Source organism: Carya illinoinensis, chromosome 15 (assembly GCF_018687715.1).
Source record: "Carya illinoinensis cultivar Pawnee chromosome 15, C.illinoinensisPawnee_v1, whole genome shotgun sequence".
Lineage (NCBI taxonomy): Eukaryota > Viridiplantae > Streptophyta > Magnoliopsida > Fagales > Juglandaceae > Carya > Carya illinoinensis.
In genome coordinates this window covers 17072615-17139492 of record NC_056766.1, presented here as the reverse complement: position 1 = coordinate 17139492, position 66878 = coordinate 17072615, and the positions used below count along the sequence as shown (strand labels likewise).

Genomic DNA, 66878 nt, shown 5'->3' with positions numbered 1-66878 from the left:
AAACCATGGATTGTCTTCCAAAATTCTGTGTAAAACCACATCCGTTCTGAAGGTAATAACCGCATGTGTTCTGAAGGTAATAACATATGTATTTTTGTCGACTTCTTGGAAGGAGACCTTCTTACTAATCCTCCAGATCTTTGCCATTGTATTGCTAATCAAATCCTTCCCTACCACTCGGTTTGAGCACCCTCCCAATCAGAATTTTTTCTCCTTTCCGTGGTATGCCTTTAGCTTTGAGACTCTTTCCCCCATGCATGACGAGAATTTAGCAATTCTACATAAAAAACACCACCTCTAGTTTCCCAACAGAAGCTGACCAGAGCGAAGACTTTTTTAATTTTTTTTTCAAAGTTCTTAATAAAACGTCTAATTAACTTCAAGCATTTCACTACTATTAACAAATTTTTCATATCACATCATTCTGCAAGCATTCCTTTAGTGTGGATAAAATTATAAGTTATATTCTTTATCCAAGTTAAAAATAAAATTTAAATTTAAATTTTAAAAAATAAAAAAAGGGACAGAAAGAATCAAAAGTTTGATTAAGGGTCCTTTGAGGCCTTCCCTGATAAAATATTATTTTTAAATTTATGTCCAACATGCCGAGAAGCATATAATTCCATCAGCCCTCCTTTACAAAATCACATATACGTTAGAATGTGAATATGATCTGATCTCTCGTCCACTCATCTTTTTGTAATATTCACTATCCTTTTATCACAACCTTTTTCCAAGACGGTCTTGATCTCAAATTTATTCCATTTGAATCATGTGATTCATGCACCTTAAATTCCAAGATGGGTTTTTACTGGCAAGGCATGAGGAAGGATATCAAGAAATTGGTGAAGGAGTGTCAAATTTGTTAGATGAACAAGCACAAGACTGTGCTGCCAACAAGGTTTGTAATGCCCATCGTTGTGGTGAGTCTTTTAAAAAATGATTTTAAGAAAATAGACGGGAATTATAGTTCGTTTTCAAATTTATTTTCCTTCTATGCCAGGATACAAAAGACTCCATGTTTATAAATAAAACATGTTTCTTAATATAAAAGGTTACAGCGGAAACATTAAAATTTTAAATTTAAATATCTTGTACAAAACGTTGTGCCAAGGCTTTCGTGCTCTTCCCCTTGAGCCGTGTCTGTCCTGATGCATCATACTCATCTTGTCTCTAGGAGGGCACACATAAAAACTAAAATGAATTGATAACTCGTAAGCATTACTTCATATAATTAAAATATAATAAGATAGGTTTTTAGTCATGCATACCTCACTCCATACATATCATACATAGACATTCAATTCATTTTAAAATTTTGCGAGGTGGAGTTTTTTTTTTAAAAGGGTTTTCTTCTCATAAAAAAGTTATAATGCCTTGCTGCTTTCATTTCTTAAAGAGTCTTATCATACATACATCTTTTCTTAACATGTATACATTCTTTCTTATCACTTTCATTGGCTGTTGCACACTGTTATGCCCCGTGTGTTAGGGTTAGCGACTTTTTTGACCTAATTTTGCCTGTAGCCACGGGTTAAGAATCCATTCTGTTAGGGTGTAGCACTGGGTGTATTACCAGTGCTACTTACCCGACATTGCAATCTACCCAATCCAGTCCTTCGGTACCATCATCCGTTCATTTAGTCATGACCGTTACGTGTTTTCATACATTAACCATTCAGTCCTTTCATTCATTTCAGTTCTTTATAGTTCTTTCAATCATTCAGTCTGTTCATTCATAAAAGTCATTTAAAAGTATGGGTTTAAACATCATCTTTCATGGGATCGTTTAAAATATCAGTTCATGCATCCTTTAAATCATTAGTTCATAAAGGTAATTTAAAACACTTTCTTTGCATCGTTTAAAGCATAAGACATAAACATTGACATTTCTTTTCATGAAAATACATCCAGTACTTACCACGTATAGCATCCATTCACATGCATACACTTATATACTTGGGGTGCTTAAAAAGGGGCTGCCAAGGAGGGCCATTACATACTTATCCTTAAAAACTTATACTTAGCATTCTTTTCTAAAACATGTTTCGTGTCACTTCGTAAAGCATCGTAAAGGAAAAGTATTTCATTTTTCATTTTCGTTTATTTAGAAAACTCTGGAAGAGCATGAATATTACCTGGACTTCATGCCATACTCATTCTATGCAGTCCTTTCATGTGTGTGTCAGATGGCAACCTACATGCATACACATAACCTCAACGTCATTCTCTATCTCATTCATAAGTAAGTATACTAGAAATAAAACTACGCTTCACTTGGAACACTCTCCGTCCATCCCTGGATTCTTACATACTATTTACTATGCTAAAACCTTCGGAGTCAATTTAACATCACTACCTTTGTGTTTCACCTTGAGGTTAAGACGTTAAAATCTTCATCTTACTCTTCTATTAACCTTATTTTGATGCCTGACTTAGACCAACTAAGTCATGCATCCCGATCCTAGACAACATACCCAATAGTACCTTCATGCTTCCTAGCCCATACTCAATCTCCATTCCCAACCATCCATACATGTCACATGACTTTAAACCAACTTTAAGGCTTAAACATCCTATAACCATGCTTAGGACGGATTACTCATTATATGGTAAATTCGTCCAGTACACGTGTCTCACCAAATGCACGTGTACCTTACCCTTTATCACCTATGATCAACTTATAGTCCAATGAACGACTGCTTGTATAAACAAGCTCCATACTCCGATACCAACTTCTACTCAAACCCAGTCAGCAGAACCTTCCTATTTCCCGGCCCTTTTTATAAGTTCATCCTAACACTTACAAGATAGGGCTCCATTCACCACTACTTCTCCTTCATGTCACGTAACTCAAGACAAATCTCGAGTTACATCACAACACTTGTCATGCTTTCGTTGCGCTACTCTTACACTATCATATCACTTCACACATACTCTAAACCATAAGTCAACTACAAGGTGACACCTGTCACCTCGGATTTTAGTTTGCGTTTTGAGATTAAAGCAGTGTGTTTAATATTTCTTACTGCACGTCCATGAGTATATAAGCAGAAGTGATCATGCATGGTCCTTGAACATTTTGATGGTAAGTTTTCTGTCTTGGAAGTTGAGGATCTTTCAGTAAGTTTTCTGTCTTGGTAGTAAGCAGCCCGATTCTTGCAAGATTTGCAATGGAATCTTGTTCATACATTCTTGAGTGTTATACTTTCTATGGATGATTGTATTTGCTTCTTGCGTGCGTTTCTATGCGTGTGTTTCTATGTTGGGTTGCAGTAGGTTCTATCAAGAACCTTACAATCTTTTTTTTTTTCTTTTTTTAAGGAAAAATCGAGGTCAAGGCCTCTTATTATTAGAATCCCTCACTGAGGTAAAGGAACAACCAGAATTAAAAATATCCTCTTAAAAAAATACATCAATAACGAATATAAGGAATACCCAATTTGTCCGTACAAATTCAACCCCAAATACGACCTTACATTGAAACCCTACCCATAAACTCTGAAGATCTACCAAGAGACCCCTCTTTGGCCAAAAACATTGCCACCATATTAGCCTCCCTAAAAATATGCCGAAAATGGACATTGAGATCATGAACAATCTCCTTAACTTCCTCCCAAAAATCTCAAAGAAACCAATATTTACACACCCCCAAATCTAGCCATCACACTATTACAGTAGAATCAAATTCCACCAAGAAATCTCTCAACCCCAAAGACCAACACAAACAGAGTCCATCAACTAAAGCTCTACACTAAGCAATTGTATTTGTTGCATGGCCATAGTAGTGAGCAAAAACAGCTAAAATTGTACTTTGTGAATCCCGAATAATACCTGCCCCATCCAACACTCCCGAATTACCACAAGAACCCATATCCACATTAATTTTAAAACTTCCCACCTGTGGCAACTGCCAAGCAATTAATCTAGGCCTTTCATTAACAACTGGAAGGTACAAACAAGCTAAGTCTTGCAAAACTAGTCGATCATGAACACCTTACAATAACAGGGGCTAACTCTCCGGCAACGGCGCCAAAAACTTGACCGGTGCAAAACTGCAAGTGCACAGTATCGTAGTTTTATAATAAAGTGGTAAGAAGAGTATCGTCCTCAGGGATTGGTACCTTACTCTTGCCAAATACCAAAATTATATAATCTCAATTTTATCTAGAGGAATCGCTAAGGTTTTTGTAGTTGCAAATAAAACTAGATCAACTCAAAGAGAAATAAGCAAAGAAAATAAAACTGACTTTCAAAGATCAAATTCAATAGGGAAGAAAACTTCTAGGAAATCGATTTCACCATAATTCTTCACTATGCTTTTCTCATCCAGCTAATTTAACTTAAACCTCTTTTGTCTATTAGCAAATCTCTAATTCATCCAAAAGCCTCTTTCGATAGTCAATTGGAAGTGATTCTAGTTTATCAATTCACACAAGAGTATGCAAATTAAATAATCAAGAACGCAATAAGACCAATGATTTAATTACTACACAGGTTCATACAAGTCTTTCGATCTCTATACTTACCTATGCTGAAATATCCAAGATCTACCCTATGATTCCCTCTTTCGATAGCAAATCACAAGATTAATAATCATCTAATCAATGGTCAGTTAATTAGAAGCAATAAATTCAGAATAAATCAGATAAACAAAGAGAGAATTTCATTAAATTAGCATGGACAAACAAGCATAGTTCGGAATTAGGTTACATCGTTTTCCTAGAAATTAGAAAATTTAGCTCATGCTAGAATTGGAATTCAACATAAACGAATTCACCATAATTATTCTGAGAAGATGGGAAGAAGAAAATAAACACTGAAAAATCCTCCTTGCAGCCTCAACTGGTCGTCAAAAGCTCAAGGGAACGATTCAACGCCTTTCTCCCGTCCGTGCTCGTGTATGAATCAAACGTACGTGCAATAAATTGGAATTCTGTCTCCAAAACAAATGATTTGAATCCCTCTAGCTATGTTTTTCTCTCCCAAAGAGTGTTCTCCAGTCAAAACTCGCGGCTCTAGAGTGAAGAATGGCCTTTTATATGGTCCCACGGCGGAAAACCTAAAATCTGTCAAAATACGATGTTCGCTCGAGCAGTGTGTCGAGCGCGCGTCGAGCGTTCGACTCTGCCTGATTTCGCTCGAGCGGCCAATGTCTCTGCTCGAGCGATCTTCATTTTTCAGCAACCCGCTCGAGCTCCCTGTCGAGCGGCAGTCGAGCGTTTGAATCTGCCTGAATTCGCTCGAGCGGCCAAAAGCCTCCGCTCGAGCGAACTTGTAAAATCTGCAATATGAAATTTTGCAAGCCATCAAATACCCCCAAACTTACAACTTTGTTTGTCCTCAAACAAAAAGAAAAACAAATGATAGTTTAGGCAATATCAACTCGACCCCAAAGAGAAGTATCATCACTCACCAAGCTTTTATGAATTTAGATTTCATCTCTAGTATCTTACTCTTTTAACATCAAAGATAGCAAGAAAATCAATCAAAAATTTTGCAATTTGTCAAGCAAGAGTTAGGCGTTTACTTCAGCCTAAAGCTAAGACCTTGAGTGTGTGTGTGATATAGTCAATTTAACCTCAAACCACCTGCAAACTCAGATAAAAGTAGAACAACCAAAATCAGAAGAATTCTCTTAAAACTTAACCCCATAAGTCCAATTTTCAGAAATCCTCTCCACTAATGTAGTCAACACCAAAATCAAAGATCAAAAGGTCTTTATTAAGGTTGTAATGATAGGCCACAGGGTGAGAGTTAAGAAAGAACTGGATATGGGAAATTAAATCAAACTGGGAAAATACTTAGTGAAAATAACATTAAAAGAGAAACTCACATGATTCAAATCATAGCTCTTTCTTGGCAATATGCTCATACTTGTGGCATTATTATTGTTGTAATCACTGATGTAATACCAACACTTCCCTTAACAAAATTTGAGGTAATTCACTTTCCGCTTGGCTACTTCTTTTTCTTTTCTTTTCTTTTCTCTTTTTTTTTTTTTTTTTTTATATCACTTCCTTTCTTCTTCTTCTTTTTCTTTGATCGAACAGAGCAAACATAATACGTTTCATCATGTAACCAATTTTCTCTTTTAAATGTAACTCTCCACCAAAGTATTTTCTCAAACTATCAACGGTAGATTCATTGTTTTTCAAGCTTAGAGCGGGCATGGTTTATGTAGTTTAAAGAATCAATAAAGGCTCATGACGGCTCAAGGGGGTTGACTATGGAAACACACCATGTAATGATGGCATGACATTTAGGACGGCTGGGAAAGCTTTTTGGTTATGCCAAAGAAATGCCTAGATCATTTCTCTAATATTTGGTCTCGACTAGGATTTCGCCTCAAGGACCCATCAACGGATTCTAGAGCAAAGCAAAATCGAACCTTCCTCTTTCAATTAATTCAACTTCTTCTCTTCATAAGCAAAATGGAATAAGAGAAAAATGACTATGTGCTCAATTGTGTTCAAGGTCAAAAATTTAAACCAAAGTACCCACAAAACTTCACTTGACATAAAAGAAATTTTTGAAAATTTTTCTCAAAACCATCTTCAATCACAAATTTCAGAGTCATAGAGAATTCAATCTTACTCCAATGCATGCTTGGTAAGAGACTCAAACAACCCATCAACAACCCAAGACTTAGAAAACAAGAGGATCAAATGATTATAGGAGTTTACAACCCCAAACTTAAACTAAACAATGTCCTCATTGTGATGCAAAAGTAAAAAGGATTGAAGAAATAAAGGAACTTCCCTGGTTTCATGGTGAACCTTCCGAGGTTTTAAAATTTTCCAGCTCTTTATTCTTGCTAAATAAACCTGCATCAAAAACCAATTTATTAAAACTTAAATAAATAAAGATAATAAAATAAATGAAAGAAATAAAGATAGATCTATGGGTTGCCTCCCATAAGCGCTTGTTTTAAAGTCTACAGCCAGACTTTTCAATCTTCCTCAATCGGGATCTCTAAGAGGAATAAGAGTACAGTTCCTCTCCACTTCATTGCTAAGTGATGCATCTTGCTGCAAGGCTCGTTCTAGGTGATAGGCTGGTGCATCTTCTTTAAAGGCCTTTTCTTCACATTGCTTAATGTCATCAATCCGAAAACAAGTGTTTGGCTCTTCTGGAATTCTCATGGCTTGGTAAATGTTGAACATAACTTCTTCCTTGTTCACTCTCAATGTTAACTCACCCTTTTGAACATCAATCAAAGCTCTTCCCGTAGCCAAGAATGGTCGGCCAAGAATTAGTGGGACTTCTTCATCTTCTTCCATGTCTAACACCACAAAATCAGCAGGGAAGATAAATTTATCCACTTTTACCAATACGTCTTCTATGATTCCACGTGGATACTTGATGGACCGATCCGCTAGTTGCAAAGAAATTGTTGTAGTCTTCATCTCTTCAAGTCCTAATTTCCTGCAAACAGAAAGTGGCATAAGATTAATGCTAGCACCAAGATCACATAAAACTTTATCAAAAAATGAATTTCCAATAGTGCAAGGCAAAGTGAAACTCCCTGGATCTTTCAATTTTTGAGGCAATTTCTTTTGAAGAATGGCACTGCATTCTTCAGAAAGCTTCACTGTTTCAAACTCCTCCAACCTTCTCTTCTTGGAAATGATGTCTTTCAGGAATTTGACATAATTTGGCATTTGTTCCAAGGCATCTGCAAAAGGAATATTAATGTGAATTTTCTTAAAAATATCCAAAAACTTAGAAAATTGTTTATCTAGTTTTTGCTTTTGAAAACGCTGAGGGTAAGGAAGTGGAGGAGCAAGAATAGGAGGATTGTCAGGAAATGAAATTGTAGGAGCAAAGTCGGTCTCCTCTAGTGTATCATTGACAATCTCATCTTCTTCTACTTTATTCTTGCTTTGGCCAATGTTCACAGCTGTAGGGGTGGACTTGCTCTCCTTCAATGGTGACCTCTCTATTTCTTTTCCACTCCTAAGTGTGATGGCCTTGCATTGTTCCTTTGGATTCACTTCAGTGTTGCTGGGAAAAGCTCCTCTTTGTTGGGCATTGATGGTAGTGGCTAGTTGCCCAATTTGCACTTCAATATTCTTTATAGCAGCTCCCATATTGCTACAATGAGTCTCAATGTTGTCCAACCGTAAATCAGTCTTTTTAAACCTTGCATTGGTCTCCTGAACAAAGGAAACCATGGCATCCTCAAGTGACATCTTCCTCTCGCTTGGTTGGCTATCAAATCCGGGAGGATGTTGAGGTTGCAACACATTCTTGGTATTTCCATATGACAAATTCTCATGATTTCTAAGCCCTGGATGATAGTAATTTGGCATAGGATTACCACGATAATTGTAGTTCCGATTGTTGACATATTGAACTTGTTCTTGACTCGCCTCATTGCTTGGAACTATCATGCTTGTGGATGCAACATATTCTGTACTTTGTGGTATCCTTTGTGTTGTCAAGGCTGAAATCTGATGAGATAGAGTAGCTACTTGAGCGGAAAGAGCTGCTATCGGCTCCAAGTCATGAATTCCAGCAACCTTCTTAGCCAAAGTCCTCTCAGTTGGCCATTGATAGTTGTTTGAGGCCATTTCCTCCAAAAGTGCAGTAGCACCTTCAGCTGTCTTCGACATCAAAGTTCCACCAGAAGCAGCATCAACTATAGTTCGAGTTTGCCCATTTAACCCATTGTAGAACATCTGAACTTGCAACCAATCTGGCAATCCATGTTGTGGGCAACGTCGAATCAAGTCCTTATACCTTTCCCATGCTTCATATAGTGACTCAAAATCATTTTGCTTGAATTGGCCAATCTCACTCCTGAGTTGGGCTGTTTTGGCAGGAGGAAAGAATTTAGCAAGAAACCTCTCAGCCATGTCCTGCCAACTAACGATGCTTCCCGGTTGTAGAGATTGTAGCCAACCTCTAGCCTTGTCCCTCAAAGAGAAGGGAAACAATCTCAGTCTAATGGTGTCTTCAGTAACACCATTGATCTTCACAGTGTCACAAATCTCCAAAAACATAGCCAGGTGAATGTTGGGATCATCAAGTGGTGATCCACTGAATTGAGCCTGCTGCACCATGCTAATCAAAGCTGGTTTGAGCTCAAAGTTGTTGGCATTGATTGGCTGGCGCATTATGCTCGAGTAATTTCCATTCACAACTGGCCGTACATAGTCCTTCAAGGTGCGTGGTAGTACCTCACGATCTTCTTCAGCCATAGCTAGTATCTTATTTCTTCTTAGTGATCTAAGAGTTCTCTCAATCTCCGGATCAACAGGAATAATGTCACAAGATCTAGTACGGCGCATCCAATGTCAAAAACACACCTGTAGAACAAATTAAAACAAAATTCTAAATTAAAACCAAGATTACTTTGTATCGATATTGACGAAAAGAATACGAATAAACCAATCCCCGGCAACGGCGCCAAAAACTTGACCGGTGCAAAACTGCAAGTGCACAGTATCGTAGTTTTATAATAAAGTGGTAAGAAGAGTATCGTCCTCAGGGATTGGTACCTTACTCTTGCCAAATACCAAAATTATATAATCTCAATTTTATCTAGAGGAATCGCTAAGGTTTTTGTAGTTGCAAATAAAACTAGATCAACTCAAAGAGAAATAAGCAAAGAAAATAAAACTGACTTTCAAAGATCAAATTCAATAGGGAAGAAAACTTCTAGGAAATCGATTTCACCATAATTCTTCACTATGCTTTTCTCATCCAGCTAATTTAACTTAAACCTCTTTTGTCTATTAGCAAATCTCTAATTCATCCAAAAGCCTCTTTCGATAGTCAATTGGAAGTGATTCTAGTTTATCAATTCACACAAGAGTATGCAAATTAAATAATCAAGAACGCAATAAGACCAATGATTTAATTACTACACAGGTTCATACAAGTCTTTCGATCTCTATACTTACCTATGCTGAAATATCCAAGATCTACCCTATGATTCCCTCTTTCGATAGCAAATCACAAGATTAATAATCATCTAATCAATGGCCAGTTAATTAGAAGCAATAAATTCAGAATAAATCAGATAAATAAAGAGAGAATTTCATTAAATTAGCATGGACAAACAAGCATAGTTCGGAATTAGGTTACATCGTTTTCCTAGAAATTAGAAAATTTAGCTCATGCTAGAATTGGAATTCAACATAAACGAATTCACCATAATTATTCTGAGAAGATGGGAAGAAGAAAATAAACACTGAAAAATCCTCCTTGCAGCCTCAACTGGTCGTCAAAAGCTCAAGGGAACGATTCAACGCCTTTCTCCCGTCCGTGCTCGTGTATGAATCAAACGTACGTGCAATAAATTGGAATTCTGTCTCCAAAACAAATGATTTGAATCCCTCTAGCTATGTTTTTCTCTCCCAAAGAGTGTTCTCCAGTCAAAACTCGCGGCTCTAGAGTGAAGAATGGCCTTTTATATGGTCCCACGGCGGAAAACCTAAAATCTGTCAAAATACGATGTTCGCTCGAGCAGTGTGTCGAGCGCGCGTCGAGCGTTCGACTCTGCCTGATTTCGCTCGAGCGTCCTATCGAGCGCACATCGAGCGTTCGACTCTGCCTGATTTCGCTCGAGCGGCCAATGTCTCTGCTCGAGCGATCTTCGTTTTTCAGCAACCCGCTCGAGCTCCCTGTCGAGCGGCAGTCGAGCGTTTGAATCTGCCTGAATTCGCTCGAGCGGCCAAAAGCCTCCGCTCGAGCGAACTTGTAAAATCTGCAATATGAAATTTTGCAAGCCATCAAGGGCGTTACAAATATAGTGATAAAATCTTTCCGAAGAACCGAAATGCCCAGTAAGATGGTTTCTTATCTTCATACTGGCTACTGGAGGAGCTTGAGATGTCAAGCAGGGTTAGATCAGTTTCGGGAATTGAACATTCTAGAGGATCATCTTTTACATGTTCCAAGAGGTGGAGCAATTCAGAGGCAATTATTTGACCTCTAGAATTCCCATTGAGAGACAAATCAACCAAAGATTGTATGATGGTGTCTCTCATGACCAGTTGACAGAAGTCAACATGCTCACGACATACAAAAAGAAGAACACTTGCAGCATGTTCTTGTTCCTCCTTTGTTCCAGTTTCAAGTATTTGGGAAATGTCACTGATGCATGAGCTGCTTTCAGCTACTACAATCCTAACCTCCTCTATACTGCATAGGTTCCTAATGATCTCAATGCAAAACCGTGCCAAATCTGGATCACCCAATAACTTAATCAGCTTTGGAATGAACTCCAAATACACTATATGGTATCCAATATCACAATTGCAGGACAAATTACACAGTATCTTCATGGCAATACTCTGAAAGTCCCTGATCTTGGTATCCAGGACTTTAAGAATGGAAGGAAGAACACCAGATTCCCCTATCATAGACTTGTATTCAGGTTGGGAAGACAAAACCTCTATGATACCAAGGACTTCTCCAGTGATTTCAGTTTCAATATACGATGCCAACACGTAAATCCCATCTTTATCAAATAGTAGCATTTCACTGCTGCATGAAACAGTAGAAAGTTTATTAGCATAGGATCTAGTAATTTCTCATGCACCAAAATATACTGAACAATAGAAAGAAGAACAAACAGGTCCATGCTCACAGCAACCCCTACCAAAAGGTAGGAGTAGAAATAGAGTTAAGAGGATGAAAAATGTTTTGCTTGTATATACTAGCAATTCATTCACTCTTTAGTACTTTCTACAAATATTTAGGAAATCCATGGAATATCTTTTGTATAAATTCCCAGTTACCTACCTAAAAGTTTAAGCCCCCAAAAAAAAAATTTTTCTTTTTTCTTCTTCTTGAGCAGTTTCTGTTATTTTGATCTAATCATTATAGCTCTTTTGGTTTATGTGAAACCATACGTTTGTAGCAAGCCTTATAATCTTCAATCCTATGCTACTCTATTTCAATTTTTCTCATTTCAAGAAAAACTAGAAAGGCTCATGCCTTGAGACCATAAAGGCCCATAATTAAAAATATCATCTGCATATAACAAGAAAAAAACTATCCATGCAAAAGAATTATCACCTGTTATTTCTCAAAATCGCCAACAGCACCTCTGCTCCATCTCTCTGTTCTTTTACATCATTTAATTCATGTGGATCCTTCAAAAATTTAATCAAAGGTTCGACACAACTGTTGGAAATTGAAGTATGACATGCTTGTTTATTTTCCTGAAGTGTTTTGTTCACATCTCTAACTGTCTTGCACTGTGATCCCCATGAATGTGCAGCAAGTCTGGAAAGAGAAGCTAACATATTTCCATAACTCTCTGTAGAGTGGTTAAGTTTTTCAGAAACTGCATTTTTCGGTCCATGCCTACTACTTATTCTGCTTTCACTAAAGTCATCTAAACTTTCTGAAACATCATCAGTCCCTGAAGAGCGTATGGACACAGCACTAAGTTGAAGGTTCAAGTTATTCGCAAAACTAGGAAAGCTGGCAATGGAACTGGAAAACGAAGAATCCAGGGGGAAAAGAGAGGAAATGTTTGGTTCTAAATATGGGTCAGGAATAGTAATCTCCTGCCTGGAAGACCAAGCTTATATGAGTTCCTTCAGTATAGAGTTTGGAGTCATGAACAAGTTGTCAAGCTTCATATGAGTTATAGGGCATGTCTGGTTACCCTCATTAAACCACCGCTCTATCCAAAATTGTTCAAACGTCTTCCCAGAAGCAATAATCATTGGATCATGCATCACCTGCATAGTGATGGGACATTTGAACTCCTTGGGAGGTTCGGGTGTACCAAAGTCATCAGCTCGAGTCTCATCACACTGCATATGGCTGTCATGATCCTGGTATCGTCCAATTATTTCTCCATATTTCCTCAAAAGATAGAACAACCACTTCAAGATTTTTTTCTTAGGGTCTGTGTCAGTGGCTTTATCATGTAAACACTTAATAGATCTTTTCTCTATCAAAACTGCAGAAGGGGATGTAATTTTTAGTGTCAAAGCCGCAAGTCGAACAGCCTCGAGTTCTAAATCATTCACAGAATTGGACACAGGAATTGCTTGTCGAAGCAATACTAATATAACCTTCCCAACCTCTTCTTCCGCAGGTTCAAGGGGAAACTTTGTGTGCTTAAGATCACGGGCAATTCCAGATATCTACAGAGAATGTTCAATTTGAATATTTAGTTGAGGGATTAAAAGGTGCACTGACCAGACATATAATGTAGCGACTGGGACTACTTAAGGCAGAATATACAAATATAAGGTCGTCAAAAAATACAGCTAAAAAGTTTTCAAATTAGAATTGCCAAAATTAAAGCAATACAGAAAAAATAAAAATAAAAGGGATGAAGATGAAGACAAACGGAAACTGAGACTCTTTCAGCAGAGTCCATTTTTGAAGTATGTGAAACAAGTAAGGATCCTTTAAAACAACAGTCAAAGTTAATTATGTTATGCTTCATACTGCATGAGCATGTGGAGCCTGCATTATGAAGTAGAGCCATCAGAGGTGTGTAGACTAAACCACTCAACTTTTTAATTCTCTACTCCATTCAACACCGTTTACCAGGAAAAGTTGATTGGGGAGGGGACTGGTACTGAGGCATCGAAGGGAACACAACCTAAAAAGCCATGCATGGAAATCTAGTTCAAAATGAATTTGAAAATCTCGGATTATTCACCATTTCCTAAATATATATAATAGAAGGGCTTGAAGTATTGCAAACCTTTCCAGCCAATAGCAATGGGACCATATTTTGAATTTGACTCAAAGATACTACCAAAGTTTTTTGTATTTTCTCACATCTGGAAACTATCCTCTCTGTTGTAATTGCCTGAAAATATTAACAATTTAATAGTGAAGAACGATGCAAATAAAAGCCTTGAGAACATACATACAAATATTAATAGGACTGAACTCAATGCATGCCTTAAAATGTACTTTACAACTTGGAAAGGTTTTAACTCATCTATGATAGTTTGTGGCATTAGTAATCACATGTTCATTGAGCAAAAAACAAGAGTTAAAATAAGGCAACAGTCAAATTTGAAAACAAAACCTTTTAATGAAAGATTAGCATAATAAACTGGTGGCTCACCTCAGGTATTCTGATTACTATTAAAATAGTGGACATAAGTTAAAGGAAACAATCAGAGATGTTGCGTGGGAGTTATACAATTCACTTTAACTGATATTAAATTGATTCCTCGGCATCCTCAGCAAAGGGTCACTTCAAAATGGTGTAAAAAGAAAAATATTCAATTGATGCAAAAGTTATTGGTGTTGTTCAACTACATTAATTAATTTCTATATGGTTTAAAGCTCTAACAAATGTTACCATACATTCAGGTTGGTTTTAATAGATTTTATAAAATAACGAACACCATCCTGAGGCTGGTAAATTGTATGAATGCAGATATTTTTGTTTCAAAGACCCCATTTGTGTCCAAACTATGTCAGAAAAATATGTCTTTGTATAAGTAATAGGAAATTTTATTGATAACCAGAAGGCATAGCCCAACTATACAGAATGTATACAAGAGAATATATTAGCAAAATATGTACCAGGAAGAGTTTACTGGACTCTGAGCAGTGCTGTATAAGTAATTTTGCTTTATCCATTGCAATTTTTAATGTGCACAGTGCCTGTATTCCCGATGTGCATCGTGGCCGGGCAGACTCGATGGCTGGTAATATTTCCGAGATTCTGTCAATGAATTTCTTGAGTTCTAAACACATTAAACGATGAACCTGCATCCAATTGTAATTTAGTCAGAAAGTTGTAGCAGAACAGGGAAATTTGGAATAAGCAAAGTTAAAAAAATACATTAACGGAACCATAAAGCCTTATCCCTCTGGGGATCACTGTATGGTTTGAAATATGGTTAGCCAACACTTCAGTACATTCTAGAATGGTTGTCAACCTAGAATCAATTATCTATGTACTGATAGGGAATAAAATCAAGACCAGTGAACTCTAACCCAGAGCTGTCCGTGAGGGTGTGGAAAATGTCATTAAAGAAAACTGCAACATTTGTGTATGAGTTATAGACCGCTTAATCATACAACCTAAATCCTCTATGACTGATGATAAAATTTATTCCCAATTACCCAGAAACGATTATTCACCTTAATTGTACAATAATATCGAAGCTCAACAACTTCAGCACAATTGTTCTTCATCCAATAATAGAGTATCTTCAATCTGCAAATTGACAAGATTAATTCATTGGCTTAAATTGAGCATTTTTTTTTTTTTTTTGGCAGAAATGAATAAATCATACAACTTCCACTACTTACGAATATCTACAATAGAAATTCTATCAATATTACACAAATAGCAAGGCTGTACTCAGACGATAAGAAACATTATAAAAAGGCAAAAAAATAACAACAAAAACCAATGAAAGCACGAACCCAGCTGCTCTGTTTCTATACCAATTGGCTAAAATGGGTAGTCTATTCCGATATCAAAACTCGCAGAAAACTCCTGATTTAATTTGGTCAATAAAAGAGAATTACAGTTATCCTTCTGTTGTCGCAAAACTAGCATAGAAAGGCAAGAAATTTCTAGCACACCTACAAAATAGAGCAATAAAATTGTGATGAATCCAGGTATTCAAAGTCTTAGATCATATGGCTCCCAGCGAGGGCTTGAAATCCAACTCGTATAGTAAACAGAGTCCCACAAAAAGAAAACAAAAAAGGGAAAAAAAAAGTTATGCAGAAAAAGATAAGAAACGATTTTTGTAAAAGAGGGTCGGAATTATCTGAACCAGCAGCCCAAATTCCAAGACATGCAGCTACCAACGAAGAAATACTATGATTTTACAGAATTGAGTTCCGGCATTAAGTACCAAGCAGCTGTTTCGCAGCCGACTAAGTCAAGAAGAACAGACCGAGAGCAAGTTCATCAACAGCAAAGCAGATTTAAGAAACCCAGTAAGTAGAAGTGCTATATGGGCGCAAAAATCACTTTGATTTGGAATTAGCAGAGAACGCGTAGCATTGTGAAATGAAGAATCATTGAATATAAAGCTCATGGGCAGTGTTAGTGTGCCGTCAGCTTTGACCGCAGGCGTGCCAACAGTAGACCGAGGCACTTTTCATGAATTTCATCGTAATTGTATTGCGAAAGGTTCGTTTTTATACGGAAGTAACAGAATCTTTTCTGTTATGACATGAAATGAAAGGAAAAATAAAAACTATTCTAGAATTTGCCATTATGACCCTAGTGTAAGTATAACAGAATTGTCAGGTTAATATGCCCCGTTGAGTTCAGTGGAGTATTTACAACAGTGAGACTCGATCTAAAAAGCGAAAATTTGTTTGAAACTAAAGGTTTAGTGAGTACATCAGTAATTTGATCATTTGAGCTACAAAATAAAATTTGCAAGGCCTTGGTAGCAATTCTGTCATGAACAAAGTGATAGTCTATATCCATGTGCTGGATTCTTGAGTGATAAACAAGGTTATCCGAGAGGTAGGTAGCTCCAATGTTGTCACACCAGAATGTAGGAGACTTGGATAAGAAAATGCCCAATTCTTGAAGCATGGTTTGAAGCCAAATTAATTCAGCAACTGTAGAGGAAAAGAGTTTTATATTCGACTTCTGTCTTGGACCTGGCCACTATTTTCTACTTTTTGGAGCTTCATGATATAATATGGTTGCCTAAGAATACACAGAAACCACTTATGGACTGTCTGTCATCTGGATAGCCAACCTAGTTTACATCTGAGTATGCTTGTAATGTTAAAGAGAATGAAAACTTAAAAAACAGATCTTGATTGATATTGATTTGAGATACCTCAGTATCCTTTTAACAACAGACCAGAGTTAATTTGGGACAATGCATAAATTGACACACCTTATTTACTACAAAGGATATGCTTGAGCTTAAAAAGGAAAGATATTGCAACCCACCAACAATACTTCGAAATATTGTACTATCATCAAATGAAGCAGAATCAAATTGTGAGAGTTTAAGAGAAGCTACCGGGAGAGGTCATGGGCTTGGCACCCAACATATTGCTTCGAGTAAGCAAATCTTTAATATATTTACATTGAAACATGAATAATCCAAATGCAAAATAGTCTATTTCAAGACCTAGAAAATAAGACAATTGGCCAAGGTCTTTCATAGGAAGAGAGATTGATAACTTAGAATGAATGTTGCAAAAATTGTAATGATATGCGTATGTTCTTAGTGTTGTAAATTTGAAACTCTCAAATGATCTATTTATAAGCATATGAGACTTCATATTCAAATTTAAAAAGATTCACATGTCAAAGACAACATTATTCACTTTTTCAAAAAATTCAAATAAAATTTATTCTTTTTCAATTGTAAAAGAAAACATCATTTACCTTTCAAAAATTTCAAACCTAATCTTTTTACTTTTCGCATATGACAAAAAGAGTATTATTTACTTTTCAAATTTTTCAAACAAAATCATCTACCTTTTGCATAAGTCAAAAAGTGCATCAATCAATTTTAAAAATATTCAAATAAAGCATGCACATGTAAAGGATGACAATCAATCATCTTTAATATTTTCAAAATTTAAACTTTTAATCATGTCATGCACATGTGAAGGATGACAATCAATCATTTTTCAAAATTTTTAAATTTAATTTTTAAAATATTCATGCAAATATGAAAAATGTATTTTAATGCTTTATGATAAAATATTAATTTTGAACCTTAATCCTAATTTCGAATTTTTTAAGAGATTTACAACATTACTTCATGAGTTTTAATGTGAACTTGTTCCCTTCTTGCTCATGCTTGGCTCCTTGATATACTTGACTCCATTGTGTAGACAACTTGAGTTTGAGACTCCTTTATTCTTTGAATTCGTTTGTTATTAACAAAATCTATGTGTAAATATATAATTACACGAAACTTGAAACCTTGAGTTCAACAAAAATGAACTTTATTTGAGCAAATATGCAAGCAATTGTAATGCAAGACATGAATGACAGTAGGTTGAGAGGGATGACTAAGTCAGCAATGCCATTGAGAGAGAGTGATCTATTCACCGAGATGAGTAGATGGCGGCGACATCGAAAGGGCCAAGGAAGGGAACACATAAAGACCATTACGTGTTGGTCGGGTGAAGAGGGTGGTCTTGGTCCCATTTTCCTTCACAAAGAAGTGACTAGAATGGAATTCAAAAAAGCACAAGTTGTCAGTATAGAATTGAAGCACAAAAACGAGATTTTTGGTGATGTTAGGGATATGAAACAAATTATGAAGTAAAAATGAGGAAGAATTTGAGGTGAGAGCAGAGTTACCATCGTGTTGAATCAGAAGGCACATACCATCACCAACAAGAATTGCTTTGCATCCACTGTAAGGTTCAGACGGCAAGTTCAAATTATTCCAGTCATTGGTTATATGGTCAATGGCGGCGGAGTTTGGGTACCAAGATAAATCAGTGAAAGAAGTTGGGGTGGTATGGTTTGCAGAAAAAGAGATTGGTGTGGTATAGTTGGTTATGAAGGACCTGGGGGGTTCAATTTGGTAGGAATAGTCCAACGGTGTCGACATTGGAGGGCCACAAGGTCGATTTTATTGCAAACTTGGCAGGTTGGTCATGGGCCACCATATGTTTATTGAAATACACCCGAGGATATGAAATTGGATCGGCCTCAACTTGAGAAGCGACCTCGGCCTCTACCTTGCCTTCCACCTCAAAATGCAGAGCGACCTCACTGATCTCTAACTCTAGTAGCACCATAGTGCATAGATAGTTCTATAAGAGTTTTGGATGAATGGGCAAGTATACTTTCTTGAATGAGCGGAAGTTGGTAAAGCTCATGAGTGGTAATTGGGTCAGACCTGGTTGTAATTCAGGTGACAAATGACTCATAAGATCTGCCTAGGCCAGTAAGAAGATAAGTAACAATTTCTTTACCTGGAAGATGATTTCCAATGGAAGCTAGTGTATCAACCAAGGATCAAACCTTCCAGAAGTAATCAGAGATAGACTGGTCACCGCGGGCAAGATTAGTGAGCTGAAAACAAATTTGAAACTCTTTAGCTAGGGAATGTGAGTCAAACATGGAAGTAAGGGATAACCATAGCTCTCAAGCAGTTGAAGTAGATAAGACATGGCCAAGAACAGGGTCAGACAGAGACGAAAAAAAGAACACTAAGAACCAACTAGTCAGTGTGAGTCCAAACGAGAAAATTTGGGTTTGGCTTGAATGAACTATCCGAAGAAGAGAATAGGGTTTTTGGGGGGGGGGGGGGGGGGGGGGGGCATGGAAGTGAGCCATCAACATATCCATAAAGATCTTATCCTCTAAAGTAAGTTAAAATTTGAACCTTCCATAAGAGAGTTATCTATGGATAACTTGGTAGTGAGGACATGTGAGAAGGAGGAGATGACAAAGGAACTTGGAGGGGGAGGAGAATGAGAGGTATCTGTGTGCGTGGCCATGGATCAAGGAGACTGTTGGTCTAGCAGCTCTGATACCAAGTTGACAGAGGCTCTTTTCATGAATTTGATCCTAATTGTATTTCATGGGAAGGTTCCTTTTTATACACAAGTAACAGAATTTTTTCTGTTATGATATGAAATAAAAGGAAAAATAAAAACTATTCTAGAATGTGCTATTATGACCCTAGTGTATGTATAACAGAATTGTTTAGGTTAATACCAACTAGTATAAATTTTCTTTTTCATTTTTTGTTTTGTTTTTTTCTTTACATCTTTTAACATATTTAAGTATTTTTAAAAAATAAAAAGAATACATCAATATATTAAAATTTACTTTCTTAATCATTAAGTAAAAAAATAAAATTAAATATGTGAGCGGAAACAAACTTAAGTAGCATATTAGCATTTTCCTAAAACTCACGTATACGATGAACATAGGTTAATTGTTTCTAATTTCTACTTCTGGGAACAATTAAGAAATCTTCCATCCCTTCCCAGATTATTAAAACTATTATATGTGTATATAGAGATAGGAAAACATTTGTTTTATAGAGGATTGAAATCCTCTACCAAAATTTGTTTTTATTTTTTTATTTCTTTTTAGTGATTAAATAAGTTTTTTTAAATGAATATGTGATTTTATTTTTTATTTTTAAATATCTAAATAGTTTTAAAAAATGGTAAAAAAAAATTGAAAAAAAAATTAATTGATCGGTAGAGGATTTCGATACCGATGTGGACGTGGCATACTAGCATTTCAGCTTTAACCGCGATAGCTGTCAAAGACTGTCAAATAAGAAAAAATGGAGATGATTACAATTTACTCCACATATGATATTCTAATCTCTCTCATTCTTCAACGCAGCTACATGGTAAGAGTAAGAAGAACGTTTAGTGTGCATATAATTAAAGGCATTCTAAAAAGACGAGTATAAAGGCACATGCCTGGAAAATTTGAAGAATAAAACAAATTAACTTTATTTTCTTCTAAATTTGACCCATCATGCGCAGCACTACTGGATTAGTGCCTTCGGTTTTCTTCTAAATTTGACCCATCACGCGCAGCACTACTGGATTAGTGCCTTCGGATTCCTCAAATATGACCACCACCTTATTTTTTAGAGTAATGCGTGAATTATATATGCCTTCACAAACAGTGAAGGTCCTATACGACATATCGATGCATCCTTCAGTTGTTACGTTCTTATGTTCATATTTTTCCTAATCGATAATCAAGATAAAATAATTGTAGAAGATTTCTATAGTCAGTCCAGACAAACAATCTGCAACACACCCCGATTCTACTTTGAGGACTCTCACCCCCATTGAATTTTGTATCATAGAACCACTTAATTTATTTATGAATTTGCTTGATTAGAAAAAGAGATTAAAAAAAAAACACATAATCGGTGGCCACCATCAGTGACTTTTGTCTATGAGATAAGCATTATCCTATTTTATATGCATATATCTCCCATGATATGGAATCTTTCTTCCCCTCTCCTCATAGGGGTTGTTTGGGAATAACGATGATTTCTTTTCATTTCATTTTATTTTCTTCTTAAACAATATTCAAACATAACTACTTTTCAATTTCAAATTTTTAATTTTTTCATTTAATCATTATAATTTTTTCAGACTTCAAAAAAAAAAATTCAACTTTTTCAAATCTTAAAATAAAGATTATATTCTAACAATAGTTTAATTTTATAACAATTCAATTATTTTTCTATTTTTTCGTAAAATCTAATAAAACATCTAATTAACTCAAAGCATTTCATCACTATTTATAAGTTTTTCATATCACGTCATTACGCAATCATTTCTTTAGTGTGGATAAAATTATAAGATATATTCCCTATTCGTGTTATAAAAATTAAAAAAATTAAAAAAAAAAATAGTTTGATCGAGGGCCTTTTGAGGGCTTGACCCTGATAAAGCATTTTTAAATTCTACGTCCAACGTGCCAAAAAGCATATAATTCCATCAACACTCTACACGAAATCACATATTTCTCATAGGTTGGCACGTGAATACGACCTGATCTGATCTCTCGTCCACTCATCTTCTTGTAATATTCACTACGAAACATCCTTTGATCACTACCTTTTCCACAACCATTTAGTCCGTCAACTTCTGATCATCTTGATAAAGGTTCTGCAGAATTGTCAAACATTCAAACTATACACACAAGCAAAGTACAAAAAGGATTGGTTTTCTTTAAGAAAATGTTAGGAACCCATGATATATATATAAGATCGACGCACCTTTTTCTAACGTGGGAATCTCTGATGATAAGGATTTAAAATAGAAAAATTCTACTCATTATTCCTACATGTTACATCGTACTTCATACATAATTTTTTTACCTTTTTGTTATTTTCTCTTAGCAAGTATGTGGTGCATGTAAAGATGATAAATAAAATAACTCAATTAGTTTAGTAACAATAAAACCAAAAAAATAAAAAAACTATAACATAAAAAATAAAAACAATTACAAAAAGAAAAATGACTTTTTACGTCATTTAAATTGGATGCAAAAAGTACAGTTTTTTTTTTTTTTTTTTGCATTTTGTATTTTTTTTTTTTTTTTTTGTATTTTGTATTTTTTTGCATTTAGTACAGTTAATACTTTTTTTTTTCACAACCATTTTGTATTTTTTGCATCCAATTTAAGTGAGAAAAAAAAGTCATTTTTCTTATAGTACAAGAATAGTGTATGGCGTGTGAGATTATCAATAGCAAGAAAAAAAAAAGTATTAACTGTACTAAATGCAAAAAAATACAAAATACAAAAAAAAATATAAAATGCAAAAAAAAAAAAAAAAAAAAACTGTACTAACCATTTTGTATTTTTTGCATTCAATTTAAGTGAAAAAAAAAAAGTCATTTTTCTTATAGTACAAGTATAGTGTATGGCGTGTGAGATTATCAATAGCAAAGCTCTATGAAATATAAGAGATTTGGTTAAACTTAATCATTTACCTGAAGGAAGATGATATTATGTTTCCTGAATTTGTCTTTTCAATTTGACCGTTCATATATTTTATTTTATTTTTTAATATTATTTTTTTACTTAATCATTAATAACTATATATGCAACATTCAGTTTATTAACTTGTTTATCAACACACCATGCACCATGAAGTAAAACTCTTATCTTACATATATATATATATATATAACTTTATCGGCCATCAAAATAACTCCCTAGTTTTTTTCATATTCAAACTTCTTGTATTGGAATCAAAACGCAAACGATCATCAATCAAAACTCAAATGAATAACTTCTTAGTTTTTTACTATCGAAGATCGAGCACCGCAAATGAGTAAAACACCCAGAAAAAACCATGCATTTCCTTGAATTACAAAGTGCTAAATTAAACAATGCTACAACTCATGTCAACATGAAATATATCATGAATTGAAACGCATACTAACGTCAACTTATAAAGAAATTACATACAAATTAAGTATGCATGGGGTACTTAAATAAATATGTTATTACTTTTACTGTCATTTTCCTCTTATACTCAATATTCAAAATACTGTACTAGCCTTCAGAAATTCCACCATGATCAAGGGCCCATAGGAAACGAATAACATTTTGCCTAGTTTATACCCATAGGCGGCCTATACCCTTAGAATAAGGCCGATTGCCAACTTGCACTACCTGATCAGTACGTACCGCACTTTCACGTAGTTTATAAGGAATAAGCATTGCAATCTCTTCCCCATTCATGTATCCTTTTGACTTCAATCTTCTCCCTTGACAACTTACTAAAGCTGCTGATCTTTCACTTTCTCAGTCAGTTTCTTTCACTTTCCTGGTTTCTTTCTTTTGCTTTAGCATTCATTCAGTACCCTTGTAGCTAATTAAGAGCAATATTAATTAATGGCATCCAGCTGCCCTTTCACTTCTTCATGTGGTTCCAATTGCTCGAGTAACAGCACTTGGACGCCAAAGCAAAATAAGCAGTTTGAGAAGGCTCTTGCTTTGTATGACAAGGACACCCCAGACCGTTGGCAGAATGTGGCCAAGGCTGTGGGTGGGAAATCTGCAGAGGAAGTGAGAGAGCACTACGAGATCCTTGTGCAGGATCTGATCAAGATAGAATCAGGTCAAGTTCCTCTTCCCAATTACAAGACCCCTGGGAGCAACAGTAGATCAGGATCTGGCGATGAGCAGAGGTAAAATGCACTGACATATATTTGACCTGGTTATATATATGGAAAACATTAATACTTGTTCCCATGAGTTTGCCCCGCATCAAAGTTACTACTCGAATATTTCATTTTATTTTTTATTTTTATTAATGGTTAACACTACAACAGAACCAAAAGGTCATCCCAATATTAGTGTCCCAAAAGGTCTATTGGGATGAAAACTTTAATTTCGTCCTAAAATATATTTTTTCGAATGAAATTGAGTAAAACCATTTGATAGTGTTCAACAGAAAGGTTTTTTTAGGATGATTTAGTTTCATCATAGGTTTCCAGTCGAACGGTAAAAACTTTACATTCAACCGTGAATTATGATCGAATGAATACTTGATCATGAGGGGTTGATCGAAGCAAAATTCATTCAAACGGAAACATTAATTTTGGGGGTGAAATACACAATTAACTATGTTTGTACTCATTCGATGTCATGTTCAATGTTGTCAGAATACATTCTAACGTTTTTTACGTTCGAACTGTGTTCGATTGCTATTCCGAATGTCTATTATGGATTAAGTTCGAATGGTTTGACTGTTTTTGACTTTTGGTCGTTCAAATGGTAACAAATTGATTTTACCCAGTAATGAAAAATCAAATAATATATCTCTCACCGTGTTAAATCACCAACTATTTCATAAGTTTAAATAGTTAGAATAGATAATTTATATTGATCTAACGCATGATTTCTCTCCAAGACTTTCTGTTTGTGCTGAAGTATGTCAATATCGATCCACCTGCATGCAGTTAGAGGTCCATATATAGCAGGGAAATAATATGATATTTTCTTTATATGCAAAAAAGTCTTACCATATTTGATATATTATATATATATATATATAAATATATAGGTGTGTATGTGTGCGCACGCGTGTCGTGTGTGTTCATTGAACTTATATTCATGTCTCAGCAAGTGTCAAGCACAAGCTGATTACATGCATTATTAGTCTCTAAAATCTCATGTCATCATACCTGCATGATCTGCATGCATGCATTAATCATGATTAATATATTATAACCCAACACCAGAGAAGTAGTTAGAAATCAGCCACTTTTCTCAAACAGATTGATTACGTTGCATGCAGATAAAATAACCCTATGTTTTTTTATAGTTTTCAAGTTGGAACCCTGAGAGCTTGTAACTAGCTAGCTGCTAGCCACGTTCCCGCAACACCTTTCCTTCACGTAAATAGCTGCTAGCCACTCTAGATCTCAATAAATAGATGCCTCACGTAAAATATTTAACTACTTGGATGAAGTATAAATTTAGATTCAGATTCGGAATTTCTATTCTAATACTATAAAAAATTACTATTTATTCTAAAAATTTAAATATTTTAAAAAAATAGATTTAATTATTTATATTGATTAAGTAATATATATATATATTATATATAATAAGTAATATATATTATATATTTTCTATATAATAAGTGGCTATCTAACTATGAATGACAGCTTTTGTTGTTTTTCGGTTAATTTTTCTTGTTTTTCAATTAAGTCCATTAAGTTTTATTTTATCAAAAGACCCTTAAGACTATTGACCATTTGACGTGTAACTCTTTTGTAGAATTTAATGAAGATCATGTTTTATCAAAAAGTCCTTAAGACCCTTAACTATTTGATGTGTAGCTACCTTGTAGAATTTAACGAATGATCCTATTTTACCAAAAGGCCCTTAATAGTCCTGTGGCATACACGAATTAACGTATCTTTTTCATGTCCTTTTCGTTCTGATAGTATACTCATTTTTCTTTCTTTTTTGTTTAAATTTTTTTAAATATTAAAATTAAATTGACTTTACTTTTTAGAACATAAACGCTTTAAAGCATTCTTATTGTAAAATTCAACTTTAAGTAAATTTAACTAATAAAATACTTAAAACACTAAATATATAATATTAATTATTAATTTAATTAGAATGTAATTATTATTAACATTTTAATTAGTAGAAATATAAAATGTGATAAAAATAAAAATTAAAAATTTATTAAATTAATAATATTTTATTATTATATAAAAAGTAAATAGATAATCCAATATGAATGCAGATCAATACTCATACTTTACTGAAATTTAGATTTTTTTTATCTTTATTTTTTATATTTCTTTAACTTTATATTTTCTTTTTGTAGACAAATAAGCTATTGATTTTTTCACTCTTTTATTTTATTTAAATCATTATAATGCTAGGTGCACCCCGAACTAACACACCCGGAGCCGTTCCATAGAATGTATATATGTAAATGTATATTTTGACGTTTTACTATCTGCAGGGGCATGAAGAATCTAAGGCTCTACTAGTAAAAGCCTAAAGCTGCAGCCATGCACGTGGTCTTTATCAAAGTATTATACGCGCACAGTACAGGACAACAGTGATGAATCGCTCAACTATGAAACGGTTCAACAAATGCATAAAATGTTTATTGAAATAAAACGAAAGGACTCTTATATTTATGGGCTCATGAATAAGTTTTGTCATTGTCATTGTGACGTTGTCTTATATATGGTCTGATGCTTCTACTGTAGTATTCATTTTTAAAACAAAGAAAATAGCCAGCCACATTAATGGAAATCTACCGATAGCTAGGGGTTATCGATCCCCATACCTCTCGAATGCTAAGGGAGGCCATCTAGAAGCAATCGCACCGGAATATGTAAATGTATAATTAAAGCAACCTTTTAGATATCAGGCATCAAATCATGCTGCATTGAATTAGGCAAAATCAAATTTTGTGGCTTTTAGCTACAGTGATCGGAAAGAAATGATCAAATCTGCTATGTACTGTATAAATAAAGGTCAAATATTTATTTTATTAATTTATGTAACTCTCTCTCTTTCATCTTGCACCCAACATTGAATTGATAATTAATAATTTATTTATTAATTATTTTATTAAATACTTAAAAAGTTAAATATTTTTTAATTAAAGTTAAATTCATGATAAAATTAAATAAATTAAAAATATCCAAATTAAATATTTTTTTAGGTTAATATTATTTTATTACTATATAATGAATAATTAAATGTAGAGATTTTATGTAAATGGAATAGTCAAAGTTAAATTCATCAGAAATATAGAGATTTATATAAATAGAATAGTTAATATTTAAATTCATCTCACATTTATCAAAACTGTCCTTTACATATAGATAATCCAATGAGAGTGCTCTAAGCTATATCCCCAACTATCTCAAACTGAATTTAGTTCATCAATAGTCTTGCACTCCTTTATCAGATCAAAATTTAATTCAAAATTATCTTTAAAAAAATAAGACTCACGAAACAAATAAATTGCATGCATGTTCTATATTTTGTATAGACATTAAATAATTTGATATAAAATAAATTAAATAATTACCAAACAACACTTCCTAATAAGCTCCCTAACATCTAAGTATAGAAATAGATCATTTATATATAGGGAAATGCTACACATCATCCTACACCACACACTTTATATATTAAAATATTATTTTTTATTTTTTTTTTATTTTTTATTTTATTTTATTCTTATTAAACTAATTAAATTATTTTATTTATCATCTACACACTATATATTTATTATAAAAAAATAAAAAAAAATTAAAATAAGTGTAGTGTGTGAAGTGTGAGGATGACAAATAGATTTTTCCTTATATATATTGATTTAACACATATCTCTCCAAGACTTTCTGTTTATGCTGAAGCAGTGGCGGGCCTACAGGCTAGCTATATGCATCTGGCCCCTAAAATTTTTTGAAAAATTAAAATATACCTTAGCTTTTAATCATAATTTTATAAATATAAAACATGGCCCCTCCAAAAAAATTTATTATCTCATGCTCTACAAAATTTTAATATACTTAGAAATATCTATCCAATTTGTTTCCTATATTAATCTCTGAATTTTGTATAACTTGTATATATTATTTATTTTCAAGGGTGTGGTTCTCACCAAAATTAAATCAAAATTAAGTTTAGGAGAAATAATAAACTTATTTATATGGATTCTATGATTTTTTATTATACGATATTAGGCTTCTTAATATAAAATTTAAAGTAAAAATATAAAAAAAATCATTTAAGGTTAGTTATCTATATAGAAAATAGTTGATAGGTTTTATCCTCTAAACTTCATTGAGCAAGAAAAAGACTTATTTGAGGTCTCTATTATAGTATTACATGCTTAAAGTGACACGAAAATATCTAGAATTTACATGAAACTTAATAAACTAGTTTACATAATATAATGGAAGACGTCATTCTCAAAAATCACTTAATAGTTTATATATATGAAGTAAATAAATTTTAAATATTTTATTATAAAAATAATACTTGATGAATATTATTTCATGAAACATTATCATCAAAAATCTTAAACATCTATTAAGATATTGTAGTTTTAGAATTTTATTTCTAAGTATAAATTACAAATTATCGAGATCTCATTTATTATATATATATATATATATATTATGAGTTTTGAATTTCAATATATGGCATAGAAAATTTGACTTCTTAAAAAGAATTTCTAGTCTCGCCACTGTAATTATGTCATCGATCGATCTACCTACATGCAGTTAGAGGTTCATATATAGAAGGGAAATAATATCATATTTTATTTATATTTAAAAAACATATTAATCTCTAACATGTCTCGGCAAGAATTAATCATACCTGCATGCATGAATATTAATCATACTATCAATGAATGAAAGAAAACAAATGGAGATGCGGGGTATCGATCCCCGTACCTCTCGCATGCTAAGCGAGCGCTCTACCATCTGAGCTACATCCCCAGATACAACTGAAAAATATTAGATATTCTATAGTATTGTTCGGCGATCCAGTTAAGATCATCATAAAATTTTCTTCCAAATTTGTTTTGTCAATCATATACGTACCCATTTAGTTAATTTGTTGATCACTCGAAAGGTTTTTAGGAAATTAAAGGATTTTGCTTTCAATATTCATGATGCATGATCAAAGGTTCAAGATTAACGTGATCCACACTATCAAAGATTAAACTAAAAAGCAAATCAGGAATCAGGACAAATGCAAAAGTATGCATACCAAACTTACAAAGAGATTGAGAGCAACAATAAAAGTGTTGGCTCATTCCTATAAACATATCTAAGACCTCGTCTATATGCAATGTGAGATTATTTCTCAACACCCTTACTCACATGGATACCAGTAATTTTTCTAGTCCTTGTTACGGAATAAGTAGTGTGAGCTCCTATTCTTCATGCGGTAGGCTCTGATATCATGAAAAAATTTATAAGTCTAACTCTCCTCATAAAATCAATTCAATAAGAGATGGTCGTTTATTCCTTACAAATATGTTCAATACCTTATCCACGTATATATAATATAGGATTATTCGTCGACAGAAGAAAACTTGTGATCTTTTTTGTTGACTTGGAACCTAGCTAGTACGTACATACATGAGGTCTTTTTATATACAGATGCCATCACTACAAGAAAAACGGTATTTTGTGACCAATTTAATTGCAACGAAAATATTATTAGCAACCAAAATTGGTTGCTAATAGTATTTTCGTTACAATTAAATTGGCCGTCAAAGACCATTTTTCTTATAGTGTGCATAACGAACTATCATAAGAGATTGCTGGCTTGGACTACGTGCCCGGATATCCTATCTCTAATAAATGATATTATATCTCTTCATGTTGCAATCATCTCAAAAACTAGTCAGAATAAAAAAATCACCATTGTTATTGAACCTAGCTAAATCCATCGTAGTACTTGATTTTGTGAATTTGTGATACTCTTGACGAAGTAATGTGTAACATGCCCAAGGGAAGCGGAATTCGTAGGCTCACTTCGAGAGTGAGCTACTCTAGAGAAGAAGAAATAGAGAGAGAAGATTTTATGCATTCAATTCATAGTGTTCATGATTTCCTCAGCGAGTGCTGCTACAGTCACTATAACACTTCTCCCGAATTCCTCAGCTGTTTTTTTTATTATGTATTCTTAAATTTTTTTGTTTAAAAAAAAAATTTACATAATCACCAAGTAAATTGACCCCAGGCATCTCTCTTCCTTGGCCGATAGTGGTAAAATATTGTAACAAACTAGCAGAATATTCCTTTTAACTACAGATTGGACCCAAGCTCCAAGCCCATTTATTTCACTAATTAACTCAAGAACTTTCAGCCCATTTGTTGCTTCTATCCACCGAATTGGAAGCCTGGTAATAGCTTTAGCCCATAAGACTTAAGCCCGCATAAATACTGGAATCTATCAAACTGAACATCTTCTTTGACAGAGCCACCTTCGGCCCATTTGTTCGTAATTAGATGTACGTTCGCGTAAACATCTGAGCGTGAGAAGCTTTTGGGGAAGAAACGTATGTCCAAACTATTGTGATAAGATGGGAGGAAAGACACGTCCCAAAAAAATAAAACATGCCAGTGAAGATCCAAGAGGTTGGAATAGATCATTCATGACAACTCGAAAGGTTGAAAGGGCTTTAGTGAGACCGAATGGCATGATTAAGAACTCATTCGGATATAAAAATAAATGAGAAGCTAGATAAAGCTAATATACATATAGTTTGAATAGTTAGCAAATATTAACTAGTCATGACTTGCGCACACATCTTTCTTTGTGTACTTTTTTGATACGTGTATTGACTAGCCACATTTTGCACGCTACACAAATTTGTATGTTAATATGTCAAAAAAACATATAATAGTTGTATTCCTCTTCATTATTTTCTGTTGTCATGAGTATTTATATAATCAAAAAAGCTATACGAAGTTAGATTATGCAAGCATGGGGCAAACAGGACTGACGTGGAAAACTCAACAGGGCACCATTCCAGTTTTTAGATATTTCTCCCAATTTTCCCAGATCAGATGACTCTCTCTCCTTCTCTCTATGTTTCATAGACCCTTTCTATGTCAATCTCCCTTGAAGCATCTTCCTTATTTCCTTACTTCCAATTTGTAATCTTAAGCTGGAGAACTTTTGGAAAATTTAAGAAAATTCTAAAGAAAAAAACAAAAGAAAGAAATCGTGGAAATGGATTTAAGAGATACTTGTTAAACATGAAATCTAAAAAGTGAGTTTGTTTTTGTTGAGGATAAATTGTCCTCTTCCTCTTCCTCTTTCTCTTTTTTCTTTCCCCTTACATAATCTGTGCTTTGATGAGAGAGTAGAATTTGAGGAAAAGAAAGCGAAGAGAAGATGTGCAGTGCAATTAGTGGTCGGTGTTCTTCAAGAGAGAATGGAATCGGAACTGGCCTTTCCTAGTGGGTTTCATCATTACAGGAACCATCATCCCCAAGTTTTCTCTCTTGGTCTCACTGAGGAATGACTCTTGTTGATTGGTCTGTGGCCTCTCCTTCATCTATCAGATAAACTTAGTATCCTGGGATCCACAAAAAGACCCCTTGTTTGAGATTTTTGAATTTTGGGTCTTGTTGAGCACTTTTAGAGAAAGAAGTTTGCATGGGAGCAGGGGTTTTTGGAGCTGCAGAAATCGAAACATCCTATCTCAGCTCTTGTGATTGCTTTCTTTGGCTTGAAGGTAATTGTATTTGTCACATAACTGCATTTGTTTTCCTTTTTTTTTTTTAATAGTAGTTGACGTCGCATGCCAACTACATGGCAGCTATACAGTGCAACTATATATAGAAGAACTGTTATATAATATAGTTATCTTTCTTAATCATCTAACCATAATATAATTTATTTATTTTTTCTTTGATGACAGTGCATGTGCTAAATGTAGAAATTGAAGTTGCAACTATGTTGGATGCTTTGGCATTCGAGATCAGAAAATTAGTCATTATATGTCGAGTGCCAAGTATAACATGTTTATAGAAAAAGAAATCAAATAGCTCACAAGCTTGCCCGTTATGCATGGAATGTTGAGAATATTTTAATATGATTTGATTGCTTTCCAAACTTTCTTTCTCAAGCCATTTGGTTTGATAAATGTCTATAAAAACTTTATTCTATTAATGAAATGTCAGTCTTTCCTATAAAAAAAAAACAGAATATAATTGAAATAAAGCATATTAAAGCAAAAATATGTTAAAACATGGAGTACTACTAAATACATAATATAATGTCCGAATGCTATTCATTTTGTATTCAAACCATCATTTTTGCAATAACATACACACGTTCAAACCCTCCAAAAAAAAAACAAACGTTCAAATATATTAATACAACTGACAATATTCGAAGGTTATATCTTCAAATAATTACAATATTTGGATGTTCCACATATATATAATGAAGTTTGAATATTGTACAAACTATATAATATGTCCAAGCATTATACGATTAAGTACTTCTGAATGTAGCATGAGCACATGCATGCGCGAAGGTACGTACTATGTCCCAACCTATAAGTATTTCATGTTCGAGTTCTTTCCTTATAACTACATGCTAGATACCACGTACACTTATTTTTATTTTTTTATTTAAATTTTTTGTACTATTATTCCTAAACTAATTGAATTCTCTTCTTAATTATCATCTATACATCACATATTTGGTAAGAGAAAAAAATAAAAATTAAAAAAATTATGTGGTGTGTAGTATCATGAGGATGATAAATAGAATTTTTCTAAATTTAAATGTACATTGTCATTTGAATTTGTCTCAACTTTTACAAGTTTTCTATGACAATTTACCAAAACCGCAAAAACATTTTTTTTTTTGTTTTTTTGTTTTTTTGTATTTTATTTTATGTATGTCAAAGTCCAAGCTGAAACTATAAATTATTATTTCAATTTTCGTTTTTAGAACAGGAAAAATGAATCAGAGATTACATTTGTCTTAACAATGAGTAATATTTAATATAGTTCTAAATAGAGTGTATAAGTCCGGTATATTCCTTTTGAAAAAAAATAGGGTTCAGTATTTTAAAAAAAATAATTTTTCATGCGAGTCCTAGATTTATCTATTTTTTTCAAAAGAAGTGCGCATGACTTTCACATTCTAAAATTGTAAATATTATTTTCATAATTCGAGATTAAGATTTTTTTAAGCTTGAAACGAAATGGGTTCAAACTTCAACTCTTAGAGATCTATCTCTAGACATTTGAGGTTGGAGATAATAATAATAATAATAATAATAATAATTGTTGTTGTTTGTTGAGAAGTCAAATATAAACCTCAACCATACCACATTCGTATATTTCGGTTTCAAACCATAACCACCAAAATTCCGACAAAAATCAACCTAGTAAATAGATCAAAACTCTAATTACCACTAATTAAGGAAAGGCTAAAGTCACGAGTGTTCTCCAAATGGCATATGTTTGAGATAAAAACGACCATTTCCTATTTTAAGCATTCCCCAAGAACCCTATATAAACACAACACCATCTCAATCAATATACACAGCATTTCTCATACTCTTATATCATCCCAACTAAAGAGGAAAAAGAAAAGTTGATTTCTTTGTGTTTGTTTGGAAGAAGGAATTAAGAAGAAATGGCGAGGCTAGCACTTGTTCTTGTAATCTCCGTTGCACTTCTTCTATCAATCCGCTCTGTGGTGGCTGAAGAAAGCCCAGCGCCAAGTCCAATGGACTCAGATAGCACTGCTCACTCACAATCTTGGAGTGATTGGTTCGGAAGTATAATGGGGTAAGTTCCTAAAATTGTAGTCTAGTCTTCTGTTTTTTTTATTATATATCTCTCTCTAGGAGAAATGTTAGATTTTCAAAAGAAATTTGATAAAAATAAATTTATAAATTGAGTAAGTGACATGATTTGATATATCATATTTATTTTATGATATAAAAAATATTATAATATGATGTATTATATCAAATTACGTTAATTTGTATGATTATTTGTACGAGATCCTTTTATGAACGAATCACTCGTCTTTTTGTATATCAATGAAGAAATCAAAAGTATGAAACAACTTTCCTAAACTACGTATATTTCTTACACTTTAGAATCTATAAATTGGACAAAAACTTCGGAAAATTTTAATTCAAGATTCAAAATAAATTCATAATACCTGTTGATCTATGTTGCTTTTTTTCTTAATAAATATTTTTCAATTTACTATAATAAAGACATTTTTTTTTTCCTTTGTCAGGCATATTGGTATCAAATCCAAGGATGAAAACGAAGGAGCACCAGCAGGGGAACCGACAGGAGCACCCACGAGTGCATAGAAATGTTGATATATGGTGCATGCAGCACTCAAATTACAACATATTTGATTATATTTATTGTCAATTTTTTGTCCAAATAGTAAGATGCATCCTCTTCTAGACCCTATTCAAAGAGGGATGTCCATTGCATCAATGTAATGGTTTCTAATAAGTACAATTAAATAAATGTTATCAATTCATGACCATGTCTAGCACTTTAATTTGCCTCTTTAATATGTATGATTATTAATATTACTAAATTCTATATCACGAATTGTTCTTTTTTGGGACAAAACATATTATTAGACTTTCAGATGGCCTTTTTGTCTTTTATATTAAGAGTAATCCTATATCCAGTTCTACAGTATGCAAGCAACAAACTATGCAAATCCATTTTAAAAAAAACAAATTTTTTTATATAAATCTCATATTTACTTACTTTTTTAAACAAAATGAACAATATTTGCACACGCTATGACTGTATAAATAAATTTTATTATGTTTTTTTTAATTCCATCTTTTACTCAAAGGAGTATTTCTCTCTAAGAATAAAACCCATAACTAATTATAAAAACAAATTAAACTTTTAATACAAACCCTCATCATAAACACATGCAAAGTAATTGTAAAAAATATTATCAAATATAAAAACAAAGAAATTAAATTTTTTCTTTTCCTAAATGCTTCTAAATTAAAACAGCCCAATTACTTCTAAGAAGAGTCTTTGCAGATTAGGGAGAGTGAGGGGTGGTGGTGTTCGTCTGGATGAGGGAAAAGACCCTTCGCAAAGAAGGGAGAGTGAGGGTTGGGGGAATTTCATCTTAGGTGAGAGAGAAGGGCATAGAGGGTTTCATTTGGGTGAAGGAGAAGACAAGAAAGGAGAGTGAGGGGTGGGGGGACTTCGTCTGGGTGAGGGAGAAGGGCAGAATCGTGATGTGGCAACGATCCGGATTCACCATGTCAAGTGTGTGGTGTGCATTTTGTAGACCAGAAGTTGAGCAGATTAATTCTATCAAGAGAATGTGCCAATTACCTAACTTCATACAAGCTAAAAAACTAGCTACTTTATTTCTTATCACTTTAATTCAAAATTATTGTCCTAGCAACAGTTTAAAGTACATGAAAAAATAATTATTTAAGCCTTAGTTGTAAATAGATAATATAGTTGTTATTTTATCATTTCCCAACCAATTAATGCGACTACTTCAATTCGATGTAATAATCATCTGTAAACAGTGGGCAGTCCAACGAGCAGAAATAGGCATGTGCTTAATGTAGTTACAGAGAAATAATAGATTTAGCGGCGGCTTTCTATTGACGTATTACTACGCGACTTTACTTATACGTAGTAAACTTCCTCTTTTAATTGGATTCCCCATGACTCCTAAGCCTACAAATTTCTTCTCTCTCCCAAATTCAGTCTGTCTTAAGATTTCTCTCTCCTGCTTCAACCTTCACATACGCTAAATAATATATTTATAAATTATTTACGACGATGCATAGGATAATGCAAAATTATAATCAATGTCTTATTCAAGATTCATTAAGATATTATTTTTAATATATAGTATGGTTAATTCATATAACATTCTTAATTGTGACATGTTTAGTTGATCAGGACAAAACTTATTAGATTAGGCATTGAAGAAACTGTTATGAGAACTTTTAGTAACTTTCTAACTGTAATGAGAAATTTTAATAACATTCTTGGAGGGAATAAAATATCTCAGGCCGACAATGGGTTTCCAAGCCCAGCCCAAGATGAGGGTTCTAATTAGGAAGGAAGAAAGAGAAAATAGAATAAGGGACAAAAAACTAAGAAAGCAAAAAGGTGTTAGGGAAAAAAGTTGATATGTGACATAAAGAAAAGGAGAAGGGATATAAAGTAAGGAAGGAGTGGAAAATAAAGAGGGCTTCCTCCAGTGGGACTGCCAGCAGTTTCTATCTTTGGTGGAGCCTCCCCCTTTCCAAAAAGCAATCACCTCTGGAACCTGAGATCTACCAGAGCCTAGAACACCCACCGGCGGTTTCTATCTCCAGTGGAACCACCCCCTTCCCAAAACAACCATCGCCAAACCACCCACATTCAGGACATACATCTCCACAATAGGATCATGGTGGCAGGCATGTAAAGCTCGCCACCTCCCTCACAGCACACGATGCACAGCGCACTCCCGCTGTTGTACCAAATCTCCAAAAGAAGTAGTGGGTAGTGGCACATGACTGGTCCCTCGCCGTTGGGGTGCTTGGAGGCTAGGAGGTCACAGCCCAACAGCTACTGGTGCTAGGTGCGCCAAAATTGGCTACCGCTGGCATACTGGCCATCGGCAACAAAGAGTGTCGATAGGACCTTTCCTGTTGGCACCACCACCTCCTTAGCCCTCCATTGACATTCTTGCAAGAAATAGAGTCGCCACTACATCAACTTGACTAGGATGAAGGCATCTGCATCTCGATTGGGATGACTCGCCGCTGGGATCAAAGTAGCATCTCGACACGGCCCAAGACTCAACTAGGCCAACAAGCAACAAATGTCCCATCTTTTCCTAGCCAAACATGACCATGCACAAGCAACAAACCTTCCATCCCAGCCATGTCCAGTCAGCAAGCAACAAACGTCCAATCCCGGCCATGCCCAAGCACAGACTCCCTTCCACAGCCAACAAGCACTAACTTAGCTCGGCCAACAAGCACTAACTCCCCTCCACAACCAACAAGCCAACAAACACAATGTGTACACGATGCCCAGCCAGCCACAGACTCGCCTTCCACAACTCGAGATCTAGCTCAGCCAACTTGTCTTGGTCAGAGGGAAGGCAGTGCCGCCACCGACGTTTCCCGCTACCAAAGCTACCCCCCACAACCACATGATTAAAAGTCATGGATAGGCATAAATCCCAACCACGAAAAAAAAAAGAACAAGAAAGAGAGAAAAGAAAAAGAAAGAGAAAAGAAAAGCAAATAAGAGAAGAGAAGAAAAAAGTAACCAGCAGCCATCAATTTCAATCAAGCAAAAATTGCCTACAGTGGCTAAAGCGCTCCAATTTTTCTCACTCTAAACTTACTTCATTTTTTAATAACATAATTGATTTTGTGGCGCAAAACACTAAATACATAGCCCTACTCAGGCACCGCTCAGACATCCCAGTATGTCTCCACTAAAATAAATTATTTAGCATTCACGTGCACACAAGCAACTCCTCCACTAGCAAATAGCCTAAAAAAAAGAAAAAAAAAAAGAGAAAGAGAATGGAAAAGAAGAAGAGCAAGGAAGAGAGAGAGATAATCGACTAGCAGCGGGTAATTTTAGTTAAACAAAAATTGGCTACATCAGCTAAGATACACGAAACAAATTCCTTAGCATTAATATGCATGTGAGCACCACGAACCTCCGCTATCGTCAAAACATGACTGCTCATGGGCCTCACTGGCATGTATCAAACCTTCGCCATACTCCAACAGGACGATTCAATTGCTCAAATCTCACACTTGTGATTGTGAATTATCTACGCTAACTAGCTTGGCTTATGTAGCATGGTCAAGCTCCCCAACTACTTACCTCCCTCGCTTATACAAGGGTTAGTGAGGCGATTCTAGTCTCACATACTGCTCCACCTCCATCAAGTCAATGGGGTGAGTTCAATCTGATGTACTACTCCACATCCATCAAGTCAATAGGGCAAGTTTAGTCTGACTTACTGCTCAACCTCCATCAAGTCAACAAGGTGAGTTCAGTCTTGCGCACTACTCAACCTCCCTCACGACTACAAGGGCCAACAAGGTGGGTCCAGTCTTACACACTGCTCGACCTTTTCTAGGACAATAAGGCGAGTTCAAACTTACGTACTGCCTGACATTATTCCTAGGATGGCATCTCCACCAACAAATGCCGAGTGTTCGCATTCGTGGCATAACCGCTGCCAGTGGATAACCTTCAAAAACGAGCCTTCGGAGTTAACCTGCCTCTAAGCTCCACAAGCACCTCAAGCGGGTCACTTTTGGGAACAAGTTGACTAGCTTAGCAACTACCTAAGGTGGACCAAGGGGGTCAACAAGCTCCTTGACCACTTTGCGTGAGATACTACAAACAAACTTTAAACATTGACACCAAAATGGAAACATTAAGAGCAATTCACATCAGATAAGCAAAAATTTACCAACACCATGGAAAACAAAAATTTTGGATGAATATAAGCTTTTTGACAATAACAGGCGAGTCCAATCTTATGCATTGCTCAACTTCCCTCACTTTTACAAGGGTCAACGAGGCAAGTTCAGTCTTACTCATTGCTCAACCTCTGCCAGGACAACAAAACGAGTTTAGTCTTATGCAATGCTCGACTTCCCTCACTTTTTCAAAGGTCAACGAGGTGAGTTCAGTCTTATACACTGCTCAATATCAACCAGGGCAACAAAACGAGTTCAATCTTATGCATTGCTTGACTTCCCCCACTTTTACGAGGGCCAATGAGGCAAGTTGAGTCTTACGCACTACTAAAGCTCTCCTAGAACAACAAAGTGAGTTCAGCCTTATGCACTATTAGACCTCCACCAAAACAACAAGGTAAGTCCAATATTATATGCTACTCGACCTCTGCCAAAAAAACAAGGCAAGTCCAGTCTTACGAATTACTCGACCTCTGTCATGCCAAAGAAGCAGGTCCAGTCTTTTGACTGCTCGGCTGATCACAAATTTTATAACAAGTCAACAAGCAAGAAAGATCAAGGACCACCCGAATAAGTGGGCAAGTCACTTGACTGCGCGACCATCCCCGCGTGCATAAAAGTTGATTTCCGTATTCACACCTTATGTGGTTGAGGACATCTCCCACCACAGCCGAGCTCTTCAATCGAGCACATCTTCTGCCATAGCCAAGCTCCGCGCTCACACCTTACATAGTCAAGAACATCTTTTGCCAAAATCAAGCTCTACGCTCACAGCTTACGTAGTCGTGTGCATCTCCTGCTAAAATTGAGCTCTGCTCTTGCACTTTTCGTCTTCAAGCACATCTTCCACCAAAACTAATCTCCATGCTCGAACCATATGCTGTCTAGTACATCTCCTGCCACATTGAGTACATCTCCCACCATGGCCAAGCTCCGCACTCACACCTTTTGGGGTTAAGTACATCTACTACCACAGTCAAGCTTCACACTTGCACTTTAAGCAGTCAGGCACATCTTCAGCAGAAACCGAACTCCACGCTCACACCTTAAGTGGTCAAGCTTGTCTTCAACCTAGTCTCATGCTTGGAAATCTTTATCACTTAACGCAAGTGGAAAACTAGGGACCCACTCCCAAAATTTATTTTGATACAGATTTTTACAAACTACCTTTATCACATATTTTATCTTAAAGATTTTAAAGGCCTGCTTTCAAAGTGAATTGACATTAAGAATTGCGACCAACTAGAGGGGATAAAATATCCCAAGCCCATACGGGGTTTCCTAGCCCAGCCTAAGGTGAAGAGACTCACCTTTAAGGAAGAAAGAGAGAATAGAAGAGGGGACAACAAGCTAAACAAGCAAAAGGGTGTCAGGAAAAAAAGTTGAGATGTGACATAAAGAATAGGAGATGGGACATAAAGTACAAAAGGAGCAGAAAATAAAGGGGCTTCTTCCAAACAATTGAGGGGTTTCTCCTTCAGCTTCTTCAACCTCATGACAGGGACTCCAGTGACGAGATTTCTACTCGAAAATAGAGCTTCGATCTCTATTGTACAGCGAGGATGAGAGACTATAAAACAATCACATTATAGTGGATTCTCTCCTTCCCAAAACCCCATGGACGTAGGCATTACGCCAAACTACGTAAATCTATGGGTCTCCATCTCTTTATTTTCTTCACATTTATTTATTAGTCACTGCCATGGATGTACGTGTGAACACCAAACGATCGCACCGAACCACTGCCAGGGGCTAGACACAACACCGATTAAGGCCTAAATAGTCTTAACGTTGGAAATGACTCTTTCTTCCTTTCCGATCTGTTGCACTATTTTAAAGCATTAACAATTCTACAAGCAACTTATGCATTTGGTAAATATACATATGAATGCTTCATGAATTGGAGTATTAGTTTACTTATACAAATAAATTGAAACCATAAATATTAGAATATATGTCATATTTTAGAAAATTTATAAGATCAATGCAATCTTTTTTACACATCATTTTTTTTTTTAAAGGAAGAGATGAAGGTCACATGTCAATGAATAACCTCATCCCAATTTTATTATAATCTCTCACTTGTAGCAAAGGAAAACCGTGGTAAAAATATAGACATTTGGGATTTACAAATAATCAATAAGAAACATCTCAAATATGAAACCAAAACAAACCAATAAACCAAAACCAAAAAACAAGACCTATACAAGTAAAATAATTAAAGACGAACATTAGGTAAACCCAATTTTTTCAGTCTCAAAGACCCTTTAAGAAATCTTGCACAATCATCAACATTATTCCAGGTAGACGTACACCCCTCCGCCCCTAGCTTTAGCAAGATAGTCTGCCTACGAATTTCCTTCGCGATAAATATGCTTGACATCCACATCCAAGTTCCCCAATAGCATTTGTATCTCTTTCCAAAAATCTTCCAAAAAGTTCTAGAAAATACTATTTATATTATATCACCTAATATCACACGTCTCTCCCCATTTATTATACTTTCAAGCATTAACCATACTCTTAGGTGATATGGGGCGTATTTAATACAACACAAGGCTTTTTTAGTATTTAAGTTGCAAGGGCCTTTATTTTGGGAGCAAAATATAAAATGATATGGCATTTTATGGATTTTTTTTAAAAGAACATATAATAAATTTATGTGGACTTTGTTCAAATGCAGAAGAAGGACCTTCGCATTTTGGGTTGCCTTCACCTAAGGGGCCATTTGAAAATACAATTGTTTTAAGTTATTCCCAAATATTTATTTTTCAAACATCACCCAAATACAAAATATATTTCTAATTCAAATTTTCAGATTTTTTTATCTAATCATTATACTTAATCGTTACAACTTTTCAGAACATCAAAACAAAACACAAAAAATAATGCAACTTTTCAAATATCAAAACAAAAATAACATTAAAAGATTATATTAAAAAAAGTTATATCTCATTTTTCAAAACTCAATAAAACATCATAACTCAAATTATTTCACTTCTATTCATAGATATTCTAAGATATTATTAATATGCAAATGAGCCCTAAGTTGCCTTGCCTTTGAGCTGCCCTTACTAAGACCAGGAGACCATTCTCTTTGGAGCATCTTAAATCTTTTGAAGTTCTAAGGCCTTTGGAATAAGATTTTATCTTCTTCTCAAGAGGTTGGGAATGTACACTGAAAGGTGCTGATACCTACCCAAAGTCTTCAAATCATGAGACCTATAACAAAACTCCAAACCGCCTTGATAGTTTATTGTAATAAGTGAAATATGTGCTTGTTATGAGGTTTGGATGAAATTATGCGACCAATATGGTTGGAGATGTGGGCTACTAGCATTTGCGCCTTTAATTTCTGGTTCAAGGCTCAAGTCATTCCATGATTTGGGGGCTTTGGGTTGTGAGATTAAGCTATGTATTTCATATGGTTCAGAAGCCATGGCTAAGGAAAGGGATGGGAAGGAGCAAGATGCAGGTGTTTTAGGGATTGTAGTTCTGTTTGGTGGAGAGTTGGAATTAATGGTGTATTGAAGCTTAACCTAGTAGGAAGGGAAAAGCTCATTTAGGAGAAGAAGAGATCATCTCATCCGAAGAGTTGAATTTATCCTCTTACCTCTATGAAGTTGGTTCTCTTCTTTCAAATCTTGTGGAGATGACACACTTAATCCAATAGGGCTATCTCACCTTAGCACGGTTGATTCTGAACATGATTGGAGTGTAATCCAATCTACACCTAGCCCTTAGGCATCTCGATCTCCTTTATATGTCTGTACCTTTGTTGCTAGGTTAGGCACATGACAAGATGTTTTCCAACTTGATTTCTAGGTTTATGTCTCTTGTAAGGCTAGGTCACCTTTTTGCTTGTATTTTCATTCGCTTTCCCACTTCGTTGTATTTTACTCAGGCCTGTAACTTAATTCTCCAGGCTCGCTAGTCATTTATATAAATTATATGATATCTTTGACCCCACGTGGGTTACTCTCTTTAATGAGTTGGATCTTGTCCCTATAAGAAACTATTGTTCGGTCTTCTTCTTCTTCGTTAGACATATACCCTATCAAGTGCTTGGCTTGGTTGTACTTAATGTGGGCCTTTTGACCAACCCAAATGTTTCAAGCCCATTTCTCAAGCATTGACAACTTTTAGTGTCAACACTTGTGACCCCAACATAGCCTTATATTTTGTGGAGTAAAGTTAGAAAGGGCAACTACTTGTGAAAGGATTAAGATTTGAAAGGGTAGATTGCATGGGTTGGGTATTGCTTTTCATAGTGAATATATAATCAGAATTGCACGCATGCTATACATTAGTCATGGCCTTGCAATATGCAATTCAAGTAGATGGATTGCATGCATGGCTAGCCTGACCCTCCTCTCTCTTATGCCAATATGAGCAGGTAGGTGATCCTTACAAATGATAGAGAATGAAAAGATGAGTCTTATATATAGTTACAGAGAGAGAGAGTACTGTAAGGATAACACTCATGTGCTGTCTAGTTGCAAGCCTAATTTGGTGATTTATATATATATATATATAACATGTATATATAGAGTAATGATACTCACCATTCATTTATTTATCATACATTCATGATCTCATAATGTGGCGCTAAATTATTAGAAAACTTTTTGTTATGTTTTACTTGTCAAACAATTATGTAGTGTCAATGTTGAAATGATAATGATTAAAAGGATGATGAACATCATTTTACATATATTTATAGGCCGCTAAGGATTTGGTGTGGTGTGCTCAATTTCAGACATCTAACCTATCCTTGTGCATTCGTACTTAAAAATGTAAAGGTTGGGAGGTGATGTTCCGGTAAAACACTTATTGGTTTGGGGTTGGGGTATGATTACTGTGAGATTATTGCCTTGACCTTGTTGGATTGTGTGAGGAGCCTGGTTTGAGAGTTGAAAAGTGCCGGGCAGATTGTTCGCTAGGCCTAAACTCGAGTGAAGCTCAAGCAAAGAGTTGGCTCAAGATGCACTAGAGAGTTTACTCAAGCGAAGTTTAGACAGAGAGTTTGCATGACAATGGGCTCAAAGCAAAGTAAAACCCTAGTGTTTGCTTAAGGGTTGGTTCAAGTGAATGTTGCATAGATGATTCGCTTGCGGCGTGCTTGACACTCCGCTTAAACAAAGAACCAGATTTTGTTGGCTTAGAGTTTCTCACACCTGGGCCTATATATATGTTATGTTTAAAGTTTGAAATGGTATCATATTGAAAGTTGGAGAGGCAAGAGGCATTTGAGAGCAAGTGAGAGAGAGAAAAAAAAAAAAAAAAAGCCCTTCAAAGAGAGTTGAGATTGTGTGAGTAGAGTGAAACTCTTATAACTTACTGTGTATTTTAATCTCCTCTGAATAAAATCTCCATAGGTCCGTGAACATAGGCAAATTGCTTAATCACGTAAATCTTGTGTCATGTGATTGTGTGTGTGCTTGATTCCTGTATTTTTGTATTTATTTCACTATTTGTCTTGCTATCGTTGTTAGTGTGTGCGGTGAATTTTCACACCAGACCTACCTTATGATTTCCCATTTTTGTGTTTGGTTGAGATTAGTGGGCATATTAATGGACTAACTAGTACCAAGAGAAATGATATTTGCCAATCAAATACTATTCAAGTGCCATGTACTCCTTTTGAAAGGAGTGAGTAAATATGAGATCTAAATTAAAAATAATAATTTTTTTAATAGTAGACCCCACACATTTTCAAAAAAAATGCATGTCGCTTGTACAACTCATAAATGTATCTAGCATTACTTTTTTTTTTTTTTGATACATTTGGGGGAGGGGGGTTTCGAACTCTAGATCTCCATTTTGGTGGTTGGAGATTATGCCAATTAAGCCATACGTCTTTGGTGGCTCTAGCATTACTTTCGGTGCCCATATCACTTCATAAGTTTTCATTTGGTAGGTTTGGAGTTTAGATGCAAGAGAAACTCTCATAATCGAGAAAACATGTTCTATAATTAGTTCAACTCTTATGTTTGAAATAAAAGATATGCGAATAACTATTTAATTAACTTGTTTGTCAAGCTTCTTAAGGCTTGGCATGTTTGGCGTTGTGGAGACAAAGGGTTCAAGCTATATATATTTTCCTCCGCCACTAATTAAGGAAAGGCAAAAATCATGAGTTCTCCGAATGGCATATGTTGCGATAAAACGACCATTTCCTATTTTAAGCATTCCCCAAGAACCCTATATAAACAAAGCACCATTTCAGTTGATATACACACGATTTTTCATACTCTTATATCATCCCAAGTAAAGAGGAAAAAAAGAAGTTGATTTCTTGGTGTTTGTTTGGAAGAAAGGAAGAAGAAATGGCGAAGGTAGCACTTGTTTTTGTAATCTCCATTGCACTTTTTCTATCAATCCGCTCTGTGGTGGCTGAAGAAAGCCCAGCGGCAAGTCCAATGGCCTCAGACAGCCCTACTCTCTCACCATCATCGAGTGATTCGTTTGGAAATCCAATGGGGTAACTTCTTAGAATTGTAGTTAGATCTTCAAAAGTGAGAAGAGCGATCTACAAGGAAATTTCATAACAATAAATTCATAAACTAACGTGGCATAATATAATATATCATATTTGTTTTATGATATAAAAAAAATTTTACAATCTGATGTATTATATCAAATTATGTTTGTTTGTACGATTATTTGTATGAAATATTTATGTGAATGAATCATTCATCTCTTTGTATTTCCATAAAGAAATCAAAAGTATGAAACAACTTTCCTAAACTACGTATTTTTCTTACACTTTAGAATCTATAAATTGGACAAAAACTTTAGAAAAATTTAATTCAAGATTCAAAATAAATTCATAATACATGTTGATCTATGTTGCTTTTTTTCTTCATAAATATTTTTCAATTTACTTTAACCACCCCCCCCCCCCCCCCCCCCCCCCCCCTTTATCAGGCAGAAGGCTGGAAACGCAGGAGCACCAGCAGGAGATCCGATAGGAGCACCAACCAGTGCATAGAAATATTGATATATAGTGCAATGCAGCACTCAAATTACAACCGATTTGATTATATTTCTTATCAATTTTTTATTTTTTCCAAATAGTAACATGAATCCTCTTCTAGACCCTATTCATGGAAGGGCGATCATGTCCATTCCATCAATGTAATGGTTTCTAATAAGTACAATTGCATAAATGTTATCAATTCTTGACCATGGCTAGCACTTTAATTTGCCTCTTCCATATGTATGATTATTAATATTACTAAATTCTACATCACGAATTGTTCTTTTTTGAGACGGAACATATTATCAGACTTCTAGATAGCCTTTTTGTCTTTTATGTTAAGAATAATATTAGACACAGTTCTAAAGTATATATGCAAGTAGCAACCCATGCGCATTCATTTATAAAAACAAGTTCTTTCATATGGATTTTAGATTTGCCTACTTTTTAAAACGGAGTGGACAAAGTTTGCACATGCTATAACTATATAACTAAAAAAAAAATTATTCCATCTTTTACAAAAAGGGTATTTCTCTCTAAGAATAAAACCCATAACTAATTATAAAAACATATGAAACTTTTAATACAAAATTATAATCAAATGTTTTATTCAAGATGTTATTAATTTTAATATATAGTATGATTAATTCATATAACATTCTACAAGCAACTTATGCATTTGGTAAATATACATATCAATGCTTCAATTGGAGTGGAGTATTAGTTTAATAATTATAAAAATAATTTTTAACCATAAATATTAGAATATATGTCATATTTTAGAAAATTTATAAGATCAATGCAGTCTTTTTTACATATCATATACATTTTAAAAGTTTTAGAAAATATTATTTATATTATATCACTTTATATCACATGCCTCTCCCCATTTTTCATACTCTCGAGCATTAACTATACTCTTTGGTATAAGGCGTATTTAATACAACACGAGTCTCTTTTAGTTTTTAAGTTGCAGGGCCAGCCTTATTTTTGGGAGCAAAGTATAAAATAAACTGACATTTTATGGAATTTTTTCAAAAGAACATGCAACAAATTTATGTGGACGTTAATGTTCAATTGCAGAAAAAGGATCTGGACGTTGCCTTAGCAGGCGCCTAAGCATCCATTTGAAAACAACTATTTTTAGTCATTTTCAAATATTTTATTTTCAAATATCACTAAAATTAAAAATATTTATTATTTTTAAATTTTTAAATTTTTCATCAAATCATTATATAATAATTATAACTTTCTCAAATTTCAAAACAGAACACAAAAAATAATATAAAATCTCAAATTTCAAATAAAAAATAATATTAAAAGATTATATTCGAACAATTTTTTAAGTTTATTATATTTAGTCAAATTTTTATCTCTCATTTTTTAAAACTCAATAAAATATCATAACTCAAACTATTTCACTACTATTTATTAATAATCTAAGATATTATTAAATCCAAACGAGCCATAAGTTGCCTTGCCTTTGAGCTGCGCTTACTAAGACCTGGAGACCATTCTCTTGGAGCATCTGAAATTCTTTGATGTTCTAATTAAGGCCTTTGGTATAAGAATTTATCTTCTTCTCAAGAGGCTGGGAATGTCAATTTGAAGTTCTAAGGCCATTAGGATAAGAATTTATATCCCACATCTCAAACCATATTATGCGACCAATATGGTTGGAGATGTGGGATATTGCGCCTTCCATTTCCGGTTCAAGGCTCAGGTCATTCCATGAGTTGCGGGATTCATGTTGTGAGATTAAACTACGTATTTCATAAGGTTCAAAAGTCATGGCTAAGGAAAGAGATGGAAAGGAGCGAGATGCAAGTGTTTAAGGGGTTGCAGTTCTGTTTGGTGGAGAGTTGGAATTAATGGTGTATTAAAGCTTAATCTAGTAGGAAGGGTTTATTTGCTATTTTAAATTCAAGTCCAGATCGAAATGAAGGGTTTAAAACGATAGCTTTCCTTTTTTTCTCAACAGTTATCCTCTTAGTGGTTAGGATGAATTGGGTCCTGGAGGTGGGCCAAGTTCTCAAAAGACTATGGGTTAGTAGCCCAATTGATGACCCAGGTCCATTGGTCATAAGGATATTGAGCCCTCTCCAATGAGCATGGACGTACCTACTATGTCCAAGCTATAATTAATTCATGTTGAGTGTTTTCCTTGTTAAATTTAAATGTTAAGTATTGTCAATTTTTCCAAATTTTCTACGACGATTTTCCAAAATTGTCACAAAAAAAAAAAATAAAAACCTCACATTTGTTTGTTGTATTTTATGTATATCAAAGTCCAAGGCTCCAAGCCGAAGCAATAAATTATTTTTTCAATTTTGTATTTATCCTCCGTAGCCAGTGTTATTGCCATTTAACACTACAAGAAAAAGGCAATTGCGACTAATTTATAGCAACGAAAAGATTATTAGCAACCAATTACTCTGATAGTCTTTTCGTTGCTATAAATTAATCGCAATTGTCCGTTTTTTTTGTAGTGTAATCAAAATTAAAGATAGATTTTTCACATACTTTCAAGTTCACCAAAGAACTATCACCAGACTAAGTTAAATATAGAAAAATGCTTTAACTACAAAGGAATTATATAAAAGTAACTCTACAAATCGATATAACTTGATATAATACATCAGATTATAAAGTTACTTTTAGATTTAATGGATCACAAAAAATCACGTCAATTTGTTAATTTATTTTTATGTAATCTTTTTGTGTCTGCAGCAGTTCTCTTTAATATATAATTGCAACTGTTTGATTTTATATTTTTTATTTTTAAAAAAGAATAAACTTTATTCATATCTCATGCATTACAAAGTTTTTCAGATCTTGGGCAACTTTCCTTACCTGATCAACACCCACATGCTTCTCGAGTGTAAAGTGATAGTTCTACCACGCGCGCGCAACTGGTTTCCTGACATCAACCTCCACCTAAAATCTGAGATAACCTTCCCACCGCACATCATCTTCTGAGACATCAACATCCACCACCCTACCAATGGAGTTCCCTATCTGCTCACCAACCCTTCTAGTCCTGCAAGCCATAGGCAAATTACGTAACTGAATCCAAAACATCTCAGGTTTTCATCCATGGTGGAGCCAAGCACCTCCTCTTCTCACAGGTTTTCAAATCCTGCAAATCCTCCAATTGTACCTCTATTTCTGCTCTTAGCTGCGCCCCTTGCTCCCCCAGATTCTCCACCACATGAGAGAAAAAACATCACACACAGTGGGACTATTCCTCTTTACTCAGTGGGAGTAAAGAGCCAAAATCCTTCACCTCTTCCGCCAACAGACGACCGAGAAATTTGAAAGCTGTTGGAATTTGAAAGTTCACCAAAACACTACCAAAAGTAGTTAAATTGATTATAAACAAACTAAGTTTAAAAAAACTTTTAACAGTCTAAGAACTCTTCTAAAGAAAAATTAGGAAAATTTTTTATATCAAATTATCATCATACTTGCATCCCACTAAATATGATGTGGCACATTTAATTTATCATCATTGAATAATCATTTATTACATATCTTTTTATTATCAAATAGTGATAAATACACCATATCAAATATAGTATGATACAAGTGAGATGGTGATATAGTGTATAGCATTATTCAAAAAATTAATATCTTTGATAAATTTATAATAAATGCTTTAAGAACTTAAAAAGGCTGAAATTCCTTTTATAAAAGGCACCATATTGAATTTTTTTTTTTTTTTTAATTTCCTGTCGATAACAATACGTAACAAACTTCAAAAACGTTTTAGGTACAAGTTTATTAAACAAGGATTTACTATGCATCAGCCACTATTTATGTTGTACACCACAAATTTATAAATTTTTATAAAATGTAGGCATGCTTTTCATAAAATATATAGATGTTTTTTATAGGATGTGTGGTGTGCAGTAATGAATAGTGGCTGCTCCCAATATTTTCTGATTAAACAATGAACAACTTTTTCATATTAAAATTTTTAGTAAAACTCTACAATTAAAAATTTTATTATAAAAAACTCTATTTAGTATTTCCTATTGCAATCTCAAGCAAACAATACTTACATACGATGGATATGTATTTTTAAAATCACAAACTTTATAACAAATAAAGACTCATGAAATTTAGTAATTTCTTTTGAACTATACTTAAAAGGTAATTTTACATATAATTATTTTAAAAAAAAAAAATCATAACCCTCTTCATGCAAAATTTGAAATTAGAATTAAATAAAACAATTTAAAAAAAAATTAGTATTCTTAATAAAGTGGTAATGACGGGTCATAAAATGAGTTTGTAGAATAATTACCTCCACAAAAAATATTTTAAGTCTAAGTAAATAGATTCACAAGATTTCATTAATCTTGTTTATTCATTATTTTTTTGATAAATTTTGTTATATACAGTCTTTTTTATATATTTTTTATACACTTCACTAATATAATTAATTAAAATAATTATTTAATATTAAAAATAAAATAATTAATTACATTAATAAAATATACAAATGATATGAAAAAATGACTATAAACTTTTGTTTTTATAACTTTTAAATTAGATGGAAAAAGTTAATTTTATCGGGACTTATTGTTGAAGTCCATTGTTTGGTACGCACGTGCAGTAACAAATAGTTGTTTTATGAGCTCGTTAATTACCACGTGACCCTTTTTTGTTTTTTAATGGAACATTTTCTAGACATAAGAGAATCTTCTCTGTACAATTTAATATAATTATATATATACACACATACATATATATATATATATATATGACGAGGGGTGTTAGGTGGAGGTTCAAGCATCTGTAATTCACATAGAATACCTACTATTTCACCTACTTGTATTTGCAAAGAATTACGTTACATATAATTATTTTATTGTATATTTTATATATTTTATTAAAATAATTGATTAAATTAGTTTTTTTATATTAAAAAAATAACACAACCAATCATATTAATAAAATATATAAAAAATATGTAAAAATAACTGCACATATTATTTTTATTTTACAAATTTATTGTTTCGTAATTACTTTGAGCATGGGATATGAAATTAAATTTATTGTAGAGCAAGTTGGATTGGGGATAAAATTCATCTAGATGATTATTCTATGGTTTTTAGATAATATTATGAATAATATTATATATAGTTTTAGAGTGTGTAAATTTCATGCATTTTTAAAAAAGTGAAGTTCAATATTAACAAGTAAGTGTTTTTCATGTAGATTTCATATTTATCTATTTTTTTAAATAAAAAAGAATGTGCAAGACTTGTATATTATAGAACTATAAAAATCATTTTCCTTATGATACTAAATGCTCAATATGTGTTATAAGATTATATTTTATGTATTTATTTTGCGCTTTACCTCGTTTGAATAGTAAAAATATTTCATCTCATCTCATCATATATTTTAATAATATTTTATTTTACTTTATCTAAAATCATCCCATCTCAATATCTAGACGGCACATAAAATTTATAGTTGGACTAAAATTTAAGGATTATGTGATCATATTGTGTGTGTGTGTGTATATTTTCATTTCTTATTACATGTATTGATTATTGTTTACGTGACTTTAGATGCGACAGAGTTGGAAGATGAAGAACTTTTAGATACAAGTTGGCAAAATATTAAGGACACGTCCACATGTCATTTTTGCAGATAATTTTTACCATTACGGTAATTTTTTTTTCTTTCACCATTTTTTTTAAATTATTTATATATTTTTTAAAAATTAAAAAAGTACCTATTTATTTAAAAATACTTAATCAGTAAATAAATAAATAAATAACCATTTCGATAGAAATCATCTGTAAATATAGTGTTTTTCAAATATTAATCTGTTCGACAAAATCAACCGAAAAGTAATTAAAAAGTGCTCTACAGAAATACGTTGTTTGGAAAATCAACATATATAAATATATATATATATATATAAATATATATATATATATATATATATGATCAGAATCTGACTCTGGCAACTATCATTTTTTATTCTTGTTGTTTTGTTGTTGCTGCGACAGCACGTTACAACCAACCTTCTTCTTCTTCTTCTTCAAAGAAAAAATTGGGTGGCTCACGGCCACCGTTGGAGCTGCCGCTAGGGTCTCCCATTAGTTTATTATGTATTTTTTTTAATATATATTTTTTAATATTTTTATACATATTTTTTTAAAATATTTTATAATATTATAAAAAAATACTTACTTAATTATAAAATAATAAATAAATAAATAAATAATCCTAACAGTTACTCTTCACGGGAGTTACGGGCAGAAAGAATAGTATTTTTTAAAAGAATTATATATATTGTTTTAAAGTATTTTTTAAACATTCTTAATTAATAAGATTACAAATTCATTAATAGTCATCGTGTGAGTAATCCTATACACTATATTCTTATTTTATTTTCGTTGTACTCAATAAGTTTATCACTATTAAATGATAAAGAAGTATGTAATAAATGATTATTTAATAGTAATAAATATGTTACATCTTACTTAATAAGATAAAAATAAAATAGTAGTACGGTATATAAAATTTTTTATTAATAAAAGCAATTAATTAGCTAATCAAGCTGGCCTGCTGCCGACACTAAACATGCTGATGTGAAAATCCTTCTTTGTCTAGGTTAATATTTTAGTTTCTTGTATGATATGGATTATGTTGACCATGTAGGAGCTTGAAAGTGATTGCCAATGTCTAGGGCTTTCTAATTATTTTATATTTTTAACCTACTGCTTTGTGTCCTGGGGACCACATTATTTTGGTTGCCAAACATCACTACATGTCAAATGAAAACCCATTCAAATGTATGTAAATTGGGCATGTTGATGATTTGTAGTCAGTTTAAGTTAGAAAGGAACTTCATTTCACTATTCCAATTTTGTGGGTTGATTTTTCTTCTCTAATTTTCTTGTAGGCAGTGCATTCAGGTTGTAAATTTATGTTGGTTAATATTTAACCTTGATTTTCAATTCTATGTGAGAAATTAGACATGGATTTTGAGAAGTAAGTACAAGTTTCTTATAAATTAATTTTACGTATATATGATTTCTACTCCATTTATTATATGTGTGTTTGATTATTTATTATATTGTGTTTGATGGCCTTTATTACTCAATAATAGATGAAATAAGATTTTGTGTAATATCGATATAACCCAAGGGATTGGTGGTGACTCCTCTTCTATTCCAGTGGATGTGGAGGAGCATGGGAGTCTTCCTATTTCTTCATCTACGCATACACAACATCCTATCCGTTCCATCCCACATTTACCCAAGAAATCTCAAAAAACACATAGTAACAATTAGTAGTTTGTGAACATTTTACTAAAGTGCAATCTATTGATTACGATAACCCAAAAGCTCAGTGCAATTATTGCACTCAGCTATATAGTAGTCACTACAAGAATAACACTTCATTTATGATAAACCACATTCAGAATGCATATGAAACTTCCCCTATTAGAGTTAAAAGAGTTGGAAAAAGTCAATCATCTAGTGTTAAAAGGGATGTAGAGGGAAGAGTGTGTAGCACACAAGGTCTAGTTAAGTATGATGTAGAAAAACTTAAGGTATGAACCTCTAAGTTTTTTATTAGGTGTGAATTTCCTTTTGCTCATTGACTTTTCCACCATCAAGGCCACCTGAAATTCCAATGTCAAACAATCAAACTCAATTCTCCGATTGAAATTATATTCATGTTAATTTACTTAATTGTAATGTTGCTACAATTTGTTCCTTAATAGTTTATTATATTATGATCTTTTATTTAAATTATGTGACAACTTGTAATATTTTTTAGACGATTTTTTTTTATAATAGTTTTATCTTAATTTTTATTATTGTAATAACTTAGTTATGATTATTGTAATAACTTAGTAGTATATACTTTGTATTATTCTAAATTATTTTGTTTATTTCTATTTTTTTAGTTAATTTCTTTGCCCAAAATGGTAGGTTTTGGGCCATTTTAGACCCAAAAACATGTTATCAAGGGCCCATTTGGGAGGGCGGAGGGCAGACGGATAGGGTGTCTGCCCCCATATCCCAGCATTCAGATGGGGTACCCTATCCCCCGTGTGCGGGGGCTGGTGCTAGGGGGAAAGACCCGAGTCCCCATCCATGCAAGGGACGAAAAGGGAGCTAGCTTGCCCCATAGGGTGTGGGTAACAACCCTAGCTGTAAGTATGTCCCCGAGACAAACTTGAACCATAACTCGATTAATTCAATCGAAGAAAAAATGGTACTACATTAGTAAGTTTCTACTTATGTGACGCCCCCAAATTCCGTTTGGGATCGGACGGACATTTGAAGCGTCGAGACATGCAACACAAGGTTACGTGCCTCCGTTCATGACATATAAGATGCAATGTTCCTAACATGCATCTAACATTATGCAATATTCGCAGCGGATAATTTTTTTCTTTAGCAATACTATGCACCAAATTGAAAATATCCCAAATACTTAAAACATATTTCATACATAAAAATCTATTGAACAACTAAGATCACAACACTAGTCCAAAATGGTTATGATCCAAAAAGTACTAGAGATGCAACTCAATCGTACAAGTAGTAATTTACGTTAATTACTATATTAACATTTATGTCGCACCGTCGCTTAGTCAACTGTGTCTAGTTGATCAGCTCCTGATTCTCCTTCAGGTCCTGTAACAAGATCTACCATTCGGGGGGAATGGTAGTTGGGACTACCAAAGTGAGATTTGATTACAAATCTCAGTAAGTTAACAAAAAACTTCCACACAAGCTAATAATGCATGGATGACAGTAAAAGCATAAATGCATAATCAAATTCATAAGTAATTAAAGCATAACTTGGCGTGCAACATAGCATAATTGACATAACTTAAATTGAAACATGAACTGAACTTGACTTGACATGAGCTTGATCTGAAACTTGACTTAGCATGAACTTGCTTTGAAACTTGAATTAACATGAAAAATACATACTCCACAGTTGTTGTGGCCCCATGTATTCTACACAAACTTGACTTAACATGAAAAATACATACTCCATAGTTGTTGTGGCCCCATGTATTCTACACAAGCTTGACTTAACATGAAAAATACATACTCCACAGTTGTTGTGGCCTTATGTATTCTACGTGTAAATACATACTCCACAGTTGTTGTGGCCCCATGTATTCTACACAAACTTGACTTAACATGAAAAATACATACTCCACAGTTGTTGTGGCCCTATGTATTCTACACAAATTGAATGTATTCAAGATGAAATGTGACTGGAATACGAAAGGACTGGAGCCCTGACGTAACATAACGTGATTTGAACATAACTTGAAATACATGACCAACTTGAGATAGAAACATTTCGTAACATGGCATAACATATAATAGACAACATATTTAACATGACATACTTGTAATGTACAATAATACATGACAGAATATATTATGTAACAGATAAAAATTGATGATAGAATAAATTCTGTATAATAGACAATTACGTGATAACTTGGCATGGCATGACATATATGATAACATACATACATACACTGTAGTTCCTTTACTTAGCACACATACACAGTAGACTGCTAGTAAGTTAAAAGCTAACTTACCTCGATCTCCGCGTTTCTTATAAAACTTCAAGTGCGACCACGAGGAACTGTAATTAGTGATTCTAAAAGTTAGAACTAAATCACTAAATATTTGAAATATGGAAAATACTAACTTAAAAAGTAAAATTTTCATTTTACTCTCTACATGTGGGAAAATGACCGTTTTACCCATAACTTAAGGATTTTGCATACTAACTCCAAAAGTTTCTAAAATTTACATTCCTCATGTAATTTTGTTCTAAACTTAAATATCAACTCAGAAAAATTTAAAACAAAACACAACTATGAAGAACACACTATGGCCGAAACATCCATAGGCCATTTCCCTTGATTTTTGTTGCAATTCTTTCCAATTTCAAAACTCATGCTTAAACCAAAATTTTGCAATAAACATCTTCCAATCTTAAGTTCAAAACCATACTTAAAACATCCATTTAGAAAAAGCTAATAATTAACACCAAACTTTTTTGTAAAAAGATCCAAGCACTTAAATCACAAGTTTTGACCTTAAATCAAAACATCTCCAAGAATTTTAAAAAAATCAAATCTTACTTCTAACATATTCATAATATCATCCTAACATCAACCATGCTTTAAATCATCAAACTAAAGTCACCAAAATCACAAAATAGCATTTGGAGTTTTTGGTTTTACACTTAGTCTAAAAACAGAAACTTTTTCCTCAACTAGTTTTGATAAATCTCTTGATCTATGACTTATAAATATATGATCTTCAAACCAAACCATCACATGGTTTAAAAAGATGTCCTAAAACATATATAAGCTTCTAATTCAAGATCAAATGGTTAGAAATTAACCAAAACATAAATTTAGCCAAGAATATCCACACTTTGGCTTATTTGAATATCTCTTTGCATAAAATTTCATATCTTTGAAACTAACATCAAATATCTTCAAAATAATAGTATAACATGTATATAAGATACTTAAGATCCTCCAATAAAATTATTAAAGTCATTAGAATAGGTTTAGACCACCAAAGAGTTAAACTTTCTCAAAACAGAAACTGTTTTTCTTCTTCCAGTTTCTAAGTTTCTAAATCTAAGAAATATTTCATCAAAACCTTTAATCATGCAAAAATCCTCAACCAATAATCACATATACATGTTAACAATACTCCATAAAAATTTCGGACCAATATCTATCCATTAGCTTGGTCAAAAACTCCAAACTATAACATATTCTCCAGTTTATCTCCTAGAATGACCTTTCTATAGTTTACATAATATTTGACTGACCAAATGATCTTCAAATGGGGCAAATAAGATATCCATGTAAACTAGACTCAAAAAGGAACAACTTATATGAAGGAGACTTTATGATAAAACACTTATAAAAGCTTCGAAATGGGTATGCAAAAGACCTCCTAAAAGCTATCCGAGAGAGAGTGTTTGATATTCTTTCAATGGAAAGTGTAAATGAAGATAATTTCGTGGGGAGAGGTGGCTGGAGATACTTATGGATGAGATATGGAAGAGATGAGGCTGGAGTTGAGAGTTGAGTGTAGTTTTCTCCTACCCAAAATATCTATAAAAGATTATCTCATAATATTATATCCAATAGTATCTACAAAAAATCAACTTAAGATATTTTTATCTAATAATATCTATAAAAATCAACTCAAAATATTTTTACCCAATAATATTCATGAAAATTACCTCAAGATATTTCTTTTTATCTAATAATATCTACAGTTTTGAACAGACGTTTTGTCCGAAAATATGAAAAAATGTTATTGCGCCATAAGACTTTAAATAACCCTCCGAGTCTAATGGCACAAACCATAATACATTTTGACACTTCTAACTATCTCCAATAATCAAAAACATACTTCTGATACCATAATAAATAATAACACTAACTATGTAGTTAGACAAAAACCTATACGATTAATGGATTCGTGAAAACTTATGGGGTTTTCACGAGATTCCTAAAGTTAATAGAAATTTCACAATTGAATTTCTAGCGAGCTGTTACAACTTAGGGCATGTTTGGATACAAGAAACCTCTCAACTCATCTCATTTAATCATTATAACTTTTTAAATTTCTAAACAAAATACAATAAACAATTCAACTTTTTCAAATATATAAAAAAAAATTAAGAAATAATATTCTAACAAAATTTTATTTAACTTTTAATTTTTATTTCATCTCATCTTAACTCACTATCCAAAACTCTCTTTAATATTACGTCGTCAACGAAGACTTGAATCTATGACCTTCGTCCATCTTTATGTTTTTGAAAACCTCTTCAACTAATCTAGCACTCGTGGTGGTGCATTTCGTAAATGATTTTGATTAAAAAAAAATGATCTCATAAAACTAAACACTTAAATTGACATAACTTGACGTTAGATTATAAAATTATTTTTATTTTAAAGTAGATTTGACGTATAATATAAAGTTCATATATATTAATTTGTAAATTTATTTTTTTGAGATATATTTATGATTATAACACTTCTTATCTCTCCATTAAGTTAAGTGCTGGTCTTGAATTTAAAACAAATATGCACTATGTAATTATAACTTATATGACTGGTTTCTGGTTCACTCGTTACAATTTATAGATATGAACATCTTCTACAGCAAAGACTCCCTAAGGCCGCATGAAAAACCATCATGGTAAAGCAAGTTTGATGGTATTTTGAGGAGGAGAAATGATATTTGCAGTAGTGATTGTGCAAGCGGCGTGCAGTCACTTTGAAAAAAATAAATTAATATGGGATCCACATAAAAAAAAAAAATTAACTTTTTAATTGTAGATCCCACTTTTTTTCAAAGCGATTATACGGTATTTACAATTTCATGACTGTATGAGGCATTGTTGTATGAAGAGAGAGGGAGAGAGAGAGAGGAGGACGTATTAGCATTGTATGATGTAGCGTTGAGTTGTATGTTACAGAGACTTTTATATATTTGGGTTTTGTCTTTCACATGATTTGGTTTCGTATGTGTCAATACCTGAGTAGTAGGATCAAACATCAACTTCATAAAACTTCCCTTTCATCTCCTCTGCAGAATCTTGAGTTGATGGGTATGAATAGAATTATCAAAACTTCAAAACACTCGATTGCATTGTTTACATAGTTGAGTTTCAATTTTAGTTCATTCGATTTTAATTAAGGATTTAATATAATATTAACATTATTATATTTAAAAATAATACTTACAATTGTGAGTATGCAAACGCCGTACAATCATTTTAAAAAATTTAAATAAATACGGGATTCACATGAAAGGAAAATTAATTTTTTAATAATAGATACCACTCTTTTCTAAAGTGATATTTACATATTTTACAACTGTACGTAACATTACTTATTATACTTTCATGTTAAAATATCATATTTTCTACCAAGATTGATGTGCTTTCAAATCAAATCAAATCAAATTCACACACTCTTATCAATATTAATAAATGAATGATCATTCATCATTTCACATAACATATTTTATATATTTTAATATTATTTTTTATTTTATTTTGTTTTATTTTTGTTCAACTAATTGAGTTATTTTATTTATCATCCATACATCACATATTTATTATAAAAAAAATAAAAAAATAAGTATAATATATAGTGTGTAAAAATGATAAATAAAATTATTCTTAATAAATTTATACTATTAACAAGTATGTGGTTTCAAACACTTTTCATAATTTTGAGAGTGCTGGACATAAGATGTAGATTCCATAATATTTATTACAAGGATAATGGGTCGGTTTGGTTACTAAACACACTTCAATTCACTTCATCTTATCATATACCTTTTTCAAATCTCCACACTTTTTCAAATTTCTATATAAAATATAATAAAAAATTTAACTTTTTCAAATTCTAATATACTCATAATATTTAAAATTAATATTCTTATTCAACTCAACTCAACCTAACATCTAAATCCAACCTAAATATCGTGTAGTCAATATGTTTGCTTTTCTCTTTTTAAAAGGTATTGAGGCAGAAAATGGTAAGAAATCTCAATCCCATATTCAACATACTGCTTATTGTTAGATCTAAGTATGACTTATATATTAATTGCATTATTAGTGTTAAAAATTGTATGAAGTAAAATAGAAAAAATTAAGAAAAATAGTTTAACTATAAAATAATTAAATAAAAATTAGAAATGATAATTGTAATTATGAGTCTGCAAAGGCAATACAATCATTTAAAAAAAATAAAAATAGAATTTATGTGAAAAAAATTAATTTTTTAATAATAAATTATACTCTTTTTTAAAATAATTATATAATTCTTGAATATTTACAATTATACGAACATTACTCATTATCTTTATTCATAAATTTAATTTTATATAACCTCTTCTGTATTAATTTAAGTGCATGCTTGTTGATTAGCCATAGCCAGATGATCTCTGACAGTTTGGTGGTCGTGGTCGTGGCCGTGGCATGACAGTCGAGCACTCGGACAGTTAACAGATAGATAATTGGACAGAAGTCTGAGGCACAACGGATCAATATCCCTCTCTCTCTCTCTCTCTGTCTCGCCCTGCTTCTATTTTTAAACTCTATCTCACTGCATAGTCGTTCGTCCGATCCAAACTCAATCCCAGATGGAACCTAATCATCCTTGTTCCTGATTACTTCTTCCAAACCCAATCCAATATCTCCCCGAAATAAACTCATCTAACAGCTAGGCTAGAGCCTAAATTCTTACATCTACAGTTGTATCCATTTTTATTGTTGAAGTTTCCCTCTTTTCAGCGATCATTTATCTCTCGGACATTTTATCAAACTGATAATACGCACTTCGCTCCGATTTGCAGAGCGATTGTGATATATTGGTGTGGGGATTGCGTGGTTCTGTGTTTCTGAGAGAGAAAAATGAGTTTCAGGGATGAGAGCGACGATGGGAAGGATCTTAGGAAGCCGTTCCTACACACGGGTAGCTGGTACCGTATGGGGTCGAGGCAGTCCAGTATGATGGGCTCATCCCAGGCCATTCGTGACAGCTCCATATCTGTCGTCGCCTGTGTTTTGATCGTCGCTTTGGGCCCTATCCAGTTCGGTTTCACTGTAAGCAGTTTTTTTTTTAAGTCGACGTTCCTCTGCCACTCTCGTTCTCGTTTCCTATTTTCAGAACCTACTGTTTTTCAAAATTTTCCAACAAAATAAGCTCAGTTAAGGTTTCTGTGATTGCTGGAGTCAGATGTTAATGTTAGGAAACCAAACGAACAAATGCACCCAAGCGTCATTGGTTTCTTTCGCTTATTCCCTAGTTTTTTTGGAAACCAAATAGAGAATTTATGTTCTCCTTATTGTGCAGTCTGGGTATTCATCCCCTACACAATCAGCAATCACTGAGGATCTTGGACTTTCGGTTTCGGAGGTGTGAATCTCTGCTGCCTTCACGTCGTTTGGGTTGTTGTTTTCATAAGTTTCTAATCATGTTCTTGGTCCAGTATTCTATATTCGGCTCTCTGTCCAATGTGGGAGCAATGGTTGGGGCAATAGCAAGCGGTCAGATTTCAGAGTATATTGGGCGAAAAGGGGTGGGACTGGTTCCTTCATTGTTTCATTTAGTGTATTACACATTGCGTTAATTATTTGCTTGTTTTGGTTTTAATGACGAGTATTACATGATCATGATAAATTGCAGTCTCTAATGATTGCCGCTATTCCTAATATTATCGGGTGGCTTGCCATATCATTTGCGAGAGTAAGTTAATAATGATTGTCTAGTCTTATTTTTGACAATAGGCATATGGAAAGTGTTGGGTAATGCATGTCGTTTTCTATGAAAAGTTCACTGCTCTGTGTAGGATGTTTCATTTCTCTACATGGGAAGGCTGCTGGAAGGGTTTGGTGTAGGAATTATATCTTATACGGTAATGTTCGGCTTCATCTTTGTTCTTCTAGTATGGTATTTTGTGAAAGATTAATTCACAAGGTAATTGATTTCGTTGATTATCTTAGGTCCCTGTATACATAGCTGAGATAGCACCTCAAAACTTGAGGGGGGCTCTGGGTTCAGTGAACCAGGTTTGCTGTGTTTGCTAGTTTACTCTTACCATGGTGGTTTCAATCATACAACATGAGACTTCAATCACTGGCCACTTCAGGTTTTAATTTCTTTATAACCTTTTCATTTTGTGTCTGTAGCTCTCAGTCACCATTGGAATAATGCTGGCTTATCTGCTGGGACTTTTCGTCCAATGGAGAATACTAGCAATTTTGGGTAATCATCTGAAAAATTCCCTCCGGTGGTCACAATTCTCCTCTCATTCTCTTCATATTTCTGCTCATATAGATGAATCCGCACTTGTTTGCAAGTGTTAAAATTTGATGATTTTGTTTTAATTAGAAGCTTAGTAGGTATGGAACTTGCTTTCCTCAATGACTCAAAGTTTTCAGCCTGCAACATTCAAGAAGATCATGTCTTTATTAAAAAGTTTATTTTTGTTTTAACTTTTATCACACTTTTGGTTATGAAGTGTTGAAGTCATACCATTACTTTCTCTCAATGAAAAAAGTGGAAGTTGTTCCTATTGTCAGTTTGGAATTAAAATTTGACCGTATTTCTAACTTAGCAACATTCAATGTCTAGTTGTTCTATACCTGTTTGAGTTATTGATCATGTACTCTTTTATAGTTTTTATTTTCATGTAGTATGATAATCTAGTTGTATGCTTAGTAGCTAGTCTTATTATGTGAATAACTTTACCAATTTTATCTTTTCCAAAAAAGCTTCTGGGCCAAAGTCCTGAATTGGAAGACTATATTACAAAACTTCTAAAAGTTGAGGCCTTTCCACACAATTACTGGAGACTTCAGGGTGCTGTTTTTTGGTTTGTTCTGAGAGTGCTTGTACAATCTTTGAATGATTTCTTGCACTTCTCCATTTGATCAATTCAGATCAATTTATAAGTTAGAAGTTAATTTTACTTCTCATATAAAGGAGTATGAAAAATGTGAATCAGATGTAATTGAACGAAAGGTGTCATACATTAGAAAGAATCTTGGGAATGATAGAACATTGTGACTCTCTGTTGCAGGTATACTGCCATGTACGATATTAATACCTGGTCTTTTTTTCATCCCAGAATCCCCTAGATGGCTGGTAATTTTTTTATTTTTAAAATCGGTTCTATTCATAAATGGATGTATTATTATAGTTTCTTGATGTGTGCTTTCTTTTCTGAATCCAGGCAAAAATGGGTATGACAGAAGAATTCGAAACTTCTTTGCAAGTTCTCCGTGGCTTTGATACTGATATTTCCACTGAAGTAAATGACATCAAGGTAATGGTTGCTAGTCTACAAGTTATACTTGTTTAATGTTTTAACCTTATTCTTTAATATTCAAAGTGATTTATCCCTTCCAGATAGAACTCTTGAATTATATAGGTAATAATCCATGTCTCTGGGAAGCCCCTATTTAAACAATAGCCAAATATGCGATTTGCAGAGATCTGTAGCATCAACAAGTAGAAGGTCGACTATCCGGTTTGCAGAACTCAAACAAAGAAGATATTGGCTTCCTTTGATGGTATTAAGTGCTTTTCCGCACAGATTTGGTTTTCCTTTGGTCATTGTTGTGGCTTCAACCTAGTTTTTTTTTTTGGCGAATTGATATCTTGCAGATTGGAATTGGATTACTTCTTCTGCAACAGCTTAGTGGAATCAATGGTGTCCTGTTCTATTCCAGTACCATCTTTGCATCTGCTGGTAAGCATGAACTCATTTCCCCATCTTGCTTGAAGCATTTCATAGGAGTGGTGCCCTTGAATCAAGTTAGTCCTAAATCACTGTATTTTTCTTGTTTTAACCTGACCGGTAGGACCTCTCTCTCTCTCTCTCTCTACCAAAAACTTTTTGGCTCAGTTTGCAGGTGAGAATGTTAATTGGGGGCATTGCATCTTCAGAATCTCTATACAGTACCTAAATGAACCGCTTACTGCATCAAGCAGCCTTTTTCCATATCAAATCCTTTTCACAATAAGTAAACGGCTTTCTAGTATCCATACATGGTTTCCATAATATAATACATCCTGAAACAGCCCATAATTTATCAATGGTCTTGTATTCACCATTAACGTTGGTTTAAACTAAATAAACGTTGCTTGTCCAATTTAAACTCTTGTATCAGCTTAATGCTCAACTATCTTATTAGTTTCCATAATTTTCTGCAGGGGTTACATCAAGCAATGTGGCTACGTTTGGACTTGGTGCTGTTCAGGTACATATTATAGATAAAGTCGAGTATATGCATATAAATTCTCAGGGCAAAATGCAGTTTCTTCTCTCTAACTAACCTGTCTTGCAATAAGCACCATAAATTACCAAAAATGACACATTGTACCCTCGTTAAATTTGGCCATCAAGATTGTGCCACAGTTAACCTATTTTTCATCCATCTTAACACTCAAAATTGGACTAGGGTGCTATTTGGAAGTTGGTGATAGTTATGGGGTGTAATTTTTCAATTTTTTGAAGTTTAGAGTGCACATTGTAAACTGTCTATAGTTAGTGGGTGGAAAGTGTGTTTTTCCTATTCTATAAAGTTATTCTCCTGATCTCTAATGTTCTCAAGCCATGTGCACATAAAATTTGTATGCCATCCAGGTCATTGCCACTGGAGTGACTACATGGTTGGCAGACAAAGCAGGCCGCCGGCTTCTTCTTATTGTGAGTTTGAGCATTTCTCTCATTGTTTATTCATTGTTAATCATCTACATAGAGGAGGAAAGTATACTTTTTTTACTGTTTTGTTGCAGATTTCTTCCTCTGGAATGACTGTTAGCCTCCTAATTGTTGCAGTGTCATTCTTTGTGAGGGTAATAATACAGTGGATTTTGTAGAATTGGAAATTTTTAAGGAATCGCATGCATGTGATAAGTTTAAAGAAAATTGTTTCTAACGATCTCAGGATTTTGTGTCGGATGATTCTACTTTATACAGTGTAACGAGTATCACGTCGGTGGTTGGAGTTGTGGTATGTCTTTACTTCACGTTGTTATATGGTGAATCTTAATGCTATCATTTCTTTCATCAGTCTAACCAATTATTTCTTTCAGGCAATGGTAGTTACCTTCTCTCTGGGGGTTGGAGCCATTCCGTGGCTTATAATGTCAGAGGTATCACCATTTATATTACAGTACATTTTTCTACAGTTAATAGAAGCAACTTAAAGACTGTTCATTTGAGACCATGCGACCTCTTCTTTGTCAAAAGAAAATATGGGCCTATGTAATTTGCTACAGTTAATGTTATGGCGAATTTATTTTATAATTTTTAATGCAGATCCTTCCAATCAATATTAAGGGTCTTGCTGGTAGTGTAGCAACACTTGGCAACTGGTTCATGGCCTGGGTGGTTACGTTGACTGCAAACATGCTCTTAGAATGGAGTGGTGCAGGTTTGCCTCTCTCTGCTACCTAAGGAAAAACATAACAACAAACAAAAAACCTTCTTCCCTCTCCATCCAACTAAACGGGCTCAAGACTTGGACATTCTGGATTTGATTTTATATTAGGAGTTGCCCTAGATTATCTGATACACAGGTTTAATGGGTGGGATTGTGTACCAAGCAGTAGCTGGGAGCACGTTTTGTGCAGAGGGTGCAATTCGACGTACTGAACTTCTAAAGAGTTGTTAGTTATATGATTTTTAAAAACATTTTAACATTTTTTTTATAATTATTGTTGCCGCTAAAAAACTTATTGTTACTTAGAATATTTTTATGATTACAAAAAAAAAAAAAAAAAATTGGGGATTGATAGTATTTAGATCCATATGTTAATTAGGGATTTAAAAAACAATAATCTATTTTTCCATTTTAAAAACAACACAATCCAGTCTATTAAACAGCAACACACAAGGTAAAATTCCAAAAGCGTAAAGAATTAAGAAAACAAAAGAGTCCTTATCTCTAGAATCATGTAATTCTATTCTAATTGTAACTGAAGTACAAAGGCCTTTAAAAAAGCCTAATTAATAACCAATGTAAACCGTTGATGGCTTGATAAAATAAAAATAAAAAACAGATAGTGATGGCTTCATCTTTTGGTAATTTATTCTTTTAGTATCTTTATTCATTAAGTAGAGGACAATTGTAATGAATTTTTTAATTGAAGTAAGAAGCTTTTAGCGAAAAACATAGTGTTGTATCAATTTATTTTTAATTATTATAATTAGAGTCTGCACCCACTGAAGTATAATCCTCTAGCTTTGCCATGGTATCAACGGTTTAATTTACAGTGGTTAGTCTGAAGGACCTGGCAGCTTGGTGAGGTTTCACATCATTTGGGAAAAAAAGAAAAAAAAAAAAAAAAAAAAAAAAAAAGAAAATAAGCAGGTTAACAGTGCATTTCTCTGCCTGACAAAATGTAGATCAATCACCAACATTGACCCACTGATGGAATTGTTATCTATTCACTTTTAGCAAGTTGTTTTTTTTTTTTACTGTTACTTTTTTATTGTGTTTTAACTGATTTAGGCTGTCTCTGTTATCAACAGGAACCTTCACCATTTACATGATTTTGTGTGCTTTCACTCTGGCATTTGTTATCATTTGGGTCCCTGAAACCAAAGGGAGAACTCTGGAAGAAATTCAGTGGTCCTTCAGATAAGATTTTCCTTTGTTTTTGTTCTCTCTTCCCTCTTTGTTAGAAGAAGCAGATTTTGCAATGCCCCCCACAGATTCTGTGAAATGCGAACTTGTATATCCTTCAATTATTACTATTATCGTTGTTGCTGCTGAATAAAGACAGCTTTTTCGGCCAGAACTGTTCCTTGGCTTGTATTGCTGCTAGCATGCAACCTGCCTCCATAATTTCCGCTGTATCTGTGTTCAACAGTGGCCTCATTTAATTGTTTAATTCATTCAGACAAGTTTACAAGCAAATAGCATTCACATTGAGACAAAGTGCATACATGAATAGATTGCTAGAAAGTTAAGACACATCTTATGCATCTAAGTAGGTCAAGTTATAAGAATTCTTCATTTATGAAACGGAACAAATTGTCTGAGAGCTTCTGCAGGACTCTTTCTATGAAGAAATTTAGTGCAGTATCAAGTTGTCTGCAACTCTGCATGAGCTACTGTCTACATATTTTGATGATGAGAATCATTCTATGCATTGAAAATGCATCTATAACATCTACATTAATGTTAAGACATAAAAATTATTAAACTTACATCTTTCCATTAGTTTAAACTTTTTTGAGATAAGTGCTAATTTCATATGGTATCTGATCAAAGGTCTTGAATTCAAATCATGATTTTATACTTTATTTCATTTAATTAAATATTCTACGTATTGGACCCATTTATTAAGGAGGAGTTTGGCCTATATGTGAGAGGAATGAAATCAACATTTATTTCAAAAGGTTAAGTCAATGAAAATAGATAAATTTAATAATTTATATTTGTTTTAATAGATGAAACTCACAAATGATTACACGAGATATGATGCAAATGGTCTTTCTGTTTCTTCGTGACTTCATTTTGTCAAATGTCTCCATCTCTCTCTATAATCCAATTAATTGAAGCTACACTCCATTTTCTTTTCCGTCTTCATTTATAAATTTGTAGTTATTTTTTAATCATTTTAAAGTATTATTTTAATATCCTTAATCATAAAAAATAAAAAAGAAATATATATAATTTTATTAATAGTTACTTTCTTAATCACTAAGTAAAAAAATTAAAATTAAAATATTCAAACAGTAACTTTGAACGGTAACATTGAGGGGAGCCAATTAGCATTTTCTTTATAACTTTGTTATAATGAATTCAAGCCATTAATTATTTTATTATATTGTTATGAAATAACAATTTTAGTGCTATAAAGCCACATCACTTGCTCTTTGTTTGTGTTGTTATATTATATATAAACTTGTAAAAAAAATAAATAAATTAGCATATCTAATTAAATTAGGTATAAATATTAAAAGAATCTCTGTTTTTCACTTTAGACAAAATGCTTTAATTTAGAACTTCTTATTTGTCCTGGTTTTTAAATTGCATTTCAAACTACTAAGTGCATATTTGTGATTGCAGTGAGAAATATAATTTATAATTTTAAGACTTTATAACTTAATTAATAAATTCTACTATTAAAAAGTTATTTACTGTTTGATAATTATATGTTTAAAGTACTTTTAAACATGTTACGTTTGTTTGGAAACAAATTAAAAAAATATTTTCTGAGATAGAAATGACGATTATTTAAATTTTTAACAACTATAATCATATCTTTGAAAGTTTGAAAGTTGTAATTATCTTAAAGTTGTATGGATATTTTCGTCAATTGACAATTTTTTTTAAGTTCGAATTATGTTCTGCATTATCTG

General features: G+C 33.5%; 3 protein-coding genes, 1 long non-coding RNA gene and 2 other non-coding genes across 20 annotated transcripts; 4 read left to right on the top strand and 2 right to left on the bottom strand.

The window, feature by feature from the left end:
• Positions 1–8706: 8706 nt before the first annotated feature.
• On the top strand, positions 8707–8813 carry LOC122297982. Its single transcript, XR_006239042.1, has one exon. It is a non-coding gene; the product is annotated as a small nucleolar RNA R71 (small nucleolar RNA).
• Positions 8814–10620: 1807 nt separating this feature from the next.
• On the bottom strand, positions 10621–19212 carry LOC122295422 (U-box domain-containing protein 6-like). 15 transcript variants are annotated; one of them, XM_043104431.1, is made up of 6 exons: positions 18290–19212; positions 15094–15169; positions 14530–14715; positions 13691–13798; positions 12034–13118; positions 10621–11499 (listed from the first exon to the last, which is right to left on the bottom strand). In XM_043104431.1, exons 5-6 carry the CDS (start codon positions 12261–12263, stop codon positions 10752–10754), a joined length of 978 nt encoding a protein of 325 aa, XP_042960365.1. In that variant the 5' UTR covers positions 12264–13118; positions 13691–13798; positions 14530–14715; positions 15094–15169; positions 18290–19212; the 3' UTR covers positions 10621–10751. The 15 variants fall into 15 exon arrangements, with proteins under 15 accessions (XP_042960365.1, XP_042960368.1, XP_042960367.1 ...); XM_043104434.1 differs by having other exon boundaries at positions 18886–19212; XM_043104433.1 differs by lacking the exon at positions 18290–19212 and adding an exon at positions 18008–18274.
• A 3929-nt stretch (positions 19213–23141) lies between these two features.
• LOC122295884 (protein RADIALIS-like 6) lies at positions 23142–26134 on the top strand. The gene is made up of 2 exons (XM_043105152.1): positions 23142–23604; positions 25908–26134. Exons 1-2 carry the CDS (start codon positions 23309–23311, stop codon positions 25933–25935), a joined length of 324 nt encoding a protein of 107 aa, XP_042961086.1. The 5' UTR covers positions 23142–23308; the 3' UTR covers positions 25936–26134.
• A 2206-nt stretch (positions 26135–28340) lies between these two features.
• TRNAA-AGC lies at positions 28341–28413 on the bottom strand. Its single transcript has one exon. It is a non-coding gene; the product is annotated as a tRNA-Ala (tRNA).
• Positions 28414–44179: 15766 nt separating this feature from the next.
• Positions 44180–45128, top strand: LOC122295396. The gene is made up of 2 exons (XR_006238052.1): positions 44180–44421; positions 44868–45128. It is a non-coding gene; the product is annotated as an uncharacterized LOC122295396 (long non-coding RNA).
• A 13808-nt stretch (positions 45129–58936) lies between these two features.
• Positions 58937–65427, top strand: LOC122296607 (sugar transporter ERD6-like 6). Its single transcript, XM_043106409.1, has 18 exons — positions 58937–59598; positions 59849–59911; positions 59985–60074; positions 60182–60241; positions 60345–60410; positions 60499–60564; positions 60685–60760; positions 61578–61642; positions 61731–61823; positions 61990–62070; positions 62165–62249; positions 62714–62760; positions 63147–63209; positions 63299–63358; positions 63451–63516; positions 63599–63658; positions 63825–63939; positions 65040–65427. Exons 1-18 carry the CDS (start codon positions 59407–59409, stop codon positions 65150–65152), a joined length of 1461 nt encoding a protein of 486 aa, XP_042962343.1. The 5' UTR covers positions 58937–59406; the 3' UTR covers positions 65153–65427.
• Positions 65428–66878: the final 1451 nt, after the last annotated feature.

Excerpts from the sequence above, each read along its gene's own strand:
- LOC122295422 (XM_043104431.1), bottom strand. The coding sequence starts at position 12,263 with ATGTTAGCTTCTCTTTCCAGACTTGCTGCACATTCATGGGGATCACAG. Across the intron at positions 11,500-12,033 it reads GCGATTTTGAGAAATAACAG|CAGTGAAATGCTACTATTTG; the intron begins GTGATAATTCTT and ends TGTTTCATGCAG.
- LOC122296607 (XM_043106409.1), top strand. The coding sequence starts at position 59,407 with ATGAGTTTCAGGGATGAGAGCGACGATGGGAAGGATCTTAGGAAGCCG. Across the intron at positions 60,411-60,498 it reads TAGGAATTATATCTTATACG|GTCCCTGTATACATAGCTGA; the intron begins GTAATGTTCGGC and ends TGATTATCTTAG. Across the intron at positions 62,071-62,164 it reads GATATTGGCTTCCTTTGATG|ATTGGAATTGGATTACTTCT; the intron begins GTATTAAGTGCT and ends GATATCTTGCAG.
- LOC122295884 (XM_043105152.1), top strand. The coding sequence starts at position 23,309 with ATGGCATCCAGCTGCCCTTTCACTTCTTCATGTGGTTCCAATTGCTCG. Across the intron at positions 23,605-25,907 it reads GGATCTGGCGATGAGCAGAG|GGGCATGAAGAATCTAAGGC; the intron begins GTAAAATGCACT and ends TACTATCTGCAG.